At 36.2% G+C, this 72,089-nt stretch overlaps 4 protein-coding genes across 5 annotated transcripts; 2 read left to right on the forward strand and 2 right to left on the reverse strand.

The window, feature by feature from the left end:
• The first annotated feature begins 7,444 nt into the window (after positions 1-7,444).
• On the forward strand, positions 7,445-11,796 carry LOC145634572 (uncharacterized). Of its 2 annotated transcripts, none has more exons than XM_081685990.1 (5): positions 7,445-7,746; positions 8,224-8,352; positions 10,057-10,246; positions 10,578-10,621; positions 11,111-11,796. In XM_081685990.1, the coding sequence occupies exons 1-5, from the start codon at positions 7,728-7,730 to the stop codon at positions 11,596-11,598; spliced, it is 870 nt and encodes a 289-aa protein (XP_081542116.1). In that variant the 5' UTR covers positions 7,445-7,727; the 3' UTR covers positions 11,599-11,796. The 2 variants fall into 2 exon arrangements, with proteins under 2 accessions (XP_081542116.1, XP_081542117.1); XM_081685991.1 differs by having other exon boundaries at positions 11,114-11,796.
• A 20,213-nt stretch (positions 11,797-32,009) lies between these two features.
• LOC145635835 (BTB/POZ domain and ankyrin repeat-containing protein NPR1-like) lies at positions 32,010-40,648 on the forward strand. Its single transcript, XM_081687202.1, has 5 exons — positions 32,010-32,816; positions 36,878-37,625; positions 39,351-39,542; positions 39,889-40,144; positions 40,343-40,648. Exons 1-5 carry the CDS (start codon positions 32,202-32,204, stop codon positions 40,359-40,361), a joined length of 1,830 nt encoding a protein of 609 aa, XP_081543328.1. The 5' UTR covers positions 32,010-32,201; the 3' UTR covers positions 40,362-40,648.
• Positions 40,649-47,600: 6,952 nt separating this feature from the next.
• LOC145634573 (heat stress transcription factor A-7a-like) lies at positions 47,601-50,030 on the reverse strand. The gene is made up of 3 exons (XM_081685992.1): positions 49,499-50,030; positions 47,996-48,773; positions 47,601-47,889 (listed from the first exon to the last, which is right to left on the reverse strand). Exons 1-3 carry the CDS (start codon positions 49,859-49,861, stop codon positions 47,882-47,884), a joined length of 1,149 nt encoding a protein of 382 aa, XP_081542118.1. The 5' UTR covers positions 49,862-50,030; the 3' UTR covers positions 47,601-47,881.
• A 2,513-nt stretch (positions 50,031-52,543) lies between these two features.
• Positions 52,544-57,093, reverse strand: LOC145635836 (uncharacterized). Its single transcript, XM_081687203.1, has 10 exons — positions 56,645-57,093; positions 56,449-56,543; positions 55,947-56,014; positions 55,823-55,866; positions 55,563-55,640; positions 55,330-55,483; positions 53,620-53,772; positions 53,412-53,522; positions 53,216-53,281; positions 52,544-53,132 (listed from the first exon to the last, which is right to left on the reverse strand). The coding sequence occupies exons 1-10, from the start codon at positions 56,986-56,988 to the stop codon at positions 53,031-53,033; spliced, it is 1,215 nt and encodes a 404-aa protein (XP_081543329.1). The 5' UTR covers positions 56,989-57,093; the 3' UTR covers positions 52,544-53,030.
• Between the last annotated feature and the right edge of the window lie 14,996 nt (positions 57,094-72,089).

Below are 72,089 nucleotides of genomic sequence, written 5' to 3' on the forward strand. Positions count from 1 at the left end.
TTAAACGTGGCAAAATAGATAAAACTCTGTTTTTTAAAATCAAATGGAACTGACATATTAGTTGTACAAATTTATGTTGATGATATTCTGTTTGGTGCAACTAATGAATCTTTGTGCAAGTATTTTGCTGACTTGATGAGTGGAGAATTTGAAATGAGCATGATGGGAGAATTAAATTTCTTCCTTGGACTGCAAATAAAGCAATCTGAGAAAGGAATCATGATCCATTAACAAAAGTATATCAAGGAACTGATCAAGAAATACAAACTTGAAAATGCTAAGACTAATGATACTCCAATGGGTATTGCAACCAGATTGGATGATGATCCATCTGGAACTTGTGTTGATCAACCTATGTACAGAGGTATGATAGGATCTTTACTTTACTTAACAGCTAGTAGACCTGACATATCTTTTAGTGTAGGTTTGTGTGCCAGGTTCCAAGCAAACCCAAATGAGTCACACCTAAAAGCAGTAAAGAGAATCCTTAGATACTTGAAAGGAACTGATGACTTGCGTCTCTTCTATCCTAGAAGTGACTCATTTGATTTGCATGGCTTTACTGATGCTGACTATGCAGGTGATTTGGTGAATAGAAAAAGCACTTCAGCTGAAGCTGAATACGTGGCAGCAGCAGCATGTTGCTCATAAGTACTCTGGATAAAACAATAGGTTAGAGATTTTGGTCTTATTTTTGAATGTGTACCTATATACTGTGATAACACAAGTGCTATTTGTATTTCTAAAGATCCAATTCAGCACTCTAAAGTAAAACACATCCACATAAGGCATCACTTTCTAAAAGATAATGTGGAGCAAGGGAACATTAAATTGGAATTTTGTAGTAAGGAATATCAACTTGCAGATATTTTGACCAAACCCTTGAGCATAGAAAGATATGAGAAATTGAGACTGGAACTTGGAATGATCAAGCTGAATTGATTGCTTCTGAAGTTCCTAGATATGGCAAAGTAAAAAATAATGAAAATAGAGCAAAAAGAGCATTTAGCACAATCTTGGTGTGCTAAACATAGCTGAAGTGTCACCGTTGTTGATTACTGGAGGTTAGTTCATTAAACACTCAAATAAATTTGCTAAGTAGTAATGTACATTGCATACATGTAAATAGCGTGTTCCAATTGTGTATTTTATTTTTCAGAAAGTTTTTTTTTAAAATCAATTGAATTTGGAAAGAAAATAATTTTGGTAAATACATCCTATACAATTTTGGAAAAATTAGTTGAACTTGTTTAATTAATGACTGCAAATAAAACCCTTTTAAATTCTTCACACCGTTTCATTTATTATAAAAGGCCTCCCTCAACCACATTACATCATCACTGTCAAACTCGAATTTACTCCACTGTGAAAACCTTCTACACCCTTCTAAAACCCTCTAAAAGATAACAATGGTCATAATTACCTCTCTCAGCTCCTCTGAAAATTCACACAAGAACCCTTCCTCTAAACAAGAAGAAGTTTCATCACTTCCACTTGTCTCTTTCACTGAATCACAATCACTCCCTCATTCCTGTGAAAACATGCAAAATCCAAAACCCGCTGAAACCGAAAACCTATCCTATGAGCAACTTATTGAAAAATTAAAAGAATGGAAAGAAAAGAAAGAACAAAGGAAGACGGTTGAAGAGCACATCAAGGAAGTGGAGGATTTCGTTAAGGAGATAGGAAATTCTGATACGGAAGAATCGGAGAAGGAGGAAGAAGAGGAGATCGTGGATCAAGCTGAACTTGAATCGCAAGCAGGGAGGTATGTAACTGGTCACAGAATTGATTTAAATTGGGTCAAACAAGCTAAGTTCCTGGAATTTCTTGATTTAATTAAGTTCCAAGGGTGGGAATATTTGCTGACTAAAGCATCAAACAATTTCATGTATCCAATTGCAATGACTGAATTTTGTGAAAATTTTGAAGTAAAATTGGGGGTAATTACCAGTGAAGTAGGTGGTGTTAAAATCGAACTTAATGTCGAAACCCTAGGCAAAATCTTGAAAACTCTTACTGAAGGTTATGAAACTAATATTAAAGGGAAGGCAAGTGTAAACGTGGGAAATTACTTGAGTGGAGATATAGTTGAAGCTTTAGGAGGAAAACGGGGAAGGAACATTATGAGTCACAATGATCTGAGCCCTCTGAACAAACTTCTGTTTAATCTTGTTAAGAAAACCATTCTGCCTAGAACTGCTAAGAAAGGGGAAGCATGTTTGATGGATATGGCAGTGATTTTCTATATTTATAAGAAAATCAAGGTTAAATTTCCTTCCTTAATGTATCAACACTTAGCACATTGTATCCCTGGGAAAACCAAAGTAGGATATGGAGCTATTTTGTCTACTGTTTTTGAAAATTTGGGTGTGAAATTACAAGGAAATTATGGAGGCTTAGATGAGAAGCCAGAAAACGTGATTAATGAAGAAACACTGGCTGGGATTAGTCTGGAGGTAGTTCAAGGGAAAATACAGAAGTTGAAGAAAGGGAAGAAAGAAAAAGGAACTGGCAAAAGAAAAGGAAAGGCTGTGGTGAAGCAACCTGTTAGGAAAAGCAGGAGGCTATCAACAAACACTATTCCTCAAACCAGTCTAGATAAACCTTTAGATTTGGATGATGAGGAGAAAGTTCTTGATGGGCAAGTTGCAGAGCTGATGGATAGAATGGAGAGAGTTGAAACTCAAATGAAGGACTCAGTTGGAAAGGTTCAGATTCAAAAGCTGGAAAAACTTGTGCAAGAGCAAGGGAAAGCATTGAAAGATCAAAAGAAGCTTGTGCAAGAACAGGACAAGGCTTTGAAGGAACAAAAGGAGGAGTTTCTTCAGCAGATTCAGAGTCTTGAGCACAAGCTTGAAGCTCTTATTACACAGCAAAAGGAAGACATCAAGCAAATTTTGAGCCTTTTGCAAACTTAGCCATTCCCTTTTCAGCCTATCTTTATTAGCCTATCCTTATTCCTCTTTGCAGTCATGAACATTTTCAACTGTAGTTTTTGAATGCTAAAACATTCTATGTTGTTATTTTGGTCAGTAAGGCTGTAACAAGATGTTTTATTTTCAGTTTTAAATGAATGCCTTTTGGAACTGCTTATACATGTGTGTTTGTGTATGTTATGAATGCTTACACAGGAGAGTGGAACTAACTTAAGGGAAGTTAGCAGCGCTGCCTTGAGTTTCCCACACTCGATGAATTGCTTGTGGGGCTGTGGCTAGATGCTTAATAACTTGAAAACCAGGACTTTTTGATAATGCCAAAAGGGGGAAAAGATGAAGCAAACTTGGAAGCTATAGTTGTTCTGGGTTTTAGTTGATAAAGTATCAGAACTCTCTCTCTGATATGATGCATGAGTAGTTTAGTCAGTTTTGTTAGTTTCTTTCAGTTTATTTCTGTTTTTGCTTATTTTGTTCTATTGTTTTTCGTTTAATTTTTGATCTGTGTATGTTTACTTTCTGTCAATAAATTAAAAAAAATACGACCTTCTATTTTGTTTAACTTATTCTAGATTTTGCTTAAGTTTGTCATCATCAAAAAGGGGGAAATTGTTGAAGCATAAAGGTTTTGATGATGAGGAACTTAAACTAAAAGCAAACTCATCTAATAAAGATTCTCTAGTGTGTGATTAGTCAAGGTGCAGAATAATCTTGGTGATTGAAGAACCATCTGAATCTAAGAAGACATGAAGAAGATCCTTGTTGAAGAAGTTAAACAAATCAGAGGAAGAGTTCTCTAACAAGAACTAAGTTCCCTAACAGGAACGTTCCCTAACAGGAACTTGAAGACTAGCAATTAAGTTCTTTGGTGGAACTTGATATGCTTGGAGCCCAAGTAATTCATCTGATCAGAGTGCGGCGCAGCAATAATGGTTAAAGTTTATTCTTAGAAATTATTGTTAATATGGTAAGTAGGTTAGTGCACGAGATTTATTAGAAACGTGATAAGTTTGTTGGTAAATAAAATAAATATGGAAAATGATAAAAGATAGATTTTAGGAAAAGATTTTCTAACAAAAAGATTATTTTTCTCTAAAGTCGGTTTATTATGAAAAGATAAGCTTTCTTTATAAATATCTTTTATATTTATTTTCGGAAAATATTTTATTCCACTTGATTTACTAAAACCGTGTTTATTAAAGATAAGTCAAGTTAACATATTTATCTTTTTAGAAAACCTACTTTCTATACAAGTGTTACTTGTATAAATAGTAGAGAGCAAAATGATTTAGGTTTTTTGTGAGTTTATGCATGGAGAAATCACAGTGCTTTAAACGAGTAAGTTTACCAAGCTTTTAACTTTTCATATTAGTTTCGGATTTCGTGCATTGCTTACCTATCATAATAGGCGCCTTGTATTTGTATTGGTTGGGTTATTTGGGTGATTTTATAGCTTGAGTATTATACAGTTTTGTGTAAGCTTCTTGGTGAGGCTGAGAGTTTTTGTACTGGGGTGGTACGAGTGTTTTATACTTTGGTAGTACTTTGGTGGTACGAGTGAATCTAAGTGTGGTGCTTAGATTGGGTAGGATAGGGTCCTATCAAGTAACAAGTCCAGTGAGGAACTTGTGAAATAAAGGTCCGTGTCTAATAGGTTGTAACTTGGTGTTTGCCCTATTATAGTGAAGTGGTTTGTGTTTGAAATCCCTAAGGTAGGGTCGAGGTTTTACTTCCAGTTGAGCCCTGAAAGGTTTCCTCGTAAAATCTGTGTGTTTGCTTAAGTTCCTATACGCATTGTTTATTTATCCGCAAAAGTAGTCATTAGGAACTCTATACAATTCACCCCCCCCTCTTGTATTAATCATCTCAACTAACAAAGTGGCCAACGGGGATGGGAAATTATTAAACTAACGGAGTAGGGTGTCATGGGTGGGAGAAAAAGGAGGGGAATGGGGTCACTGGCCGCCAAGGGATGGAGGTGGTCGCCGGTGCCGGCCACTGGCAGGGGTTAGCAGTGGTTGCAGGAAAAGGATGGTTGGTCTTTTTTTTTCATGATTTTTTTTTTTTGAAGGATATGATTTTTTTTAAATGTTTATATTTTTTTTTACTTAATATAATTATAGTTAAACACTTAATTAGATTTAATAAAGTAATTTTATACAAAAAATGACCTGTTTGGTAGGTTGTAGGTCTTTTGGCCTACTAAAAGAAAAGACCCCTTAAAAGTCGACTTATTTTGAGTTAATAGAAAGGTTGACTTATTTTAAGTTAACCACGCAAAGGTTGGCTTATTCTTGACAAATTTTCCAATTAAAAATGAAAAAAGCTGACTCTACATTGGTACGTTATAATGTACCATTATGCATGTATAATCAGCCCCGGCCCATAGCAAGCCCAGGGCAGGTGGGGCAACCGCCCTGGGCCCATCACATTAAAGCTCAATTTAGTTATAATCAAGCCCCCAAATTAAGTAATTAGAAAAAAATAATACTCCCTCCGTCCCAAAAAGAACGACCCATTTGGCTAAAACTTTGTCCCAAAAAGAATGACCCATTTGCATTAAAACACCACCAATTTGCAACAATATTTGTGCAAAATTAGCTTCCCCATATAAAAATTTGATTTTTCATGTTAATTATTACTTTTTCTCTCTATTTTTTTACAAACCCCATGTAAATTTTATCTTTCCAATATACTTTTCTTTCTTTTTACTTAACTTCCTTAATACCCTCGTAATCAACCCAAATGGGTCGTTCTTTTTTGGACGGAGGGAGTAATAAGTACTCCATATTTGAGTAATTCTCAACAATTTTCATAGTAGATTAAAGTCATTAAATACATCATTTAGTTTTCTATAATTAAATTTATTGAATATTTTAAAAATTTAATTTTTGGAGTAATATAGTACTCGTAGTTTCTCTTTAAATTAGTTTTTCCAAAACCTACACAAAGTCAAAGTAGTCCTTAATAAATATGCTAATTAACTATGAGTATCTCTTAAATTTTCAATGCTGGGCAATATCAATTCTGTTTGGCTTCGACTGTCTATCGTCACTCTCTCATCCATTCAAATTATGTTATATTTTCTAATAGTTCAAGTTTCATGTTCAATTTATCAATTAGTTCATTTTAAAACTTTTATCTCTTGTATTTCTTATATAGTTAATATAATTTGTTCAAAAACATAATTAATACTCCGTATAATTTGTGTTTGATGATTTTAATTTAATTTTGTAAGGTTTTTATTCGACAAATTGAATTTAATCAAGAAAAATAAAATAAGCAACAACAATTAGTTTCATTTAGTTTGTTTTTTTTTTTCCTTTGGTGTGGAATAAAATGATGAATAGAAGTATGGAACAATGACTTTTTATTATTTGCTCTTATAAATAAAACAAATGATACTACGGAGTACTTTGTATCTTTTATTTTTCAGATTTGATATTAGAATTTTGGAGTTAAAATTGAAGTGGCTAGTCTTTTTTCTTCAAAAAAAAAAAAAAAATTAAAAAAAAATGAAATTATAAAATACGAGTATTTTTTTTTTTTGGTGCAAATAAAATACGAGTAATTTTCTTTGGGGATTGCCCCTGGTGATCACCAAAAAAAAAAAAAAAAAAAAAAAAAAAAAAAACTTATTAATTAGGGCCTCATATCATATATTCACCCCAGGCCACAAATATCTCAGAAACGGGCCTGTGTATAATGTACTACTATTTAAAGTATAAGTTATCTTAATAGTACTTGTTGTGTATTATTATGCATATAGTGATACTTTTTGCTATCTTATGTTGTTAAATATTTTCTCCCAAAATACCTACCCTATGTCACCTATTAATCTATTATGCATGTAGTGTTACTTTCTGACATCCTATATGTTTGCTAACTAATAGCAATTATGCGTTGATACTTAACCCTTGCTACCCGTACATGACTATTTTTGTTGTCAAAACCGTACATGGGCTTAAAATATAGTCATTTCGAAAACCGTACATGGGCTTTAAATTTAAATTAATCCAAGTTTAATTAAGCTAGTTGTATAATACATTTGAACTACTTAAATTTAAGGCTTTTAAGCCTCATAAATCATGTATTTAATCAATAAGACAGCACAAGTAGTTGACATTAAACAAAGAGATCAAGTTAAAAAAAAAAAAAAAAAAAAAAAAAAAAAAGCTGGTACTTAACAATCATATATGATATCAAAGATCATGCACCCAATTATATACACTAACATTAATCAAACAATCTATTTTACCAAATATAATCAAATTAAAAACCATATATTATAAATTTTTGTCTAACTTGTACAACTTAACATTGGACCGTGCCATCACGCCTTCTGTACGTAACTACAAAATATTGCTTTCACCTCTAAACTCAATTGATAAGCCACCATTTGGCAATTTTTGTGGGACCCTCTCCAATCTGGCAGGAGAAAGATTCATGACATAACCATATAATTATATAAATTAAATCTTAGTGCTTAACAAGTTAACATTATCATATTACACAATATAGTTCAACTTTAGCAAGTAATTAATAAAGTTTGAAGAATTTCTCTAATTAAATTTGTTTATTTCTTCTCTTTAATTAACAAGTTTTTGGTTTTGAGAAGGCCTGTTCTTTTGCTCTTCTGTTTGCTCTCTGCATTTGTGTATTTGCGGAAGTAGCAGAATTGCATAAGCAGGAAAAGGCCTAGCTTAATTACTTCATCACAAGAAGTAATTAATAGAGATTATTCAGAGTAATCACTTGCTTATTAATTAGTCTCCATATCTATTAGTTGTAATGGCGGATTTATCCAAAGGTACGCATATTAAAGTTTTTTAATTCTTCTTATGAGTTTCCGCTAAACTAGCTGATATTTACATATATTAACATGTTAAAGGTAAGATTTAGCTAGAGGGTTTTATGTTAAGCTATAATGTACATGCACCTCACATGTCGTTGCATATATAAAACATAATTAGAAACATAATATTGTTGGAATAGATGATTATTAGATAGTCTATAACATCATAAGTTGTTTTCTCGTGTGCTTTTACTTTTTTCGGAATTTCAATAACTACATCAATGGGTTAATTATTATGAAGTATTAGATGTGATATAGAATGCCCATAAGGCTACAAAAGTCCTCTTCTTGGTGTGTGCATGCCTATAAGAAGCCGCATGTACCACATACGTCTAGCATATATGAAAAACAAGCATCTATTTTTTAAAAAAATTATAGTAATATTTGTATAAGCTATTCATGTACTTGTGTTATGTTTGAAATAATGAATAGGTAATGAGGACAAAAGCGTTACGAAGACGAGTAGCTTCAAGATCTTTGGGAAAAGCCCAGCACGTACCTTGTCTTCCAAGAAAAGTGCAAATCCATTAATGAAGATGTTCTCCCGCAGCAGGAAGTTAGGTATTTTCTTATCTTTTCTTATCTCTTTAATTTTTATTTCTTCAACTTGCAAAGATAATTAAATAATGTGTCTATCAGTCAATTAACTAAAACGTGTATGGGTTAAATTAGTTTGATTTAATCAACCTTTATAATAATAAGTTCCAATTTTATAAGAAAGTTATATTTATCATCACACCACTTTATATAAAATACGTGTATAACCGTATAATATGATAACTAAATTGTTTTTCTTTTTGTGAAAGAACATGGTAACTAATTTTAAACAATTGATTATTTACTTATTCTATTCTTCTAGTATAGTAACATCTAATAAAGACAAAATAAATCTATTTCATAGTAGAAAAATATGATACTCCGTAGTTATAAGTTACGACATATTATGAGGTGTGCAATATTAAAGGTGCCAAGAGAACAGGTAAAACGGGCTAACGACATGGCTAGAAGATGTCGTATTACTTTGTCTACCTTTTCTTAATTTGTTGTTCTTTTGTTATTGTAAAAAAAAATAAAATATGTAAATAGAATTTGTTGAAAATTTGAAATACTCTATGTACGGTACAATGTTCTATGGCAATTATTCTATTCTTCTTACATAAAAAAAAAAAAAAAAAAAAAAAAAAAGCCATAAATTGAAATCTAATCTTTTACGTACCTTTGATTAATTCAACCATAAACCGATTTAGCTATATAATTTGTCATCCATAAACGTATTTTGTACTCAAACATCACCTTCTACATACCTTCATACTTTTCAACAAAAAATGAATATTCTTGGGCTGAAATTTCTTCTTGTTTACGTACTCTAATATGATAATAAGTCAACGAGCTCAATTGTATCATAACATGCATGCATAAGCATTGCGCCCAAAATCCATTATTGCCGACATATATATAATATAAAATTATAATTATTTGATTATTATTATATTGGACTCAAGCTATAGCCTTATTTTCCCTTCAAATCTCTTTGGATCAATTACGGACGAATTGTCGTCATTAAAATGGATTCTTCCTATCTACTCACTCCCTTCCCTACTTTTTCCAAACCTCTTATCCAAACAACGGCAGTAGTTTCGCTTCCTTTCTCTCTATTTCTTCTTATCTAAACTAAGTGTTACTCTAAAACCATCTCTAATGGTGAGACTCTAGTGAGTATTTTTAGGAGAGAGATAGTATTTTTTGCAATGTATACCAATAAATTGATATCTAAACTTAGCAACTCCAAAAGAAAGTTGCTAAGTTTGGATACTTAACTTTGAGTCTCATTTGACAAAAAGTGTGGGCCCTTGTCAATATTCTAATATATTTTGTAATTTATTTAAGTTTTACTTATTTTTTTTTATTATTTTTTAATCTTATAATAATTGATGGGGCATAAATTAAAAGTGACATTTGTATATTTTAGAGAGTCTCACCACTGAGAATTTAGACTTTATGTGAGTTGCTAAATTGAGAAAGTAGGTATAATATCACCATTGGAGGTAAAAAAAAAAAAAAAAAACTCATTTTGTATTTCAATACTCAAACTTGAGTCTCACCACTGGAGATGGTCCAACAATAGATAACATATAGACACTGGTGTTAAAAACCCATTCAACCAAAAGATTATGCTCCATCACACGAGATCCCATTGGGCTTGAAGTGTGGATGAAGCATGGGCTCTCCTTGAATATCTATCTGATCACGGTTGCTTGTGTGTAGATAAGAAAACTGATGGATCGGAGTATGCTGATGAAAGCGACCCAAGTAACACTATTGAAGCAGATACTGAGGTGATCGGAGAGACAGCTCCGGCAACTCTCCTAGAAAAACTCACAGAAGATGCTCCAAAGTTTATTGAAGAAGTGGTTAGTACTTATGCTAATAAGACAGAGAATCTGGCTTCAGAGTTGTAAGTTATATATATTGCCTTTTCTATACTGCCTATCTAATTTGTAAATCATTGGATCATTTTTATAAGGAATTTTTATATACATAAAAGAACATTTTATGTAACAATTTTAAACAAAATTAAATACTAGAACATCTTTATGGATGGAACAAAAAAGAGATCGGATTATGCACATCATACTTTTTAATTTGCATGTAATAAGTGCTTTTGACTAACTTATTAATTACGAGTATGAACTTTATTTTTATGGATCTATAGTTTTTGCTTAACTGTTGTTGAATACATTTATACATGTGTTTTAAAGTGAGGTAAATTGGTGATAATATTGCAGGACAAAGGCTATTCCAGTTGCCGAATCCAAAGAATCTACTCCAGGTAATTTTAATTATAATTAAGCATCCAATAATGTAATTCTTTAGAGTCAAATTTTATCATTCTAATATATACTGTATACTAGTTCATGACCAATGCACGTACTTTCTTATATTTTGTGTAACACATAATTTTGATTTTTGACAATTGATATCCTTATTTTAAAATTAGGTTATGCCATTGAAAAATAACACCATTTTGACAATTAAATTAAGGTCATGACATTGAAAAACATAATATCCCCATGATAATTGGATTATCTCACATTCTTGTATGTGTGCGGCAAGTCATCATAGGATTACTTCATTAGTGTTACAATAGTTACTCGGGCAGTGTTATAGGGTTATTCGGATAGTGTTATAGAGTTGTTACTTTGTCAGTGTTATAAGGGTTACTTGGTTAATTAGTGCTTTAGTGAAAATTCTACAGTGGTCGTTTGAAATATGACTATCATAATATTTTAACAAGCAACATTTATGGACGTGATTGCAGCAGCTGAAGAGAAGAAGAAGCCAGAGTTCTTTAGCAAAATAAAGAATGGAGCTGAAAAGGCCAAGGAAGAGCTACAAAGTAAAGCCAAGGAAGAGCTAAAGAAGGTAGAAGGCGGTCTTACGGAAGCATACAAAGCATTCACATCAACATACAACAAGGCCACAACAATTGAGCAACAACCTATAGATGACAAGAAACTCCAAGATGTTAAAGAGGTCAAAACCGATGAAGCGGCGAACGTGCCTGTGCCATTGTCAAGTCCAACTCCAACAGGGCTAGACCATCAAGATGATAATGTTGTGGCTGCTACCAGAGCGGCTGAGCCAACTAAAACGGAGGCAACGACAACGACGACGACAACGGAGGCAGCTAGTCAGCCAGGAGATAACCCTGAGAATAAGCAAGAGGTAAATTGTTTCACTTATTTGGCAGAAGAGCTACAAAAGGTGTGTGCAACATGGAACAACAACAACAAGAAAGAAGAATAGTGTTTTATATTTTAATTCTTTTTGCATGGATATATGTAAATGTATCCAATGGTGTATAATTGGGTTTTAATTTTAATTTGTAATTTTAAATTTGTATTGAATTGGTTAATTACAAGGTTGCATGTATAACCTTGTTGGGTGTGGAATGATTGCAAGGATACTTTGTGAATATCATAATATTAATTGATCCTTTTGTTATATTTTCGTGCATGTAATTGTACGTAAAGAAGAAATTTCATAGTTATCGATGTATTTATAATTAATTGCTAAGTGAACTTTTTTTCCTTACAGTTTTATTAATGAGAGAAGAAAATTAAGAACTGAATTGTACTTATTGGAGCTGAGCTGAAAATAATCTGAAAAGAACAGGCCCTTAGACTAGTACATTCTATGGAGTAATTTCTTTATTTACTTGTTTTGGGCAAAATTATTGTTGTATTACATATATTTTTTAAGTAATACTTAGTAGTTCGAAAGATAAATAATATATATAATTTTTTTTTTTTTTTTTTATCTATTTTGAATATTGTGTAACTAACATTTGGCAATCATACTATGGAGTATTTGCAATTTTGCATACACTCCATGACTCTTTGTTTATGAATATGATTTCTTATATTATAATAATAAATTGAATATAATAATTACAATTTACAACCAAAATCAACATAGTTGCAAAAGCCAATCCCTTGTACACCTTTTCTTAAAGTGATCAAGTTAAATTATTTTGCATTACTAATATTGTATTGAAGTTAACTTTCATATAAAAATGAAAGTTAGTAATTTTAAAACTTTTTATTAAATATGGACCAACAACTGTTAATATTATTATTAAAATAACATTTTGATTAGATATTTTTGTTGATTTAGCGGTCATTTTATTGAAAATAATGTGTGTAGTTTAAAGATATGACATGTTCATTAATTGTTTAATTACAATACCAAAAATAAAGTGGGAATATAAATTGTTTATGCTAATTTTCGTTAGGTGGGATTGAATATCAAAATCTAGGCTACGGATCAACTAAATAAAACCGTGAATAAAACTAATGCAAATATAAAGAAATAACACAAAGAATTGTTGACGCGGAAAACCCGATGAAGGTAAAATCCGAGGGTATAATGAGGATTTACCAAACTTTCACTATGCAAAATATCAAAGGAATCGATTTACAATGTATGCTTAAAGTATTTTAGTAGCTAGGTTGCAATGTGTCTACCGTTGATAGTGCCCTACCCTTATATAGATGCTAATTAGGGTTCACAATTAGCCGTTGCAAGGAGATAAACTACTTCCTCTATTCTAGAAATTATCTTCTCAGTGAATCCTTATCCCACTCATCCCACTAACGGTTGTATCCAGCTGGTAGGGAGACTCAGTCTTGTGTACATCGCTTCCTAGAAAATAGGAAGGCAGTTCTTATGTTTTTCGTCCGTCAGAGCTACTCTTTCGTCATCGAGGTTTGCAGCTTGGTTTTGCCGTTGACATTTGTTGACTTCTACTTGACTTTGACTCACAGGAATTTACGCATAACATAAACAATATTTTTTTTGTTTGATATCTCTATATTTGAAAAAAAAAATTAAAAGCTCGTTATTTGATTATGAATTGTCAAATATAGGGAGTAAACTATATTTGATATCTCTATTACTGAAAATTTAACGAGCTTTTAATTTTTTTTTTCGAAATTTGATTAAAAACGGCGCCTATGATATTAATGCATTTTACGAAAAAAGGTATTACTAACATATTAAAGCTAGTCTCCTTATATTACAAGACTATTCTTGAGGAAAGACCCGGTCATAATACAAAGTCCAAGGCTTTATCAATAAACCAAATCCGCATAGTGGGATTACTAACATGCTTATAAAAGTATTAATAATAATAATTCAATGGTTCAATAAATCCTTTTAATATCCAATAGTTCCAATATAATTCAAAATCCTTTTTAATTAATTCCACATGCTTTCAAAATCAAACCTTGTAAATAAATACTTGAGAATAAAATCTCATATTAATAACTTTTCAAAATCAACAACTCTTCCTTGAAAAACCTCTATTTAATTCAACAAAACTTTTAAAATCAATTCCTTTATTTAAAAACGACAAGTAATCCAAACCATTCAAAACATGATTTAAAAATCAATCATTCAAAATACTTTTATTAAAATCAATACCTTCAAACATAATTTATTTCAAAATCATAATTCAAATAAATTTAATTCAATCACCAATCAAATCATGTAATACATGTTATTCAAACCAATCACTTTCAAAGGTATCTAGCCACCTAAACGTACCTTGATCCTTGCTAGAAAAACCACACAAAAAGAACCTCAAGAACCTTGCTCGAACATACCCTACAAATAAATATAACCTTAATCAATATAAGGTTAACAAATAATTAAAAACCCCCAACTATATGTACATGAACCTTTTAAATTAATTTCTCATAAACATCATTAAAACCTGATTTTACATAATTAAAACTACTCATAATAATTATTTATAAATCCCCCGTAATAATAATAATAATAATAATAATAATAATAATAATAATAATAATAATAATAATAATAGTAATAATAATAATAATAGTAATAATAATAATAATAATAATAATAATAATAATAATAATAGTAATAATAATAATAATAATACTAATAATAATAATAATAATAATAATAATAATAATAATAATAATAATAATAATAATAATAATTGAATAAGATAAGAGAATAAGAAAAGATAAGAAACCAAGGAAAAGAGAAGAATTGGATTTGCGTTGGAAAGAATAGGCAGAACTTGCAGAGGCTATAACATCTTTGATATAACTTCGAATTGGGTGATTCTTGAGCCTAACCTCAAGGATTTTTTGAGAGGAACAATATTATGTGAAACTTCAATACCCCAAAAACTTACCAGAAGTGCCCTAAAATTGGCTTCAAAGATAAACGGGATGATTTGTGTAAAATTGAGGAGAAGAAAAGAAGATAATTGGTGTGAAAAATGTGAGAGGTATGAAGGGTATTTATAGGCTAGACCATGAAAGAATTATGGAAAGAGAATTTGGGAAGAATTATGGTAAGCAGGGTTTAAGGGATTACTTGGAGAAATGAGTAAAAGAATTAAGGAAAGTTTGGATATTAAGGTAATTGTGTATACTTGAATATGGAAGGTATGTATGTCATAAAAAATAATAAGGAAATTAGAATAACTTGGGGAATAATTAAGAAGAATGAATGGCAAGAAAATATGATGATTAGATGTTAAAAATATGGAGAATTAGAATTAAGGAAAATAAGAGATTTTGGGAGATAATTAAAAATATAATTAGCCCTAAATCCATTTTAATCCTAGTGCTGCAAGTAACTTTCCGACGATATCCATTCCCCATCTCATGAAAGGCCATGGAGATAAGGTTTGGTGCAAAGATTCTGAAGGCGTGTGGACGGTGTTGGCGAATTGTTGACAGCTATCACATTTGGCGACATATTGCATGGCGTCTTCATGGAGCGTCGGTCTATCCTTGTCTCTTTGCGATTTTGGCTAGCCCTCTACCTCCAACATGACTGATGCATATGCCATCGTGTAGATGGATAAGGATAGACTGTTGTTCATGTCTTTGGATGCATCTTTGTGACAATCCCGACGCTGATTTATGTAACAAGACTCCATAGACGATATGGTATTAGGAAGGGTATCGTTGGTAAGGTAATCTATGAGGGATTTGTTCCAGCTGTCGTCGTTGTTAACTTCGATGGGAAGGATTGCTTTTGTGGATATAGACAGCTTTTGTAAGTAGACTAAAGGGATATTTGTGAAGGTGGTCTTTTTTAGAGCGAAGGCTAAGTTGGCAAGTGCATCGGCTTAGGCATTTAGGTCATTGGAATTTGTTGGATTGTGAATGGGTTGAAGTGTTTGGATTTTTGTTTGGATATTTCGAGGTAGGCTGTCATTTTGGAGTCTTTTGCAGCAAAATCTTCTGTTATTTGGCTGACAATGAGGAAGGAGTCACTGTATACGTCTAAAGTTGTTGCTCCCAAGTCTTTCGCGACGATCATCCCTGCAATCAAAGCTTCATATTCTGCTTCATTATTAGTTGCCTTGAAATCACAAGATATGGATTGTACTATTATGTCCCCCTATGGCGACTTTAGTACCATTCCCAGGCCAGCTCCTCGTTGATTGGACGAGCCGTTAACGAACAGGATCCAATTGCTTTCTTTGTCGACGTTGTTGATTTCTTCTACCTCTTTGTCAGCAATGGCCTGTAAATCGGGGCTGAAGTCAGCCATAAATCGACTAGAGCCTGCAATTTGATTGATTTCCTAAGTTGGTATTCGATGTCCATTATGCTTAGGGAGATGCTCCATTTTCCTTATCGTCCTGTTAACTCTGGCTTTCTCAAAATAGACTTAAGTGGATAATTAGTCATCACCACTACGTTCTGGGTTTCAAAATAATGCCTCAATTTCTTAACAACGGTAATCAAAGCAAGAGCTAATTTTTCCAAAGACGAATATCTTACCTCAGCTGGGAGCAAGGTTTTACTCACGTAGTAAACCGGTACCTGCCCAGCGTCGTCATCTTCCGTGGTCAGAATTGCGTTGACGGTGACAGCGCTGAAGACAATATAAAGCTGCAAAGGCTCGTTAGTTTTGGGTTTCGACTGGAGGGGTGGCGTCATTAAGTATTTCTTTAAATCCTGTATGCTTTTTCATGATTGTCGGTCCATTTAAAGCCTATTTTTTCGTAAAACATTTTTAAAAAGATGGCATTTGTCCGACGATTGAGAAATAAAGCGATTTGACGCTGCACTCGTCCTGTCAATTTCAAGATTTCTTTAACGTTTCGGGGGGAGGATTGAATATTTATTAAGGCCCTGACTTGGTCGGGACTGACTTCAATTCCCCTTTGCGTTACTACATAGTCGAAAAATTTACCAGCATATACTCCAAAAGAACATTTAGTAGGGTTAAGTTTCATACCATATTTCCGCAATACCTCAAATGTTTGAGAAGGTGGTTGACGTGATCCTATGATTTCTTGGACTTCACTAGCATGTGGTTGATGTATACTTCCATCGTGTCCCCTAGTTGATCCTTGAACATTCTTTTGACTAGTCTTTGGTACGTCAAACTTGCATTTTTTAGTCCAAAAGGCATAACTTTATAACATTATATACCTTTGTCGGTCATGAACGTTGTCTTCTCTTGATCGTCGGGATGCATGAGGATTTGATTATATTTGGATTAAGCGTCCATGAATGTCAGGAGCTCATGACCTGCTATTGCATCCACCATGGCGTCGATGTGCGGCAACGGGAATAGACCTTTTGGGCACGCTTTGTTGAGATCGGTGAAGTCGATGCAAACTCTCCACTTGCCATTCTTTTTGCTGACGACGACAACATTAGCGAGGCAATCTGGATATTTGTCTTCTCTTATATATTTTCCCTGTATCGATCAGCTGCTAGCTGCACTTCGTCGTTGATGATCTTATTTCGCTCCAGAGCAAACTATCGACGCTTCTACTTTACAGGACTGTGATTTGGTTCGATGTTCAGCTTGTGCGAGATGATGCTTGGATCTATGCCAGTCATGTCTTCATTAGACCAAGCGAAACAGTCTTTATTCTCTCGGAGAAAGGTTAGGATAGTATTTTTGAGTTCAGGTGCTAAGTTGGCTCCGACACGGACGGCTTGATCTGGTTTTTCAGGAGCTAAGGGTATTTCGTCGATTTCGAGGTCGTTGGGATTGTCTGGTGTCAGGCCTTGCTGTAATTGCTATGCGGTTCTCATGGTTGGTTTTAAGGTTGTTTTATAGCAATGTTTGGCTTCACGGGGCTCTCCTTTAATCTCTTGGATTCCCCAAGAGGTTGGAAATTTGATTGAACGGTGGTAGGTGGAAGGAATAACCTTTAGTTTGTGGATCCATGGTCTTCCCATGATGGCGTTGTAAGCTGAAGGGCAGTCGACGACATAGAATTTTGTTTGAGGGTTTAGGCCACCTGCATAGGTTGGTAGGGTTATATCTCCGAGAGTTGACATAGTCTAGCCGCTGAAACCGACCAAGGTCGTCGACCTTCTAATGACGTCACTATCTTTCATCCCCATATCTTCCATAGTCCTCCGGAATAGAACATTTGCGGAGCTTCCTCCATCGACCAACACCCTTCGAAGCAGACAATTCCCAACCATCAGAGAAATCACAAGGGAATCTTCATGCTCTTTGTTTATGTTGTTGATGTCGTCATCGTCGAACGTGATGGCCATAGCTTCCAGCTTCTTTTCCAAAGGATCTCTCAGCTCTTCCGGGACATCTGCATTTTCTGTTGACGACTTTGTAATTCTTTTGGTTGCAGAGTAGGTTAATCCACAAATATCTGAACCACCAGAAATAACACTAACTACTACCTTAGGTACAGGCGGCTTTGAGGGCCTGCTTGTCGTTACTGGTTGCATTTCCTTTCTTCTTTCCTAGCAGATGCTTGAGGTTGCTCTCTCCAGCCGGAAGGCGACTTCTCTTTGCGGAGCATAATAATCCTCTGTCTTGTGACCATCGTCGCTCGCACCATTTGCTCATATCCTTTTCTAAATCTAGCTTATTGCTCTTCATTGGACATCGAACTTTTCTGCCTAGAGGCTCCAACTCTTTCACCACCGCTATAATGTTCACGTCAAACCCATACTCGGATATCTCTGGATATTGCGGTGCATCGATGATATGTTCTACCTGCACACTATTAACAGATCATGATCTACCTGTTGTTTCGTATGGCTGATGTCGCCAAGATCCTCGCGAATTGCCTGTAGCCTTGCGATCAGTTGAGCTCTTAACGTTCTGACTGGAACTTTGATTGGCGATGTCCTCGTCGAAACGCATCTAGGCCACAACTCTTGTTCGGACCTCTTCAAATGTTAAGCAGAGATATTTGACCATATCTTTGTACAGATCTGAATCTAAATGTATTCCTCGGAGGAAAGCTTCGATGGCAATCTTGTTGTCGACATTCTTGATCGAGATCTTTTCCTTGTTGAATCTGAACCAATACGGCCTAATGCTTTCCTTTGGTCCTTGGACGATCCGATATAGGTCTCTTGTTGTAGGGAATATTTCAAGCATTATCCCTAACTTGAACCTCACTGTGATCATACACTAAAGTACGATGGCGTCCAAAGGGAAAGAAGATAGAGCAAAAGAGTCGCTAACAAGTTTTAGGAACTTGTAAACCGTTCACAGGGTGAAGGTTACACCCCTTAACGATCCAGGAGATCGTCAACTCCAATAGGTCTGGAACCATGACTGGTAGTTCGGGGATGAAGGTACCTATCCAACCTAAAAGAGATTGAACCTGCCCTAATAATAGGCCTCTACTTCATTCTGATCGTATTCATGTGCGCTTTCTGACTAACATATAATCAATAGGATTAACCCTAAACCTGTTTATCTATGTTGGTTGAATATAAATGCACAAATAAATCTACTATTGGCGATCACTTGAATTATAATCATATTAACCCTAACAAGATTATTAAATATCTTATTAAGCGTGATTACAAGTACAAATTCCCTTTAAACATGTATAAAAGGTGTGATCAAGCAATAACAATAAATATCAAGCAACATAATAATCATCAAAATAATAATTATAATCATAATAATAATAATTAAAATAATCATGATCATAAATTAAAACAATTATAATCATAATTAAAATAATAAAATTAATCATAATTAACATAATCATGTTAAAGCATAATAATAATAGCAAGATCCTAGGCATGATACTAACAAGATTAATAACAAACCCTAGCATGTCACTAAACATTAAAGATCATATATTTAGCCCTAACATGATACTAACATGAATATTAGGAAGAAAATAGGAAGCACCGCAGGAATCATGATTGATATAAGCAAATCACCCTAAATATCATACTAAAGAAAGCATCCTAACATGATACTAGAAACATCCTAAACATGATACTAGGAATCAATAAAACATCCTAACATGATACTAGGAATCAAAATAACAATCTAAGCATGATTTGTATATCATAAAATCAATAAATCAATTAAAGCACTTGCTTGGATGCCTCGTACCTCTTTCTAATAACAAAATACACACGTTAGTAACTTCAAGGAAAATAATAATTAAAACAATTAAATTAAATAATTGAAATAAAGATCTGGGACCAAACCCTCAGAAATTAAAACCTTTCATGTCTAGGGAGAAGGCAACTTCGAACAATTCTAGGTATGTCTAGTGCTAATGTATAAGGAATTGTGTTTGTAAAAAGGGTTGGTTTAGAAAAAGAGAGAGAATCAAGAAATTCTTGATGAGAGTTGATGAGAATTAGAAAGAATAAGAATTGATGATTGAAAACGGAGTTTTTATAGAGAAAATCAGCCAAAAAATAGAAAATTGAACTGGAGTTTCAACGAGAATAAAACTCAATTAGTGCCAGACACTGGACATTAGCGCCAGGCGCTGAAGGTTAGCGTCAAGCGCTAATGCTTAGCGTCAGGCGCTAATAATTAGTTTCACATGTTTTGTTTTTATCATATCTTTTGATCCGGAAGTCCAAATAAGGCATATAATATGTCATTGGAAGGATCTTGAAGTCTACTTTCAACTCAATTGGAATCAGATTAAAATATTTTTTACATAAAAAGATATGTTGAAATAGTGGAAGGGTGTCAGTTTTGGATAGAGTTTCATGTCACATTCATACCTTTTTCATTATAGCTCGGATTTAATATTATAATATATCATTGGAAAGATAATTTCAAGATCTATCCAACCATATAAAATTTGGATAAATATTATGAGGCACAAAAATAAAATCTGAATATATTCCACTTCGTACAAAACAAGGATTCTTAAAAAGAGTAGTTTTATCAATTTCAAACTCTTTGAAACATAATTATCAATCCTAACTCCATTAGGATTTAAAAGAACCTTCTAGAGTATTCTAGAAGACTATAATCAATCCTAATAGCTTTAGGAATGATAATTAATAATAGGCCCTCCCCTAGATCATTGGGCCGCATATAAAAACCAAACCGGGCCCAGTTTAGTATTTTGGCCATAACTTCCTCATTATTCATCGGAATTGGGCTTATAATATATCGTTGGAAAGGTCTTTTCAAGCCCCATCCGACTACACCATTATTAGACCCTTATCATGGACCAAACTAAACTAAAATGCACGTTTTTCAAAAATAAGGTAAGAAAAGAATTATTTTCAAAAACAGAAAGAAGAGATATTTTAATAAAAAATCCTCATCACTAGACTTTTCACACTTTTGCCTCGTTAGATAATCAAATGACATAAAAGGTATTCATCAGTGGGTTTGGTTTTGTGGAGACACATTTGGGTGTCTACACTTGTTTGCTTGTTGAATCGCCTCCTGCTTTCAAAGTAGGAATAAAACTTGTTAATTAACATAGCAAAGCTAGTGATACTACCTGGTTCGAGGTTGCCAAGCCATTTGAAGGCGGGACCAATCAGCGTCGCGCCAAAGGATTTGCACATGCATGCCTCCCAGCACTTGAACGAAATTGAAGCTTGCCACATTCACTGCTTGTAGTACAAGTGCTCGACATGCTGCTCTGGACAGGTTGTACTATCATAGAACGAGGTAAACGTCAGCAGAGACAGTCTTCTAGGAATGCGGGCCCTGGACAACTTGTCGCTAAGCAGAGTTGCTGCGAATCCATCAGGAGCTTTTCTCTGGCAGGGCTCGGAACACCTGACATCTTCTTCATCGTCGACAGCACTCTGGAATTTTAATTCTCTAAAGCGGCCAACCTATGGAGCAAGATATCAGTCTGGTTCGGCTCACGATCATTGAACTGCTGCTCGCCTCCTAGAGTCTGGAAATTCCCTTGTTGCCCAGCGTTCCGGGTCGGGGGCTTAGTCTCCATATCTCCATCATTGGATTCTGTATCGATATCATGCGGAGATTCTACCACGTCCAATGTTGGCATACGCGGCACAATTTCCAAGTTCCTTGGACGACGACGACGGTTGCTTTGGGGAGATTCTAGCTGCCGGCGAAGGGTAACTGCATCAGATTCCGATGCTTCCTTTTCCTTACTCAAGCGTTTGTTGGATTCTTGGGTTGCCACGAGATCAGCTTGAGCTTTCTCATAAGCCTCTTTCAACTGTTCTGGGGTCATCTCATCGGGACTCATATTGAAAGCTGGATTAGGGAATTTAGGGTTTTACCTAGTTGTAGCCCCACGGTGGGCGCAAAATTATTTATGCTAATTTTTGTTAGGTGGGATTGAATTTCAAAATCTAGGCTACGGATCAACTAAATAAAAGTGTGAATAAAACTAATGCGAAAATAAAGAAATAACACAAAGAGTTGTTGACGCGGAAAACCCAATGAAGGTAAAAACCACGGGTAGAATGAGGATCTACCAAACTTTCACTATGCAAAATATCAAAGGAATCGATTTACAATGTATACTTAAAATTATTTTAGTAGCTAGGATGCAATGTGTCTATCGTAGATAGTGCGCTACCCTTATATAGATGCTAATTAGGGTTCACAATTAGCTGTTGAAAGGAGATAGACTACTTCCTCTATTCTCGGAATCATCTTCTCAGTGAATCTAGCTGGTAGGGAGACTCAGTCTTGTGTATATCGCTTCCTAAAAAATAGGAAGGTAGTTCGTATGCTTTTCGTCCGTCAGAGCTACTCTTTCGTCATCGAGGTTTGCAGCTTGGTTTCGCCATTGACATTTGTTGATTTCTACTTGACTTTGACTCATAGAAATTTACGCATAACATAAACAATATTTTTTTTATCTGATATCTTTATATTTGAAAAAATAATATTAAAAGCTCGTTATTTTATTATGAATTCAATTTGTCAAATATAGGGAGTAAACTATATTTGATATCTCTATTACTGAAAATTTAACGAGCTTTTAATTTTTTTTTTCGAAATTTGATTAAAAACGACGTCTATGATATTAATGCATTTTATGAAAAAAAATAAAATAAATGACATCCATTTTGTTTGTTTCAAGCCTATATAGGGTTTTAATAGCATGCACTTTTGTATGGACTTTGAACGGGTTATAATAGCCCGCGCTACGTAAAATGGTATCAACTTTTGATTATGTCAGAGTAAATTATATATAGGGTAACTATAATTCATAATAGATTATTTACTTCTACATGGACCTATTTCACACTAATTTGTTGTGGACTGATAACATTATATACACTATGGTTAGTTGTTTTATTAATTAAAAAAAAAGGTCACTATATTAAAATAAAGTTATATATTATGTTGATATAAAAGTCATTGGGGTATTATAAAGGCTATAAGAGGTTAGTCTTTTTAATGAAATTTTTTATATACTGGTCATTATGAATAATAAAGGTCACTATGTTAATAGGATCACTATGTTCAACATAAAGTCGTATTTCAAATTCACAATAAAGATTATTATGTTAAAATTAGGGTCACAATATTCAATATAAATAATATCAAGGATTTTTTGTAAATAACCACCCTAAAATTTAACATGTGTTGAAATAACCACCCATTTTTGTTGAAAAATAACCACCCGTATTTTACAAAATTGTAGGTTTTACCACCCCTACCTATACTCCGGCCAGTTTTCCGAGCATGTGTCCCACAATTTCATTATGAAGAACCCTAATTTTAAATTCAAGTTAAATTGAATGAATTAAACAACGATCACATCATTAAATTCCTAATAAAACACTTTCCAAACAAAAAATATCATATAACTTGAATTCTACTTCATTAAAACATTGCAAAATAACTAAAAAAATAAATATTAAGTGTGATCTTCAATTACCTTGATGTACAAATTGGTGTAAAAAAATTTAAGTGCGTTCTTTAAAGGATTAGCTTGTCAATTTGCAAAACTAAGAGTAAAAATTGGTAGGATTTGTGAAAGAAATGAATAATTTTAAGTTTGGGAGTAGTTTGTGAAACAAGGGAGGAAATAAATCGAGAAACAACTTTTATAAAAATAAAAAACAGCCGTTATGTGGGGCCGATGCTCGAAAAACTGGTCGGAGTATAGGTCGGGTGGTAAAACCTACATTTTTGGTAAAATATGGGTGGTTATTTTTAATTTCAAAAAAAAAAAGGGAAATTCCCAACGGTAACCCTCTACTTTTTTAATTTCTCAATGGTAACTTCCAATTTTCAAAATTATCAAATATAACCCCAAATTAATAATTAATCATTAAATGTGACATTAGTAGGTTATATGCATGTTTAATGAACCTTTTTCTGTTAAATAGTCCTAACCTTGGTTAATTATTATAGTTAATCTAATTTCCTCCATGATAATTGACCAACTAACCAGAAACTATCTTACGTTCATGATAATTGATTATGCTTTGCCTCCATGAAATGAAAGAAAAAGTGGCGGCTACTAGCAACTAGCAATAGGCCCCTAAAAGACAAATAAAAATATTGTAGTATATTTAGAATTTCAATCAAGTTCCCGTCAAAAAAATTAAAAAAAAAAAAAACAATCAAGTTGGAGTACTATGTGAGTAAGTGGAAAACCTGCTTCCCCATATTTTTACATACATTTTGTATTAGTATATTAAAAAATAGTACTCCAACTTATAATAGTACAAAGTAGAATATGATGTAAGACATATGATAATAATAAACAGTAAAAAAAAAAAATGTAAATGGTGATATATAACATGTCAGGTCCACTTAAATAAATAATTTAAACTACACTACTTAAATTAAGATTAAAGCTAAATCTAAGCTTAAACACAAAAGTAGTCCAATAATAAACTAGCAAAAACTAACGCAATAGTATAATGAAAACTAATGTTCTTATTAAATGGGACAATCAACAATGCTCTACATTGCATTCTTCTTCTTGCTTTGTGCCTTTTTTTGCTTTTGTGTTGGGGCTCTCTGACAGGTCAAAATATTGTGGCCAAAATCACCACAATTACCACACCGTAAAGTCTTAGATCTTTTCCCTTTTCTCTGCTCTTCCTCACCTCTTTTTCTATTTTTCACTGGTCTTCCAACTCCTCTTTTCATCACGGGAGGTTGAATGACTAGCACATCGGTTTGAGGCCACTGCTCTCTATCCGGCACTGATTTTATACCATTAGCATATGCCATCTTATACCTCTTTACAGAGTACCACTCGTGCACAAATCTTAAGGGGTCCAAACCTGCATGTAATATGGCCCTCATGCCATGCTTGCATGGTATTCCAGTCAATTGCCAAGCATTGCAAAGGCATGTGTGGTTGTTAAGACTCACCGAAAGAGATGACTTCTCATCCACAATTTCATACTCCCCTTGACTTGATAAGTATGCCCTACAAGTTCTTGAATCACTACAAAGTACTTGAACCCTCTTAACAATGTTTGGACATACATCACGCCTATCCCATTTTTCACACATTTCTCTTCTTGTAGCCAGCCTAACCATAGTGACCCTCCTTATACCTATTCAAAATTCAAAAACAAAAGCATACAATTTTAAGTATCAAGTCAATAGTAGTTTATTAAATTTACAATTTTTAATAACATATACATGGTTTTACTATTATTTACCTTCAAGTAAGGTTAAAACAGGTCTACACCTATCAATTCCAAGAGTGGCATTGAAGCTTTCAACAAAATTTGTCTTGTTAACATCACATTTTAGTGTTGGATTGAATTTGTGCTTTGTCCATCTCTCTTGGTCACCTAAATTGGCCAACCAAATTCTTGCAGCAGGTTTAACCTTCTGAATTTGTGTCATTACCTTTTTGAAGGTGAATTCTGAATATGCACCACAAGCTAACCAGAATAGTTGCAACATCTTTGGTCCTGAGAAGGGTTTCTTCCAATTAACACTTAGATGCTTACAACAATACCTTCTTCCAACTTTTGGCCATATTTCTGCACAAGCCTTTTCAATGGCCTTTTTAAAAAAAAAAAATTCAAATAATAAAACAAGTTAGTGTAACAAAAGCAAGTAGTTATAAAAAATTTTCATTAATTTAATTAATATATTAATTAGTATATAATATTACCTTGTGCCTATCAGAAATTATACACCAGTCATCACCTCTATCACCTTGATGTAGAGCGTTTTTCAAGTGCCACACAAAAAATTTCCATGTTTCCTCATCTTCTCCTGACACTATAGCCCAAGCAACTGGAAACATCTCATTATTCCCATCAAGTGCCACAGCTGAGAGCAACACACCTCCATAGTTACCTTTCAAGAATGTTCCATCAACACCAATTAGGCCCCTACATCCAGCAAACAACCCATCCAATGTAGCCTTAAAGCATATGAAGATACTAGTAAATGCAAGAGGCTTTTCAGGGTGATTTGGGGGGTTCCAAGCACAGTTAGCTAACGAATTTGGATTAGTTTCTTTTATAACTTCACAATAATTTGGTAAGTAACTATATGAAACGTCATGCCCCCCATGAATCTCAGTTAATGCCATAGTTCTCATTCTGTAAAGCGAACTTTGTGCCATCTGAACCCTATATCTTGACCATAGAAGCTCATTAAGGGCCTTGGCTGGAATGTCATTGTTGGCCCTAATGTCTTCTAACAACACTTTGCAGGCCCATTTTGTTGTCACCATTGGGTTCCTTGTTTCTAAGCCCATGCAAGTGTGTTCAGATCCTTGAATTGACTTAATAGCCCATGTCACACCATCAACAAGTCTTGATGCATGCAATCTCCAAAGACACCTCTCATCACTACACCTCACATTGTAAGTAAAGTTGCTGGCCTTCTCTACAATCACAGAGAATCCATTTTGAATGCAATAATTCCTTACAACGTCTCTGAGGTGTTGTTTGTCTATGTAAAGTTGCCATGGTTTAACAACAATTTTACCAAAGTTTTCGTCTTTGTAAAACTCACCATTTTTATAAAGCCTTTGGAGATAATTATCCAAGTCATCACAGTCATCTTCCCAAACAGAGCCTTCATATGGGTCAAAGTTATCATGAATCATGGGAATAAGCCAATCATCTTGTCCCTCACCTTCGTCATCATCATCTGATAGAGCACTCTCATTGTCATTGTCATTAAGTCCACTAGGAGAGTATATTTCAATATCATCCAAGTCCAAGTCCATCTCAGCTGCTGTGTCAAGTCAAAAGCAACATGCCTTCTATTGTTACCTTGTTCAACACTCCCTCTCCCCACATTAGTGGTAGTGATTAAGCCCCTCCTCTTTGCTGTAGTTCTAGGAATTCTCTTCTTCAGCAACGGTGAAAATTTAACATATTTTGATGACTCTCCCACCTGAAATGCACTACTTGTTTGGGTCGGGTGGTTTCTAGGACTTCTTCTTATCTGAACTGCTTGAGTAGGGTCGGGTATGGGTTCAACAATTGGTGTGCTAGTCACTCTTCCTCTTCCTTTTCCCCCATACCTGCCCCCACCCCTTACTTTTCCATTTCCTCTCCCTCTCCCTCTATTAGGCTCAACTGTAGTGATCTCAATGTTGTTCCAATATTCCATGTTATCAACAATCAACTCATTTATGTTAATAGGAGAGCGAGGAGGAGCCATGTCAAATGTAACCCCGGCTTGCTTTAAAGTTTCAATTTCTTGTTTTTTGGTGAGGTGAGGTTCATTAGATTGGTCTAGAGTGGGCTGAGGTTGAATATGATCACTACTTTCAGTGGCATTCATTATTCTTGAAGCTTTAAGTGATTGTGCAATTTCAACTATTGGAGTTGATTTTTGAAGCTCCCCCACCCATATGTAAATCAAATCCCTCCCAAATAAGTCAACAAACATCTTCATTAGCGCCATGTCATTTTTGAGCTCAACATGTTTCATTTTGTGAATGTATGTAAACTCAGGATGCTTAGGCATTGTGGTTTGTTCTCGCTCAACTATTTCCCAATACTTGATAATAAGGTCAACTAAATTGACCTTGTCAACATCTTGCACAACGATGTCAGTGTCTTTACCAGAGTATTGAAACCTCAAAACTACATTATCACCCATATTTTAGACTAAATTATCTGTAGAAACGAAGAATAAAACCCAATAAATATTTTAGCAAAGTAGCAATTCATTGTAGTAGAATGAAAACCAATATATATTAAAGTAGCAACATAAAAAGTAGAAATTTTTTGCAATCTACTTGTTAGTTGTTAGCCTAATTAACATCTGTTGCATCATATATATACTTGTATTAGTTAGCTTGCCATTTGTCCATTCAATATATACTTCTACAATTTAGCTTGCCATTTGTCCATTGATTACTCCAAACATATGACTATTTTGTATATAAGACACTACACATATCAATCAGAGAATACATATGCCAACACATTTTTTTCCTTTTCTATTCAATTGTATTTGCCATTCACTACCTTTTGTTTTATGTCAAAGTTTACTAATATTATCTAGCCTCGTCTTCTACTGCAATTAGTCAATGACTCTACACTAGTTGGTTAGGCAGTGTAAATTGATTACCAACATGTCGTTAGTTCTTCAATTGGGTCCAACAAGTTATCAATTTTCAGGTAAGATCACAAATTTGACCAAAAGAGTACTCTGATAAAATTATAAATAAAAACTAATAGCTAATTACAAGAATTTTCTTACAATTCTGTCAATTTCTATTGTCATAATCCACCCACTAATTTCTATATATTTAATCAAATAAATTTTCAGCAAAATTGACACAAATTATACAAACCCAACCTAGAATTCTACCAAAAATTTTGACACTTTAACCTAAAATTGAGATAATACACTTACTTGTAATCTGAAGCCCTAAACAATTTGAAGGTAAAAAGTTGGAATGAAAACACCAAGATCCAAAAAAACCCTTTGAATATGTTGTGTCCCTCGTTTTCAATCGTTTTCCACAAAAGCTTGAATGGAGAATTTGCTAGTTTTTTTTACGGAGAGAAGAATGTCTATAGCAGGAAATTGGTTGGCGGCACTAGCAGTAAGTCAATATAGTAGTAGTAATACATATATGATAATTTAACTTTTAACCATGGTTAGCAAAATAACTCATTCACCCACAACTTAACGGAAAATATTGTAATTTCTCTTTTTTTAACCCACTAATGTCACATTTAATGATTAATTATTAATTTGGGGTTATATTTGATAATTTTGAAAATTGAAAGTTACCATTGAGAAATTAAAAAAATAGAGGGTTACTATTGGGAATTTCCCAAAAAAAAAAAGGGTGGGTATTTCAATACATGGTATATTTTGGGTGGTAGTTTACAAAAAATCCTAATATCAATTGCATGTGTATTAACCTCAATTTCACAATAATATTATTGTGGACTAGGTCCACTCAATAACTTTTTATCATTATATATAACGCAAATGTTTTTAAAATGTTTATTAAGCCCAATAGTATTAAAATGAATTTTTTTTTTTTTTGGTCTGAAATCTCTCATTTCCATAGTATATAAAAATGCTACCATTGCCAAAAACAAATACTCCAAAATAAAAAGCATTTCTACGCAAATGGGTGAGATCATGCTACCTTACGTTCGCAATATGTTTCATATGGTATGACATCATTTGGAAGGGTGGCGGTGGTTAGAAAATCATCCACTATCCATTTATATCTAAAGATTCTTGGAGCACTTAATAATTTTTTATTTCTTTTGCAATTTTTTTTTTTTTTTTTTTTTTTGTTAAGCAATTATTTATGTTAAGGGTCTGTTCTCATTAACTGAACTCAGCTGAACTGAACTGAAGTGAAATGAATATTTTATAAGAGAAGGAAATTAGGAGCTGAACTGAACTGAGCTGAAGTGAAATGAACTGAATTTCAACGTATGAGAACAGACCCTAACTACATAATTTTACTAGATCAACTTGTAAAAATTGTTCAAGTTGTTAAGGTATCGGGGTTCAAAACTTGGGAACGCAACAACACCTTTTCACCTTTTGAGAAAGCTTCCATCCAATTGAAATTTAATCCGACTATTTATTAGTCTCAAGAAATGATAGCAGAATGAAAGAGAAGAGAAAAGAGAAGTTTGTCTCCAAAGTATTAGTGTAGTAATGTTATTTCTCCTTGTCTTGAATATTCTCATTGATGAAAAAGTAAGTGAGTATAAGAATTAGGTGGATAAATAAGAAAAATAAAGTAAGAGGATGAGTCATGAGTGATTGCATGGTAACAATGGATAAGACACGAAAGAGTGAGTTAGAAAGTGTAAATGTTGTGAGGGCATATGGAAATTAAATGTGGTAATATGTGGTTGCTAAAGTTTTAAATGAATTGAAAGTAGTTTTCATTTTTTTTTTTTTTAAATACTCTAAAATGAGTATATTTAAGCATTTACATATAATTCTTTTGAAAATATAAACTTTACTTAATCTCACAATAATTGAAATAGCTGAATATATATATAGAGTGTATTAACTAATAAATTCTAGAATTAATCTTAGAAAAATTTGATAATTACCACCATCTATAGTAGGCAAAATTGCAATTACCACCTCAAATTTTTTTTTTTTTAATTACCACCTAGTTTTTTTCTAAAACTTTTTAAACTCCCACCTGTTTAACAAATGACGTCATCATGAGTTCCAATTTCGCATTTTCCCTCCCTTTCTCTCTCTCCTCCCTCGAATTACTCTGTTTCCCTTGCCCAAGTTGCATGATTTAATTGCGTTTTCGTCCCAACTACTTGTTTAATTGTCCAATTTTCATTTCATAACCCTAATTTTCCAATTTTAGCAAAACTCCCAAATTGATTACCTCAAACCCTAATTACACTATTCAATTCAATTCGAAATAGGTAAGATTGCGGAAATGTAAACCTAATTTGAGTAATTGAAATCGAATTTCAAAGAAGAATTCGAAAAAAGGGAGAAAGAAGGCAAGGAAATAGGGGAATTCGAGAGAGGAGAGAGGGAAAAGGCGAAATTGGGCCCCATGATGACGTCATTCGTCAAACAGGTGAGAGTTTAAAAAGTTTTGGAAAAAATTAGGTGGTAATTTTTTTTTAAAAAAAAAAACCTTGAGGCGGTAATTTCAATTTTGCCTACTATAGATGATGGTAATTATCAAAAAAAAATTTATCTTACAAAAGACTTCATTAGATTGGAATTTCAAACTATAAATTTTTTTATATGTGAAATCCAATTCTTAAGTTAAGAGACTAGTAACATGCTTAGATTCATACTTATAATATAAGAAAAGCGGCAATTTTTTTTTCTTACATCCAAATACCTTGAAAAACAACTGAAGTATGATTCTTTAGCAAAGCTACTCAAATCCACATCGTGAGGGTACTTTGTAATGAATCGAACATGCTAGACTCTTGACCAGAGAAGGGTCAAGCACTGAATCACCATCATTCATATTAAACATATGTTTTGTTAATCTTATTTTTCACTTATAAGTGTAAATAAATTCAAGAAAATAAGTTTTGATAAGATTTACCCAAGTTCAAATTAAAATTGAAATAAGTTTAATAAGATCTAATAAGTTTGCATTAGTTAGGTAAGTTTAGATCATCGGTTAGTTAGACAAGATAAATTCAGATAAGTAAAATTTAGGTGAATAAAACACACTCTAAGTTTTCTGTACATACTGGCGTTGACATATCACATAAAAGTTCTTTTATGATTTCAAAATTAAACAATTTTTAGCCCATTTCATACAAAGCATATATAAAATAAAATAATGATGAGAGAGTACATTCTAATTGGAAAATGGTTTTGACACACCACAAATGATTTTGAAACACGCTATGTGAAGGAGACGTGATGGACCGCTACTAGGTATGGTTCATACTAAGGGACGAAACAATATAAAAATCAATAAGAACATTATACAATCAATAATAAAATTATAATAAAAAAAAATACGCTCGTTCCTCTTTCCCTCTTTATTCATCGAAAATCTCGGCTATCTAGTTGGAATAATTATAGTATAAAATAAAAATAACAGTATAAATCAATAATAAAAGTATATTTATCAATAATAACCATATAAACAAAAATAATAAAAGAATTTGGTATGGATCATACTAGGTATGAGCCTATACTTACTCTTATCTAAAGATCACAATTTCTTATGTTCTTTTTAAATGAAGGTATGCCATTATCAATTATGGACGTGCCAAATTCAATTTTCATTCTAATTTTATACTTTATACTTACTAATTACTTTTTTTTTTTTTTGGATGACGTCCTTGTGTCCACATCATATGGTGATATCCATCAGCATAACGTATCCATTTATGCACAACCTATCTTAAACATGTCACCTCTTTTTTCACACATAAAAAAAAAAAAAAAAAAAAAACATTTTTTTTGGAGATTTAATACAACCACTAGTAGCAATAAATTGCCAAATTGGCAATAACCAGCCAATTTCTAAGTCAAGCCGTCAACCCCTTCCCTCTTTCCTCACTCTCTCCTAAATCTCTCTTTCTCTCTCTAAAAACACACAAAATGGCCCCATAAATTCTCTCTCTTCAACTCCACTTTGACTTCCTCCACTCTCTCTCCTCCACCAATCCAATGCCGGAATCTTCTCTCTGATCCACCATTTTCCGGCGAATCTTCCGCCTGCTCCGGCGCCGATGACGACGACGATGCTCATCGACTCGCGCACCGCCTTCTCCGATTCCAACGACATCAGCAATGGCAGCAGCATCTGCTGCGCCGCCACAACCACCACCACCGCCACCGCAATCGCCGCCGACAACTCTCTCTCCTCCACTCCTTCCTCCGCCGCACTCCTCCGTCTCTCCGAAAACCTCGATTCCTTGTTCCAACCCTCGCTCTCCGACTCCGACTCCTACGCCGACGCTAAAATCGTCGTCGCAGGTGATTCCCGTGAAGTCGCGGTTCATCGCTGTATTCTCTCGTCTCGTAGCGCGTTCTTCAGGTCGGAGTTCGCAGCAAAGAGAGAGAAAGAGAAGGAGAAGGATAAGGAAAAGGAGAAGGAGAGAGATAGAATGGTGAAGCTTGAGCTTAAAGATATGGCGGGTGAATTTGCGGTTGGATTTGAGTCGTTAGTTGCGGTTTTAGGGTATTTGTATAGTGGAAAAAGTAGACAGTTACCTAAAGGTGTTTGTGTTTGTGTTGATGATGATTGTTCTCATGTTGCTTGCCGTCCTGCTGTTGATTTTGCTGTTGAAGTTCTCTATTTATCTCACAAATTTGAGATCGTTGAATTGGTTGCTCTTTATCAGGTAATTTTATCGTTTTGTAGTTTAATTTTGTTTGAATTTAAACATTGAATTGTTTGAGTTGATCAATTGAGTTGAAGTTGAAGGTATGTTGATTCATATAGTGTATGTTAATTCAAAATTCCGGATTTAGTTGTCGCGTTACTGGTTCAAATTACACTATCGATTATTGTTCTGGACTGGATAGCAGATTGGCGGGAGCATAATTTCTTTTTTTACTTAATTTAGTATGATGAAGTTCAAGGTTTAACTTAGGATTTAAGAATAATTGCAACTTTTATTTTTGCAAGATTGATCTTAGCTTAGCTTAAGTGTGTTTGTATTGCAATAATGGTTTCGCCTAATGCAAAGGAATTTTCGTACCTTTCGGTTGCTTGAGACGTAGCTTTTGCTTTATGGTTTCTTATGGAGTAGTAATTTACTTTCCCTTCTTCTCCCAGTGACATGATTCATCCTATTTTTGTGAAAAAATGGTAGACTTTGGAAAAAAAACCTGTAAAGGAGTTAGGCAGGGTTAGGATATTAGGCATAAGATTTAGGTGGTGTTAGGATATGATACCTTATGTCTATTAGATTTTTTTAATTTTTGTTTAGGGTATATACGAGTAAGCAGTCGGTAAACCAATTTTATTAATATGTAAAACAAGGTTATGATCAAGAGTGAGGATTTTCTAGGAATAAATTAGTGAACCTGGTTGTGCTGCAGGTTCAGTTCAAGGACGGCGCATTAATTACTTACCTTGAAAGTTACTGATGAATTTATGTTCTTGGTAATTGGCAATCTTAAAACAAAACATTTCTGTGTTGCACCATTGCTTGTGATCTATTTTGTATCTGATTTGTTGAGATTAGCTTAACTAATTCATCTTAAGAAAGGACCAAGCTATGTTTCATTTCAGGATAAGTAGGCCTAAAGACAATTTGTCTAAAAACTCAGCTTCAACAGGAAAATTATGAATTGACATTAATGAAGAATAATGTACTTTCCTTAATTATAGTGAATATAAGACTCAGTAAAATAGGAGGTGGACTCGGATTTCTGAGCAAGCTAAAGGGAAGCATATTAGCAAACTGGAAATAGCTCATGATGAAGATAGGACAGGGTACAGAGTTTATGATCTGGCTGTTACTGGGGCCATTTTTCATGTTATTACAGCCCTGGAACTTTTAGGCAGCATTTCTTTTAGCAATGAATGGTGGAATGGAGAAAAGGATTTGTTTTTTTTTTTTTTTTTTATTTTTTTTTTTTTTGTCCTTTTATGACTATTCTAGTGACCAACATCATGTATTTGTCAATCAGTTAAGAGTTAAACAGAGTTTGAGCTCTTGAATGGAATACCAAATGGTTTTGGTGTTACAAGCTTTTTTGTAGGCAAGGGTAAAAATATGTAGGGTGTCCTTATTGATTAAGTTATTTAAAACACTCCTGATGACATATCTTTTTAAAGGAAGCGATGTGGAGTACCATGGGAGGTGGATTCATGGTTATGTTCCATTAAGTGTTTTACTTAGATTTAGAAGGCCAGTTTGGGAGGCGGGTTTTGGTAGACAACTAGACTCATTATTACTAAAGATGAAGAAGCCTTTTATGAATGTTGAAGCCTTTATTTCATGATGACTTGATACTGTATATTCTTATTTAGTAGATTAGATGATTTACTGATTTTGGGAAATCCCTAAATTACTTTATACTTCCTCTATTCTTTTTTACTTGACATGTTTCTTTTATCGCGTTTGCCAATGTAAAACTTTAACAATCAATAACTTTAAATCTCCATAAGTAAAAGTTATAAGAAGTTATATATATTATGATATTGAGACGAATTTAAAAAGATCTCACATGAGTATGTTTTTTCTTACATATTATTCACAAAAGATGGCCAAATGAGGGGTGATGAATAGTGTAAAAGTCAAAACAGGTCAAGTAAAAAGAACGGAGGAAGTATTCTTATATAGTCGCTTAAATGATTCATTGAAATGGGTGCATCCACGAAAGATGGGTGGAGACCAATTTGAAACACCCATCATTTATAAGCACAACAGCTGGCTTTCCCTTAAGGATGGTGCTGGGACATTGAAAAGCTGCTGTCTGGTGCTAGGTTCCAAGAGTTGGCCCATAGGCATTAGTCGTCTAAACTATAGTCTGACTGCACTTGCTTTAGGGGTGAGACACGTTTGATCATGGTTAATGTCTTGGTGCTTATTGGATAAAAAATGTTTTAGTTGGTTGACTCCATGAGAATAAAGTAATATGACTTATCTCCTTAGCCAGGAACTCTACTTTGGTGAAAATGATCATGATTTTGAGGACACTAAGTCTGGCACTCTCTTAGGAGGACTCTTGACTAAGGGCCACAGATTCAAGCCTGAGGTTGGGAACCAAGTTGCATGAGATTAACCAGCTGTTTAGGACTAATAGACACATATCCAAAACATAGCTCCGTCATTCTGTATGGTGTTCTCAACTGTTGTCAAAATTATTGATCAGCTTGCTGAAAAAAATGTACTTATGCCCATTGAAAGTAAATGGATGATTGGGTAGTCAAAATTATTGATCAGCTTGCTGAAAAAAAAGGTACTTTCTGCCCATTAAAAGTAAATGGATGATTGGATAGTCAAAGTTATTGATCGGATTGCTGAAAAAAAAATGTACTTTCTGCCCATCGAAAGTAAATGGATGATATCCATAGTCATAACGTCTAATCCTGGAAAAGATTCTTGAACTTGAAAACTTGAAGTTAGACCCCATTAAGAAGTGTCAGCCTGACATGAGCTATTAATAGTTGCTGAGTTGTATTTTTTAAATTTGTATTTCTATATTTACTATTTCTTTTAGCCATAAAACTTATATTTCAATATTTCATCATCTTCTATATCTATGTTGTAATTTGTTATGGCTCTGAGGACTTGCCTGTTCCATGGGTGTGTTGATCACAATCCTAATGGGTCATAGCTTGTTTCCTTTTCATTCCTTACATTGCCTCAAAGGCTGACTATGTTTGGCTTTATGAACTTCTTGATACCAGCAGCCTATTCCTCTCTATAACTGATGGCTATGAATACAAGTAACTAGTACAATTTTGGAAACCCAAAGCCCTATTATTACTAGTAATAAAAGCTCACCTGTAAAACTGAGAGAGTTCCTAACCATAGGTCCAAAGCAATTAAGATATTTATTTAATCTAGTGGATAATATTAAGCTGGATTTTGTCATTGTGTACACTTGAGAACCCCCCCCCCCCCCCCCCAACACACACACACTCTTTGCCTTAGCCTGGTGTGTCTCACTAGATTTTGGATGATGATACATGTAAAATTTAATGAATTTGGTGCTTAACATGTACTAGAGGCTTGTCCCTGTTGTAGATTTGAATTCGTGTGGTTGTGTATAAAAAGCCATGCTTTGAAGTTCATATTGAAGATGTTCAATAGTAGGGGTGACTGGGTGATAGTTGTTTTCCTAGTTGAGTCTAAAGTTTCTTGGACTGGCTACGGGCTTTTCAATAGTAGGGGTGACCGGGTGTCCGGGTGATAGCTGTTGGTGGTAACATCATCTTCTAGATCCCACTAATGCAAAATCTGCACTTGGGGAGGGTGCTGTTTATGCAAAGCCTGTCGGATGCTATCATGCTAACAAATGCATGCATTGATATAAACTCATCCCATCCACTATCATATGCTATAAGAAGGGATTTGAAGGAAAATTTCATTCGCTCTTCCCATTCAGTCATTATCTAACTTTTGGCAGTTTGAGGTGCTCTTCTATACAGCAGACTGATCAGAGGTTTTGTAATTATCTAGGAACAGGCATAGTAGGTATGATATTGTGGACAAAGGGAGAAATTTCAAGGATTAGTTGCTCTTTTATTGCCAAGATTATAACTTACTTTTTATGTTAGCTTTTTTGTTTTTTTGGGCAAATTTTTATGTGGCACTGACAAGCTTGCATTAATATTGGTCTCAAAATATCTTTAGGCCAGAGGTTCCACCATTCTTTATGAACTGTCAATACAGCATTAATTACATTGGCTAGGTGATTTCTTAATTAAATTTTATGCTTGCAGAGGCACCTACTGGAGATTCTTGACAAGGTCGCGCCAGATGATGTTCTAATAGTACTATCTGTTGCAGAATTGTGCGGAAATGCATGTGAAAGATTGCTGGGAAGGTGTATTGACAAAATTGTGAGATCCGATGTTGACGTCACCACTCTTGATAAATCTTTGCCACAGCCTATTGTGAAACAAATAATTGATACACGCAAGGAGCTTGGTTTTACTGAGCCTGGATTTGTTGAGTTTCCTGATAAGCACGTGAAGAGAATACACAGAGCGTTGGAATCTGATGATGTCGAGTTAGTTAGAATGCTTTTAAAAGAGCGGCATACAACTCTAGATGATGCATATGCGCTTCACTATGCTGTTGAACATTGTGATGCCAAGACTACCACGGAACTTCTTGAGCTTGGGACTGCAGATGTTAATCTTAGGAATCCAAGGGGTTATACTGTGCTACACATTGCAGCCATGAGGAAAGAGCCTAAGATAATTGTATCCCTGTTGACCAAGGGAGCCCATCCATCAGATATTACTTCAGATGGAAGAAAGGCACTGCAGATAGCAAAGAGACTTACAAAATCTGTAGATTTCTTTAAACCTACTGAACAAGGAAAGGACGCGCCAAAGGACCGTCTGTGTATTGAAATACTAGAACAAGCTGAAAGAAGAGAACCGTTGCTAGGGGAAGGTTCTGTTTCTCTTGCAAAGGCAGGGGAGGATCTCCGTATGAAGCTTTTATATCTTGAAAATAGAGGTAATGCTATATTTGAATGCAGACTTTACTTATTGCTAATATATGATGGTGTGTGATCCACCTTGTAGTCTGTTTTTTTGGGGCTGAAGTAAGAAGTTCTATTAATATCAAATTCAGGATAATACATGCCTATGAATGTAATATTTGACAACCAAACCTTTCATTGCATCCGGGAATATAAAAAGCACGTCTTTTTTTTATTTTTTTTTATTTTTTAAATTTTTTATCTATATTCAAATATCTACCATGCCAAGATAATTTCAACTGACAAGTCTAATTACTCTGGGAGCACTACCATACAAAATCCCCAAAGGGATAAATGCTGCAATAACCATTGGAGATTACCTTGTATAAATATTCCCAATTTCTAGCAGATAGAGTACAATGGAGTAAGCTAGCAGCAGGTCATAACAAAACCAAATTAGATCTGCATTAACAATTTTTCTTTTAGTAGCATAATAATGCTTTAATGGTGGAAGCAGATTCAAGTTCATTTAGTATCTTAGTTCTTGGTGTGCTGAGGATTCAGTTAATGCATATAATTATTTTGGCACTATTTTTTTTTCGTTGGACTTTGTATTCCATTGCTGGCCCCTAAACATACCCTCCATACACACCCCCTCAGAGAAGAAATTAGGAGTGTTGTGAGTGTGTGAGTCATCGGATAATAACAATGATATGAAGGGGTTCTTCTTCTTTAATTGTTCTTTTTCTGAAATTGGTAAAGTGAAATCAATCACAGACTTGTCTTTGGATGTTGTAGTAGCAAAGTTGGTATCTGCAGCTGAGCATTAACCTCCTGTTAGAAAATTTTCCGTCATGTTTGGGTAGAAAGGTTTCTCTGAACCTTCTGATAGGGTCATGAGGCTAACAAACTGTTATTTGAAAAATGTATGCTTACAGGATATTCAAGTGAAACTAATTGCAAGTCTTCTTGCTTTCCCATTTTCTCTAGAGATTTTGATAACTTTTGGATGTTGGGTTTTTAGTGATTGCTTAGATGATATTTATAATCGGATGATGATTGGTGGTTGTCTATTAAAGCAGCAGGCATCACATATGTGAGCACTGAGCAGACATGTCGGCACACATGTTTGTGAAATGTGACAATGCAACAATACTTGGTTTTAGATGGGTTCCTAATGCTTGATTTGGTTAATTTTATGCAAGGGCATTTATCTTACCCCCAACATAACTGTATTAGAGCTTTGGATATCTTGTTGCCTGCTTCCTGTTGTCATTGCTGAGCACTATTCTTAAAAAACACAAAAATACTGTACAAACCTGTACATATCAAAAGTTTGTATTCTTGTTGCTTCTGAACATCATTTAGGCCTATCTTATTATTACTCCGTAGTTTATATTTCCTATCCATGTGTGGTTTACTGGTGTTTGATATTTATTGACACGCATATTGCTTTAACCTGAAAAAAGTCGTTTACTTTTTGCTGATGATTAAGTTTTAATTTGTTGATGGTATGGAGGAATTTATAAAAAGATTGTTTAAGTATTGATTTAGTTAACTTCCTATTCTTTTCTTTCTCTCCCACTTTTTGGAGACTGAGTATCAATTTTGGTCAATTTGTTATTATAATACGAAGTTTTTTTTTTTCCCCTTTCACATTTTCTTTTTTTCCCTTCCTTGTGGCATATGCCTTTTATTGATTGTGAATTTGTGATGTCAGTAGCTAATGCTCAACCGTTTTTTTTTTTTTTTTTTTTCAGTTGCACTTGCACGGCTACTTTTTCCAATGGAAGCGAAAGTTGCTATGGATATTGCTCAAGTGGATGGTACTTCTGAGTTTACATTGTCAAAAAATATAGCAGATGCACGAAGAAATGCTGTCGACTTGAATGAGGCCCCCTTTATATTGAAAGCGGAGCATCTACAAAGGATGAACGCATTGTCTAAAACTGGTAAATAAATCATTAGATACTCTGCTGTTCCTATAAGATTCTACCTACTCCGTTTTTTAATTCCTCTTGGTTTTTTGAAATGTCTTTCAAATTTGTAAGATTTGAATGTTCTCCTAATATGACACACACTAAGAAGCAAAAATTTCTAGGACACTGTACTATGGGTAAACACACAAGTGCCATACTAAGAGTACTGTCATTTGTGTTTGCTTGAACTGGAAATGATGTTTAAGATTCCTTAGTATTGGTACTACAATTTCATGAGTTTATTTTGTTGAGGGCCGAGGGTTTAGGATATGCACATGCAATAGAGTATTTGTAATTATAATAATTTTTTTACTGGCAGTTGAGCTTGGAAAGCGCTTTTTTCCACGGTGCTCCGAAGTTCTTAATAAGATTATGGACGCCGAGGACCTATCACAGCTTGCATTTTTAGGACAAGATACCCCAGAAGAAAGACAAAGGAAGAGAAAAAGATATCTAGAACTACAAGACGCTTTAACTAAGGCCTTTACAGAGGATAAAGAAGAGTTTGATCGTACCACGTCGTCATCATCATCAACACCATTAGGGAGGCCTTATGGTAAGACCAATTTCAAAAGGTAACCCCTTGGCAGCATAATCACGTAATGCCTTCATTTGTATGATATGTATGTATGATAAATTTTCTATCTTTTTTCTCTTTTTTGTATCTTGACTATTCTTGCTATCTTTTTGGTCTGTAGTATAATTTTTGACCGATTGATTAGCTATTACATGACAGAATTGTATTCTATACATCTTTATAAAATCGTTACCAGATTTAGGTACTACCATTGAAGGCATACTCTTTTGTGAGATAAATTATCAGATTACAAGAATTAATCCTCATCGTACGGCAAAAAATAAATCGAGGTACACATTTTTGTTCTGTTTTAAATTTTTGTAGTCTTTACAATTGGAAATTATGATCTTGACCAATGTTTGAATTGGTATTAGAGACGAGAGGCAAGGTAAGTAAAAGTTACTTGAATTGGAACATCATCGTCTTAGTCACAGTTTGTAAGTAAAAATTAATTGAGACCTTGTCGGCTTTTCGTGATGGAAAAATGAATCTAGATCTTCACTATACCTTATTATGGTTTATTAGTTCTTGAATTAATAGAAGATTAGACAAAATTCGGTGTTGAATTGTCAATTGTTTTATTTGTGCTAGTTAATCAGTGGATTTTTTTACAACTTGAGACATTGGAACCCATCCTTATTATTGTTTGGATAGCAAAGAAGGAACGAAAGGAAGGGGAGGGAAAAGAAAGGAAGGGAGAGATGAGCTCTATTTTCCCTCCAAATCTCTCCAATTTTGGAGGGATTATTATGCTTATTAAGTATAGTGGGGAAATTGATTTCTCTCTCTCCTTCCCCTTATCCTTCATCCAAACAAAAAAATTTCTCCCTTTCTCTTATTTTATTTTTTTTTCCTTTCTTTTATTTCTATCCAAACAAAATATAAATGAGACGAATTAGTTAATCTTTATGATTGCCAAACTAGTGGCAATATTGTAAATATTTGCACTTTTCTTTTGCCCATGAATAGTAAAAAAAAAAGTGCACTTATTTACAATATTGCTCCTAGATTGGCGAAATTTGTCAATCATTCTTAATAAAGTACTAATTTTCTTTTTACTTGCACATCATTTTTGGCTCACGATTAAGAAAGATTTTACACTATAAAATGTGAGACTTGTTACGGCATAAATTTAGAAGAATTCTCAGCCTATAATAATTTGAGTCATGAATGAATCTAATAGCACGTGATGATTTTAAATTACTTCAAATGGTATTATTATAATATCAAAATACTTATTCAGTGGTACCAAGTTTACCAACGAATGCAAAAACGTTATGTTATTATCGATATAATTCTTTATTGGGGTATTTGGATAATAGTATCTAAACACAATGTAATATTAATGTCGTATTATTAGAGTCATTCATGACTTAAATTATTAGAGTTAGACTGTTCTCTAAAATTTATTAGATTGACTTGTAGGGATGGCAGGTGGGTATAAAAATGCGGGTCTCGTATCGCACCCGTCCAAGTTGGGGAGGGTATGGCTACAAGCTTGGCGGGTGGATTTTGAGCTATACTCGCCTACCCGCATGACCTGCCCATTACCCGCCTACTTACCGGATACCCGCCCAATACCCACATATTGCCTACTACATTGTATATTATGTTATTATATTACATATTCACAAGAATATAAAGTGTATAATGACGAGTTATTTAAGAAATTTATTTTTTTTTTAAAAAATGTTGAGTTGGTGGGTAAAAGGTGAGTGGTGGATATCCACTTGGGTGGTGGAGCAGGTGTGGGTTTAAGTTTCTATCCACTTAGGCGGGTGCAGGTGTTAAAATTTTACCCACCGCGGGTGGCAGATAGGTGGTGGGTATAAAATATTTTGGCGGATGCGGGTATGGAGGAGGGGTACCCGCACCGTCCAATTGTCATCCCTTAATGACTTGTTCATGTCTCTTTTCATATTATATCCTCAAACAACATGTCAAATTATCAAGTGTGTTGTAAGCATTAAAAAAGATAAAGTTTGTACATGGAAGATTATCCAAAACAATGGTATGAACAAAACAAAAAAAGGAAAAATTGTCATTAATAATACAACCTTTGCCCCGTTTTTTTTTTTTTTAATAATACAACCTTTGGATTATTCGTGAACTAGGTTAGAGTTTATATAAAGCCTATTTTTAATTTGTACATTTTTAAATAAATCGCTATTATACATTAATATAACAAAGAATTACGTATATTTTGTAATTTTAAAATTTTTTATTTTAATCAAAATTATGATATAGTATCGGTTCAACGTTGTCTAATTCATAGTTTAATGTAGAAGGTCATTTTGCAATATTTATATTTCAAAAATGTTAAATATGATAGCTTTTAAAAAAAAAAAATGACATCATCACTGCATTTAGGCGGAAATTTTTTTATTGAGAAAATGACATGTGGGCAATGGTGATCTCAACAACTTCTGTTTTAGTAATGTTAATAGATATTACAACCTTTGTGGGGTCTCTATTTTAAACAAGACAAAAAACTTGTAACCGGTTAACAAGTTGTCTATGACACATGTTTTCATATAATTGGTCTAATTTAATAATTTTTTATTTTTTAAAAAATAAATATTTTTTATTTAAAAAAAAAAAGAAAAAGAAAACCCCAGGCCCTAACCAGCTGGCGACCCTCCTCCCCGTTGAACACCCAATCCCTTCCCAAAGCGACCACCTCCCCATTAAAAGCCATAAACTTAACCTCGACAAATGTGACGGCGGCACGAATGCAAGGAAAAGGCGGGATTAGCGTTTTTTTGCTGGAGAAAGGAGTCGATTCACATAGGATTCAAGGTGGAGAACGGAGTCTGCGACGATTTTTAGGCTAGAGAAAGGGAGATGGTTGTTTTCGGGGCTGGGGAGGGGGACGATTATCGAGGGCTAGCGAAGCCATGGGTTTTTAGGGGGCTGGGGGAAGGGAGGGTGGTTTTCGCGGTTGCTAGAGAAAGGGGGGCGATTTGCGGGGTTCGCGGCTGCTGGAGAAGGGTGGTATTCGTGGCTGTTTAGGATAGGCGGTTTCCGGTGGTGGGGTTAGGGAAGGGGATAGGTGGTTTTCGGTTGTGGGGCTGAGGTAGGGGATAGGTGGTTTTCGGTGGTAGGGAAGGGGTTAAGGATTGTCTGAGGTGGTGTGAAGGTGGAGCAATGGTGGTGTTGGTGGAAGGAGAGAGAAAAGGGGAAAAAAAAACCCAAAAAAAAAATTAAACCAATTATTGTGCGACACGTGTCATGGATATCTTGTTTAATAAGTTACCAACTGATTATGTCTTGTTTTAAACTAACACCTCCCAAAGGTTGTAATATTCAGGTATAATCCAAAGGTTGTATTATTTATAAAAAACGGGGCAAAAGTTGTATTATTAATGACAAATTTTCCTAAAAAGAATGAAGGTAATAGTTGTATGATCATTGCAAGTAGGAAAAAAATAAAAAAAAAACCTTCACCTCAAAGTGTTCCTAAAAGATTCATTCTCATAACTTTATAGTGGAGGGATACAAAGATTGCAAACCTTTTCATCCGGTCAAACCTTGTTTGATATTGAAACTAAGGAATTGGGAAATCCACAATCTAAGCATTAACCCTACGTAATGCTCCAATAGTTTTACTTCCGGTGTCAAAGGTAGAGTGTCATAACTTGAAGGCAAAGTGTTATGTTTTATTAAGGTATTGGAACTTGAGTCTCACATCGGTCATATGGAGGGTTAATCACTTGATTTTGGGGTTGATATAGGACAATGGACTCTTCTTTAGAACTAGCTTTTGGATGACTCTCCTATTATCTTGTATCACAAAGACGAGAAAAAAGGCAATATTTTGTGTTTTACTTGATCACGAGAGGGACCAAGAATGGAGCTGTCTCGTTAAGACATAGGATAGGCTCAAATTTTCTATGAAAACTTTAAATATGGTCCCTAAATGTCCTAGACGATGGTGCCAAACTTACGACGAGACAGCAACAGAATATGCACGAATAGCTAATGATTTGGCTTACCATTCAAAAAAGTAGTGCCAAATTTTACAGAATGCACGTACTGTTTAAATGGTTGCTTGTCAAAGTCAAAGATCTTGTTTTCGTAGGAGAAATCGATAGACAAGTCCCAAATGTTTCGGTTTTATTTTTTTTATTTTATTTTTTATTATTATTATATATATAGGGGGAGACTCTCGTGAAAATTTTTCTTATGTGAGAATTTTTCTTATGTGAGAACACTCTTTATGTTCTAAATTTTTACTCGTATGTTCTAAATTTTAAATCTGATGTTCTAAACTTTTTCATAGGTGTTCTAAATTAAATCAAATGTTCTAATTTAGTACTCACATGTTCTAAACCATAAATTAGTGAAGTTTGATATTATAAATTTTAAATAACTTGTTCCAAAATTTTAACTTATATGTTCTAAATTTTAAAATGTGTGTTCTAAGATTTTTAATTATATGTTTCAGATTTTAAAGCGTATGTTCTATTTTTTTACTCGTATGTTCTAAATTTTTTACTCACACTTTCTATATTCTATATTTGTTTGTTCTAAATTTTTAATCATATGTTCATAATCTTAAATCAGATGTTCTAAATTTTACTTATATGTTTAAAATTTCATAAAGCAGATTTTATAAATTTTTAATCACTTGTTCTAATTCTTAAATCAAATGTTCTAAACATATTACTCAAATAGATGTTTTAAATTATTACTCAAATGTTCTAAATTTTAATTTCAGACACATGTTCTAAACTTTTACTCGTATGTTCTAAATTTTTACTCACATGTTCTAAATTTAAAATCAGTTCTCATATAAGTATGAATTCTCACATATGAACCTATTCTCACCGGATCCCTCCCCTATATATATATATATATATATATATATATATATATATATATATATATATATATATATATATATATATATATATATATATATATATATATAGTATTTAGTTGAGTTAAATGTAGCTTAATGGGTCTATTTTTTTTCTCCTTAATTATAACTAGCATTGTGGCCTATGCAATGCATGGGTTATTCATATAAAATTGTATTGAGAGATAAGTGAGAAAATATCAGTAAGTCATTATAGGGTATAATATGTAATCGGAAACATGATTAAAGAAATTAAAATTTTAGAACTTTAATCGAAAAAGAGGTTTAAATAGAAGGTGGAAGGACTAAAATTAAAGAGAATAGGAAAAGGTTGAATTAAAGGGGAGAGATGAAGATGAAGATGAAGTGTATATGAAAAATAAAGTTTTATAAGTTTAATGAAAAAATTAAAAAAAAAAATGGTGTAATAAAAAATTAATAGTGTAAGATGACATGTGGCACTATGGTTAGAGAAGTGTAACAAAATGGATGGGACATGTGTCTTTCTTAGTTTCTTGGTTATAGTTTTTAAATACTAAGTATAGATATAGATATAGATATAGATTAGTAATAATTATATGTCAGCACACATTTTTTCTCCTTAATGCTATCATTTTTAATTGGATTGAATACTAATTTATTTGTCAATTATAATTTTAACAATTTGAAGGTGTAGAGAAAGTGATAATAAAGGTCCTCAATCCATTTACTTCACTCATTCGTCGTCCCTTTTGAGGGATACCCAGTCAATACAAAAATTTGTTTTATCTGGGGGTATAATTGTCTTTTCAAGTATCAATGGAGGGTTATATACGTCTTTTCATATACTAGTTGAGGGATATATGTGTATCTGAGAGATTAACTTGTATTTTCCCATCCCTTTTAGAGATTTTCAATACATTATCTTAGAGAATTAAATTCACTAGACATTATTGTTGAAGGTAAATTGAAAAATTATAGAATTTCCCATTATATATATATATATATATATATATATATATATATATATATATATATATATATATATATATATTGGGGGTGGGGGGCGGGGGGTGACATCAACAACATTGAAATTAAATACTTGTATCAATTAAGAAGCACACATGAGGAAGAAATGTAACAATAGATGAGCATTACTATTACATGCCACTCCATATGATATACTCTTTCTGTTAGACAATTTCACAATTTATTGCCATTTTATTCAAGTTACAACGCACAATTTTATTTAAACCTTAAAAGATAAATAAACAAACCACTTTCGTTCTGAATTGAGAGAATAGATCTAAAATCGTACTGTCATTCCTATTAGATGAATAGTTCTTCAAGGATACATCTAGAGATAATCATGCTAATAGTCAAAAACTATCCTACCCATTTGTTTGCTTTACGTTACATAATCTCAACTATTTAAGCACTTTTCTTTTCATTATTTAATTATAAAAGTCCTAATTACTCTTAGACCCACCAGACTAATGTGCATTTTGCGGCTTCATACATTCATACAAGTGTCCATTGTTAACAACCAAAACGAATCCGACAAGTGTCGATTTGTAGATCACTTACTAAATTAGGACCCTATTAACTTTCTGGTGATTTCCTTAATCATATTTTAATACAAGTAATTACTGCCACAAATCATTATTTAAGCTTATGTCAAGTGTAAAGTTGTCCACTTTGTCCTGTATTTGAGAGGCATATTTATGCGGTCTGATTTTTCAACTTTACGATGGATGATGTTTCAATAGTACTAGTACTAATTAAATACAAAAATGTAAAAAGTCCCCAAAATGCATCATTTATGAAGGACATTTTTGTTACATGAAGAGTGAAAGTGTTCCATTGTACTCCGTAGTGGGTTATAAAATTAGAGTAGATCAACCTTGGCCAGGTCTTGCTCGGTTCGAACCAGTTTATGAAGGGGTTAGCTCAAGGATTTTGGCTCAAATCTTGACTTGTTCCTAAGCAAGTAAGCAACCACATGAATGATTAGACCATTTTCAAAAGACGGGTATTTTGAGAATTTTAGGCCATTGGATGGTACATGCTAGGTATCACAACAATTTCCGGGCACGGCGCCATTGGATAGTACATGCTAGGTATCACAACAATTTCCGGCCACGGACCGTGAGACCCAAATGAACTACCGTACAATATATTCACATATTTTCCATATCTTTTAAATTATTATTCTATTATCTTTTATTGTTTTTGGTGTTTTACCTTGTTCACTCTTTGGGCTAATTCATACTCGGAGCTCAATTCTTGGTATAAATTAAGATTCAAACTTTTTTTAATTTCATAAAAAAAAAATATGAGAATTTATTTTGATAGATTTTGAATTAAAATCATAATTCATTGTAATATTTTGTAAAAATCGTGGTGGCACGGGGCTTAATCTAGTGTCGTCTATATGGATATCTACCCGACTTTATAGTAGACTCTCTAACGTCTCTTGCTTAGTAAAAAAGATTGAAAAAAAATGAAGTTAGTGTTGTAATCAAGCTTCTACATACACAAGTGAGGTATAGATGCTTGATTAAACTGATCTACAAAGGTTTACAATCAACACTAGCAAATACAACTTCAAATGTCCAAAAGTATGCTCTTACCTAAAACCAACCGAACAGTCATGCATATACAAAGGGATTATACAACGTTCATCAACAATTTTTTCCTCAAAAATCTATGGCTAATCAACTAGAACAAAGTAATCTCTACGTTGTTAGTATAATCGACATGAAATTAGCTAGATAATATAACTACAGGCACTACACACAGTCCTAAATAATCTATCGAATTTCTAATTTTGTTCAACCATCCAAAAGTGATCTGTTCTTTTCCTTTTCCTGCTGCATCTACCATTGAAGTGTCCTAGTGTCCTGCTCAAGAAAAAAAGATTATGTTAGTATTATACATTTTATGAATATAGGAATAATCTCTTAAACCAATAGCGAAAGTAGTAACAACTAAGCAAGTTTTTATTACCTAATGGACAAGCTATTTCACCAACATTAGTATAGCCAATCAAGCTGCGAGGCTTAATCAAGTCCTCCAATTCATGTACAATCTTACTCTGATCAACACCAAACCCTGCTTCCTCTCTGTTACCTTCACATATCACATCATCTGCCATTAGCTTCTCCCACATTATGTAGCTGCCAGAAGATAAGTCAGGACTGCTAGTCTCGGATGTCAGGTTAGATTTCTGGTCCGGCATTAAGCTAGAGCCTAAATCAATCGCTGAGGAGCCAAGATATGAGTTTAGTTCTGAGTGAGCAGCAGTCATTTCTTCCTTTGGGAATTGATCACCATGCTTTGCTATAAATGACTCCAAAAAATTGTCATTTGAGACCAATCGACGTTTCTTATGTACTTCTCCACCACCCAGAACTTTGTTCTGCCTGTAGTTCTGGAGCAGCCGCTGAAATGAGTTAGTTTTTTTCATTGCCTTGGCAAGGAGCATAATGAACTCCTGTTGCTTCCATTCAACAGTCTTCATACGCTCTCCCATTGCAGCCAAGCACGTGTTCGAGTTCTGCTGCTGTTGCTTCAGATCAGATATCTCAACTTTCAGTGCCTCCTGTTCTTTCTTAAGAATTTCTATTTCAGTCTCCTTTTGATGCAGCAATCTAGCATTGCTGTTGGTACCATTACCCTGGGCTCGCCGCTTTATAGTCTTTAGCAAATCTTTCTTGCCCTTCTGAAACCCTGGATGTGCAAACTCCCATCTAACAGGATGGGCTGTTGACACTTTTCTGAATCCCTATACCAATTACCAAGTATAGATCCATATCAATATCACTACATAAATTTCATACAACCAGCAAAAATTATATGAAATACAAAACTCAAATCCCAATAAATGATGTAGTATTATACTCTAATACCATGTAAATGAACCAGTTCAATCAATTGGATGAAAAATAGAATACTATTAATCAATGTTTTTCTATCCATAACTAATCACTATAGTTTAATTAATTCATCTAATCTAGCAGCAAGTTCATCCAAAAGGGTACTATTAACACAATTAAAGTTGGCATAAAATAAGCATGTATTAAAGTCCTACATCTTAGGGATGATAAAAACTAAAATACCCAATAAACAAAAAAAATCACCCATTTTAAAAACAGTACACAAAGTACTTACATAGCTATATATTTAAATGAGTGTATTAAGCACATGAACAATTAAAAATTGATTTAAAAAATATTAAGTCGTAATTACAAGACCCCAGATCAAATTCCATCTACAACAAAAATGTCTACACCTCTACACTAAACATACTAAAACCGGAGATCAAATTCTGTCAATACCAAACATACTAAAACCCGAGATCAAATTCCGTCTACACAAAATAAAATAAAACCTGTGATCAAATCCGGTCTAAACTAAACAAAGCAATCAACAGCCAATGAACATATCACAACCAGAAAAATTAAACCAAAAACAGTCCAAAAAATTATAAAATGGAGATAAATTACTTACATAGGTGTTAAGCTGACGAACAAAGCTGGAGAAATTGGAGTGTTTAAAATACTTAGAAAGCAAATCAGTGGAAAATTTATGTTCATCCCAAATAATAAAACTATTAAAAGATTCACCCCATGAAATAATCGGATCACTTTCTGGGTTTTCAACCATATCAAAAGTTTTATTCAGAAAAGGTGGTGGTCCAAATTCATGTAAACTCATCAATGGCTTTGGCATCTCCATAGTTTCTTCTTCTTCTTCTTCAACTACTACTACTTCTTCTTTCACTGTTACTCCATCAACATTATTAAGCTTATTTTCAACACCGAATACACCGTTGAGTTGTAATCCGAGTGATAACTCGTTGTTGGGGTCCATAATTTGCAAAAAAAAAGTTCAGAATTTGCAGAGAGAAAAATGGTTTTTGGGGTTTTTTGTTTTTTGGGAATTTGATTGTGAAGAGGTGGAGAGAGAATGAAAGATGGGTGTCTAAAAATGGAAAGGGGGAGGTGGGAAAAAAGTGTAAAAATCCAAAAAAAAATATATAAAGTGTCCACTTAGAAGTGGTGATGACTTGCCATTTGTAGTAAGTATATGGTGTGTGATTTTGACTTGAAGCACTTTTTATAATTATTAATTTATTTATTTTTTTTACCAAATAGTATTCAATTTAATGATAACCATAAGGATTGTATTTTACAACCTTGAAGTAATAGAATCAATTTTCAATTAAGCATTTTGGAGGTGGCAATTCTCGCTTACCCCTCATTCCCAAAGGACCTTAACGTGGTTGCCAGCTTGCCCATTTATTCATATTTGCTTGATTTGTGAATTGAAACTTTAATTCGATAGAATGTCTTCTCTTAACTTACAAAATGAGAAGAAAAAAAAAATGCACCTAATAGAAATGTGTTAACTAATACGAAGTAGAAAATAGAGGAAGTAATTTTTTTTTTAATCAAATTTAAATTTGACTTGATACTAATCATAAGAAGAAAAAAAATTATAGTAGTTTTCAAAAAAAATAAAAGAACAAAATTATTGTAGAGTATAGTTTTGTTTGATTCATCTCTACAAGTACTTAGTGTTTATAAATATCAAGATATTATAATTTTGAGTTTAAATAACCAAAGATATTACTACTTTTGTTTTTTTAATTGACATATTTATTTTTTAATCACATTTATCAACATACAATTTTAACGATTAATCAAAATAAATTATATAAATTTTGTTATATATACATAGTAGAATTTACTAAATGAACAAAAATTAATAAGCAAAAAACATCCAGATGTACAGAACAAACTCTCGTAGAAAGTACTCCGTATAATTTAAGGTAATCCGTATTTTTTTATTTTTGGGCAAAAAATTAGAAGAAAATGGTTGCATATTTGTTTGTTTTTTGTTGTAATTTGATTTGATGTGAACCAATTTGGTAGGTGAAAGGGGTTTCATTAGGATAGAATTGATTTCGTTGGTACGTGGCACTCATTTTATCCGCATAAGGTATGGGGCTCCTCGACATAACATGGATACGATTTTGATTGGACTGCACTTTTACTGTTTTAACCTTGTGTAATGTGTATTAGGGATGACAAATTTGATTAGTATCATAAAATAGATTCAAGCTAAAACTATTGGCCATGATTTAGAATTTTTTATTTTTTTTTTTAATTATTTTTATTTTAAACCTGTACTATAAAAAGTAAGTAAATACAAACTGCCTATACGGCTATACATTGTACAACTTGTGGCAAAGTACAATCAGGTGTAAAATTTAGGGAAAAAATGGAGTATTATTTTACCTACTATTTTGTTTATTCACCTTTTTTTTTCAATCAATCCTCATTATCTTATTTGAAATCCTCATTTTCTAAAAATGTATGGAAAAGGCTTAGATATGAAGAGAGTAACATTTTTAAATTTAAATAAGAGATGATTTAGATGGATGATAAATACTAAAGACAAAGTGAAAATAGTGAGAAAGTGTAAAAAGGCAAATTGATGTCAGAAAAAGTTGGATGAAAATATTAATTATAAAGAGCTGAATACTCTAATTGGTAATGTAGGAGTTATTAGGTACTATAAGCAGAATTTCATAAATCATATTCATAAGCATCTAAATTAGGATTGCATGCCTAACATACAAGAATCACATAATCATACCTTTGAAGCGTTATTTCCACGTAGCTATTCGATCGACAAATCAGGGAGAGAATAGAGCCCGAAGCGTGACTCCTCTTATTAGTCCACACCTCCACTGGATTCGAACGAATCATCCACCAATATTAGATTGGTCGAGTGAAGGGGAAAACCACGATCACCACCTTTAATGGACAACAGACCACCGCATGAACTACCACCACTACAGGGACACCACCGGCGCCGAGGGAGGGGGAGAGCTGTGAGAGATAGAGAGTTTGAGAGGTTTGGTTTCGTGGTTGCTAATTAGGGTTTCAACTTAACAGTAAAATTGTTCTAGTAGTATAAAATAAGCTAGGCACCTAGTATATTTGCATAATCAAGTAGTCCACAATGTTTGCTGTACCCCCAATCAGAGAGTCAAATATCTATTGTAATATTGAATCAATTGGAAGCTAGCCTCCTTTATAAATCGGTATAAAATAAATAAATAAATTAAAAAAAAAAGTAGTTATGTTTTACAGCCTATGGATTTACAAAAGAAGTTCAGTGACGAAGTAACCCTTGTAAACTGAAGTAACCCCTATAACATTGATCGAATAACCCCTATAATATTGACCGAGTAACTCTTAAGTAACCCCTATAACACTGACGAAGTAACCCTTGTAAACTGAACGAGTAACCCCTATGACACTAACGAAGTAATTCTCATGATGGATGGCCACACCGTGTGACCAGCCACATATAAGACTTTGTGAAAGAAGTTATATACAGACAGTAATATTAGTAACATTTTCGTATTTGGTAGTATTGATACTCTGATATGGATCTGTGTCAGGCACTGTCAGCCAAATAAAAACTTCATTCCCTTGCATAAAAGCACATACTGGCAACAACCAAGCCAAAAAAATAAGATAAAATGAAACACAAACTGATAAATTAATGCATGTTAATTTACAAAACATCCCAAAAAATAGCAATGCCTTTCTTTCGTCTTTGCGAATTTACAGGAGGTATCTCTGTTACAAGCTCCACACATAAAAAGAGATCCGGTGCATCATTACAACCAAATAGAGCATAAACATGTTAAGAATTGACATGCATTTATATCTCTTTAACAATATGGAAAAAGGTCCAACGACCTCTGTACAACAAATAATTCGAATGGCTGAGACTAGAACATGACGGATAATCTTTTCTCAAGTAAAGCAGTTGACAAAAAAGTTTGAATTCCAACGGAGATCACTCACACTGAACTACCTAAGTCAGCACATGAACAAATAATATATGTGCTTTCTTCAATCAAAGGAGGTAAAAGAAACCAGCCCAAATGTATGTCGAGTTGTCGACTGTCCGTCTGCAAGTATGAATATTTTTTGCTTGGTACTGAGTAAAGGAGACGCTATTGTTCCCATGCGGCAAGGACTGGTGATAACCAATTTGAGACAGATAATTGAATCTCTGACTGAAGATCTGAAGACAAGGCTAGCGGAGTAATAGCAACCTATCATTCGAAAAACACATAGTTAATCAAAGAGATAATGAAGTGTGGCTGTGAAATCATCGACTAAAAAGCTTAGAACTCACAAATCCATTTTGTACTGCTTTAAAATCTAATTCATCATCTGCGTCTTCCTTCTCCTCATCCAAGAACTGCAAATTAGGCAAAGAACATATTGACTACTCGTTCACAATATGTACGAAGCACACAAAAGATCCAGAAGAACAAAGTGATGGGCCAACTTCTGGCAAAAACAGCAGGACGTAATTGCCAATTACATACCTCAAGACGGTAATGTTTTCTAATTGTTTGTTGGGTCTTTGGTTTACCTGCAACCCCAACAGATTCAACCTCTACTGTCTTTCTACTAGTGTTCAGCCGGCGCGCTGCACCCTGGAAAACATGTAACATATACCATAATTGGATCAACATACAATTATACAAACAGCAGTACAGTATCCCATGAAGCCAAAAAAAAAAAAGTACTCACAGCTGCTGAGGCATCTCGTCCCAGCTGAGCAAGCTGAATACCAAGGCTTTGTTGATTGGCCATAAAATTCATTGCAGACGGATGTTTGTATGAAGAAATGGCTCGCCAAGATAGACTAGACCTCCACAGGCTCTGCCTAGTCAATCTGAAACCCTGCAAGTGCAGCAAACAAACTAATCAGTTAAGTTGTCCAGCATAGGAGGACCGTTTCTAAATTTGAACACACCTTTAATACATTAATGATTAATGATACTATTACTAACAATTGAATCAGTGCTTGAAGGGCCCTGAACTGCAGGTCCACGCAGAAATGATGACCAATAACCATCCCACAAAAAATTACATAGAAGGTATTGCACAAACCAAAATACTAAATTTTTCATGCCAACTCTGTGTCCCCTACCACGTGTTTTACCCTCCTGATTTTCCTGGTACCTCAACAGCCTTAAAACATCAATATAGATGAGCTATTTAACTTGGTGATGTGGTCAGACACAAGACAAAGAGATAAAATGGAAGAAAAGATCTTCATTACTCCAAGATTAATAAAAGTGAAGAGGCTTTAGATTTTCCACCAATAAGATACCCTCTAATGACAATTTAAAAGAGGCTTTAAAACTTCCACCAATAAGATACCCTCTAATGACAATTTAAAAGAGGCTTTAAAACTTCCACCAATAAGATACCCTCTAATGACAATTTGAAGCATACACCTCTCAGCATGGAGAAACTCTAATCCAGTCGATAGACATCAATCCAGAAACTCAAATCTAAGATGTTGTACATTTCCTTAAACAGTTAGACACTGCAGTGGCAAAATTAGTTTGAATGGAAACTAATATTCATGATTATGATGTAATCACACCATGCAAGTGCATTTCAGTGAATTATTTGAACACACAATTTCAACAAGCACAAAAGATTGGATTCTCCAAACCAACATAGTATCCTTCTATCCCAGCGGCATTGCAAAGTTAATTAAATAAGTTTGACTATTATCTAAATCTCTCTACATTGGTAAAAATCCTGAAAACATACTCTTATAAAATGCACTTTTGAACAAACCTAATATCTTCACCTTGTAAGTTAATTAGTTTTTTAACAGCATAATAATCAAATTTTAAGCCAAAAAGGAAAAAAATTGACAATTCCAGTGGGACAGAATACACAAGGTTATTGCGACCAGCTAAAAAGCCGAGAACAAGAAAAATTAAGAGTGACATATGATTTTGCAATCAACTATACTATCCCAATTTGTGAGGTAGGGTGGATACAATTGCCTTGTCCAGCCCTAAATCCCTCATAATTAAGAGTCTTGGATTTATCTTGCAAGTTGTAATTACCATTTCTATTGACATGTCATGCATTTGCAAAAACTAAGCAATTAATTATCCATGTCGTAACATCTTCAATATAGCAAGACGTCATATAACAACAATAAAAAGTGATCAAGTAAAAGTAGTTCAAAAGGAAATTTCCGTAAATTCTTCATGTATTGAAAGAGAAATTAAAGACTAAAGAACTAGTAACACAGTTTTCTAAACGCCTGTCGCCTGATAGTCTACACCTAGCATATGCTGAACAAATTCACAGAGTAATCTTAAATTTTCATTGATACATACAACAAGTTTCATATCAAAATTAGACCGGTGTTATAAGACACTAAAATGGCAAAAGAAGAGTGACATAGAAACACTAGCACCAACAAACCTTGTTTGAGGAAGGAGAATTTGGAATCTCCACGTTAAGAAAGCAGCCTTTCGGGAAACTCCCATTCTCAATATCTTTTATTGTTGCATTTATCAATGGCAGGCAAATTTCAACAGCATCCTTGAAATCATTTTCAGAGCTAACATCTTTTTTCCTGCAGCATAATCGATTTTAAAATAATGAAGAAAGAAGACAACCAGAGAAAAAAAAAAAGCGACAAGAAAGATACTTACCAATCCAATGACATACAAATTGATGGTACGCCATGAATCAATGCCTCTCTTGATCCAGCAATAGCCCCCGAATACAGCCTAGTCACACATATTAAATACCAACAGATAAGAAAATTTGGAACACAAGGCAGAAAAACGGGGAGAGAAAGGTTAAACATAATCTTATTTTATTAACCATTTGTTACATTGCATAATGAAATAGCTTTAGCTTATTATAAATATAAGTTGGATAGGAAACCACCATTCCACCAAATACTCACATGTTTTGACCACAGCTTGATCCTTTATTAATTCCACTTAGTACCTAAAAAATTTCAGTTATAAAATCATTAACATGAGAAAATCGATTACTAACACAAAAGTGATACACCTCAGGAAACATACCAATAAAGGCTTTGACCAAGAAAACAATGCCTGAGATAAAGCTAATGACACACAATCTGCAGGTGTACCTGGTCAAAGTGTAAAACAAAAGGCTCAGGCTCTTGCTGCCGAACCCATCAAATCCGATCCAATCCAAAATATAATAATAACATTTGGAAGGTCTTAGTTCAACAACAACAAGGAATTTAAGCACCTAAAACTATAGAGCATCCACAACAAAATGGCCAAAAGTTCATCACCAAATCGCAATACTCGGTTATTATCACTAGCAAGAAATATCTAAAATCTCATTAACAAACTAACAACAATGTAGCTTAAACCTTTTTGAACAAATCCAGAATTAATCATAATTATTAATTAATCATAATATAATATTAATTAACCTCTAATCAACAAGAAAATTGCTCAAACCAATCACATTTTCCAGAAAATCAATAATTAAATTGAATTTTATCAACAATTCCACAAACAATTAAAGGTTCAATACAAAAAGAAAGATTACCAGAAACTTCGAAAGCGGTAGCGCCACTGATTTCAGCAGAATTCACCTCAACCGTCTCACGAACTGTCAACGAATGTCCAGATGCAGATTTATCACTACAAAACCAATCATTTCATCAACAAAACCAAATAAAATCATTCAAAAAAACACAAAAATTTCAAAAAATTAAAAAAAAAATGATTTCAATAGAACTAACAATTGAGGAGCACAAACGTGAACATCAAAGCGACCATTACGAACAAGCGCATCAACAAGAGCAACAAGACCAGGCGACTCAATTCCATCACCATTAGTAACCAAAATCACCGGTTTCGAGCTCGTTTCTTCAGAATCAACAACATCATCATCATTCGCAGTAGAAGGAGCTTCTTCTTCAACCTCTTTCTCCAATTTCTGGTGCTGTTCTTGAGTAGAAGAAGACTGAGTCAACTCGGAAGATGTTTGTGATTGAATTTGTTCGACATTTTTTCTGGAAGACAAAACTTGCTGAAGATTAGCGACGAGAGAAGGTGGTAAAGCATTTCTTCTACTAGAATTCATGATTGATTGAATTGATTGAAGAAGAAACCCTAGATTGGAAAGAAAGGAATGGAATCAAATCAAATTGGGGGTTTGATTGGAAGGTTTACTTTCTCTTTCTACAGAGGAGAGAGAAAATGAAACAGAGAAAAATTATGGGGGAGAATTATTTAACTATTTTTATAGAGGAAGAATGAAAATGATGATGATGTCAAAATTTAAAATTATAAATTTTAAAAAAAAAAATTTGAGGGGTGGAATATCCGACGTGGAGAGATGGATAAATTGGAGGGAGAGATTTATGAATTTTTTTAGATTTTTTTTTTTTCTGACAGTTTTTATTTTATTTTAGTGACAGTTATTTTTAATGGTTTCCACGTCTTTACGTTGTTTGCTCTTTTGGTTGTTTTTAATTATTGATTGGTGTAAATTTTTACTTTTAATGGGGTTAATTTAAATATAGGTTTGTTTTATGTTTATGGCCTTGACCTATACGTCAAAATTAGTTGTTCATATTTCAATAATGTAAAGATACAATCTACTTTGTACTCGTATTTACCATTCAAGTGCTGATTATCTTATTTCAAATTCTAGATGGGTGAAGTTTAAATTGTGAGGAAATGAACGTATTTTAACGGTAGAGATTCTCATAGTAAATTGCTAAACACCGCCTACAAAAATAATCATTACCGCCAACATTCGGTGTGAATGGACAATCGTACCCTTATTACTTCACCACCCCTTATTCTCCCGGCGAACCACAACTCCTTCTGATCGACGATGACCACCACCACCCTGATCGGCGACCCACCATACCCTCCTCTATGACAACCCACCACCTTCCCTCGCCGGCGGGAAGGTGGTGGTTTAATATATATATTTTTTTATTTCAGGCAACGGCGGTAACCGAAGCCCAAAACCAGTTACCGTGCACGATAATCGGAGCCTAAAACCGTTTATTGTGCACGGTAACCGGTTTTGGGTTCCGGTTATCGCGCACGGTAACCGGTTTTGGACTCCGGTTACCGTGCACCTTAACCGATTCCATGGTAATTGGAGCCCAAAACCGGTTATCGTGCCCGGTAACCGGTTTTGAGCTCCGGTTGGTACGGTTGTCAAAAAAAAAATCACCACCTTTCCGCCAAAGAAGGAAGGTGGTGGGTCATCTTTGAGAGGGATGTGGTAGGTCGCCGGTCAGGGTGGTTGTGGTGGTGGTCGTCGTCGCCGGTCAGTGTGGTGGTGGTGTTAGTCATCAATTGGGGTGGTGGTGTTAGTCATCAATTGGGGTGGTGGTATCAAGGTATTAGTGATTGGTGGCAAGAGGAGAGATAGTGGTGAAGTACTAAGGGTATGGTTGTCAATTCACACTAAATGTTGGCGGTTTTGATCATTTTGGATGGTGGTATATAACACCCCCCTTCCCATATCCTTCCAATTGTTTGGCCCTCAAACAAAGGACATACTCATTAACTAGCTTATGTTATGTTCACCTGAATTCATCTTATCTTAGCTATTCTGAATGAAACGCACTTTTTTTTTTTTTTTTGAATTAAATACAACACACTCTTATTAACCCTTATTTAAACTAAAAAAACATACTTATAAGAATTTTGTACAAAAACAATGTTCAAATCCAAAAGGCATGTTAAACCTTCATTATAAAGAAATATTGGTCCTAATGAAAATAACCTAGCATATAATTAAGCACACAAACACATATTCCAATTCAAAACCAAAGACCTTGTCAAACTCTGTATTTATGTTCTTAAATATTGAGAGGTAAATAGCTTTATGCTTTTTTTTTTTATTATTTTTTTTCCTATTAAGTAATGTTTATACGTTTATACTTATTTAGTAATTAAAGATTGTCATTTTTTATCAGACACATTAAGCACTGTACACACTACTGCACCATTTAAATAACTAAAGTGTATTCATACTAACGCTAACGCACAGTATATACGTAACATGTATATTTAGAAAGTAAAACAATAGGAGAGGTGGAAGTTATGGAAAAAAATGATGAAGTGGAAGTTATGGAAGAAAAAAATAATGAAGTAGAAGTTACTTAATTGGAGGTTATAGCCACAAAAAGAAAGGAAAAAAGAAAAAACTAAAAATTGTTGAGAATTAAGGTTTTGGAGAAACTTCGGGCGTGTTCGGCGTTAGCTTTTGAGTAGCTTTTAGGTAACTTTTACTCAACAAAAAATGTGAGTGTTTGGCAAAGTAGTGGTTAGGGTAGCTTTTAGTGGTGGAGGTAGCTTTTGTGAAAAGTTAGAAACATTAGCTTTTGAAATTAGAGGTAGCCTTTCAAGTAACTATTGAAAATTTAATCTATAGTTTTAAAAATAAAAAATTGATTTTTATATGTAACAGCTAGTCAACCACTACTTTACCGAACACTCATATCTAAATTATTTATCTTCACAGCTAACAGTTACCTACACAGCTAACAGCTACCTCCACAGCTACAACTACCTTCACAGCTATATTTTGTCGAACACGCCCTTCCAAAACCTCATTAACTGACTTGTAATTATATTATATAGATAGATAGATGTTTATCCTATATCAATCTCCTCCCCTCTAGTATATCTTCTTAATTTCTTATGACCCAATCTTACCTTATGTTTAGGGTAATTTCACCCTGCCACGTGGCCCAATCAGAGGGTGACACGTGTCAGCCCCAGATTGGCCCAAAAGGGACCAATCCCTGCTCGACACGTGTCCTCCCAGAAATCAAGGGAAAAGGCGGCCTTCAGGCCCAAATCTCGAGAATACCGCAAAACGGCGTAGCCCACCAATGATTAGGGTTTAATGACCTAATCAGGGGCACAATTCCCAATGTCCCTATAAATAGGGAGATGTCCCTAATTTTGAGGACACGTTTTATCATTTTTATACCTGTACTCTCTTACATCAGAGAAAGACTTGAGCTTGGAATCCAAGCAGATCCCCACCTAAATTTCCGTACTCTTTATTCCGTTTCAAGTTACTAACTTGACCGTCGGAGGCGGAGCTCCAACCACCCGAAGTCTCCGTTATTTTGCAGGTACAGACCGGCCAGACCAGACTTCGTGACGTAACTCTCCCGAGGGACAAAAACACCCAAAACATTTGGCGTCGTCTGTGGGGAGAGTACCTCGAAGATGGTTCAAGAGTCTATACCACCTCCTAACCGTCTGGGTGAAGACCCGGAAGTTTTTACAGACCGCGAGGAGGATGAGGACCCTCAGGTCCAAACCTCCACAGCCGAAGACGGCTCTCTTAGAGTCAAGCACATCCGGTCCAGGGAAACTCTGGAGCGGGGTGCCTCCCAGGCGGGTCCAAGTAGGCCCACTGGGCAGCCGGATGGGGCAACCCAGACGGCAGCAGGATCAGCCCCTGTCACCCGAGACGAACTCATGAGGTTCATGACGAGTTTCAAGGGTGAAATCACAGAGCTGATCACCAAGAGCCGGGTTGGACCAAGTAAAGGCCAGTCGGCAAAGAAGACTCCTCCAGGGAAGGGGAAGTCAGTCAGAAACCGGCAGCCCACTCCCCATCCAAAGGAGAAGGCAGCCGGGACCATCGATTGGTCAAAGATTCTCCTCCCTGGGAAGAACACCAACAACACTCGCCGGCCTCAGCAGCCGGTGAGAGGCAAAAAATCAATTACTGATGCCCGGGAGATCATCAACCGGAAGAGAAATCAGTCGTTGTCTGAGTCAGCTTCAACGTTGAACTTTCCAGACAGCTTCAATAACATTTTTGCAGGGAGTGCATCCTCCTTGCATGAGAGTCAGACAGGCGGTAATACCGTCCACTCTGGCCCCCATATGATTGGAACTGTCCTGTATGTGCCTACTCAGGCTTACGGGCAGTATCCTCCTCACTTCATGCAGCCGACCTTCTTTGGGGGTCAGGTGGCATGTCCAAATGTCCAGCCTTTGGACTAGCAGCTTCGTTTGCTGCGCCTGGGTGAACAACCTTCTGCGTTCACTCGGGAGATAACCGAGGCGGCTCAGCCGACCAAGGTTAAAAATGTGTTGGTTGGTACCTATGGCGGTACCTCCAACCCGGAAGATCACCTCATGGCTTACACCAACCTCATGTATCTGCAGGGGTTGGATGATGCCACTTGGTGTCGATGCTTCCCGGCTACATTGAAGGGCATTGCCCAACAATGGTTTGGTAATCTGCCAGCCGGGTCCATAAACAGCTTCAGGAAGCTTGCCTTCCTGTTTGCCTCTAACTTCTCAAATGAACATCCCTGCTAAGAAAACAAGCCTTGATCTGAGCACTGTTAAGCAGGGAGAGAGAGAAGGGCTGCGTTCATATTTCAAGCGGTTCAACATGATCAGAATTCAGATTTAGGGGCTGTCTGATGAGGTAGCTTTTACAGACTTTTTTAAGGGTCTGAGAGACGGGTCGATTTTTAAGTTTGACCTTGTCAGAAAAGGGGCTTTCACCCTACAGGCGGCCCTGAGGGAGGTGGAGAGCTACATCCAAGCTACCGACCTCTGCTCGCCTGGTAGCCAGTCGGACTCCAAAAAGTCCGACAAGCAGAAAGACAACCGGCCTGCTCAGCCGGCAAAAAAGAAAGAAGAGAGCAAGAAGAGAAAAAAAGTCTAGGCGGTTAGTGACTCTGACCAGCCGTCCCAGAAGAAAAAGAAAGAGTTTAAACCGTACGTCCCCAAGTACGAGTTTAACAAAGACTGCAACTCCATCCTCATGGAGGTAAAGGACCGGCTGTCCATTGAGAAGCCGAATCCTATGAAGAGTTCTGTCCAGTCACGGAACAAAAATAAATTATGTCAGTTCCATAAGGAAGTTGGCCATGACACCAACGACTGCTTTAGTCTTCAACGGGCGTTGGACCGTCTGGCTGACAAAGGGCTGCTGAAGTCCTACATTACTAAGTCCCCAGCCGGGGCAAAAAAGAAAAATAAGGGTCAGTCCTCCAAGACTACCCCCCAGTCTGCTAGTAGTTCGGATACCGACAAGGAGCCGGTCTACACTATAGCAGGCGGGTTCTCATGTGGTGGCCCTACCATCCGGGGCACCAAGAGCCATCTTCGAAAGATGGACAAAGATGATGATGAGCAGGCGGAAGCCAGCTCCTCCTTCCCAGACGTCTTGATCACTGAGAAGGATAGGGGCAGCGTCCGCCGCCCGCATGATGACCCGGTGGTCATTGAATGTAAGGTTGCCAACCAGCTGGTTGGACGGATCCTTATTGACACCGACAGCTCATCAGACATCATCAGCCTCCGGTGCCTGCAAAAGCTGAAATACAATGTCAGCAGCATGCATCCGGTCACCCACCCCTTGGTTGGTTTTGGGGGTGGGATGGTCTACCCAGCCGGGAGAATTGACTTACCCATCCGGCTGGGGGAGAAAGGCCAGGGACGACACATTGTCGTCAGATTCTTAGTCGTTGAGGAGTTGACCGCCTACAACATCATCCTTGGCAGGCCAACCCTTAATGTAGCAAAGGCAGTAATCATCCCGTCTCTCATGCTCGTCAAGTATGAGAGGGATGACGGCTCTGTCGGTTCCTTAAATGGGGATCAGAAGACGGCCCGGGAGTGCTATCTCTCAGCCGTCCGAGATACTGTGGCCCCAGGCGGTCAGGAACCAATAGACCTTGACACTGTCAAGGATGCCGATCCGGCTCCCGTCCCACCAGCAGCCGGGAAGAAAAGAAAGGCACCTCTGCTGGTGGAGGTGAAGAAAGAGAAAAAATAGCAATCATTGACCGGTGAGCGGTCAGATGAGCTCCGTCCTCAACCGGATGGCGAAAGCATTGATCTCGTTCTGGATGACAGTCGTCCAGAACGTACTGTTAAGGTTGGGACGGTTGCTCATGCTACTTTGGGTGCAAGCCTGCACCTCCTGCTGAAGGAATTCAAAGACATCTTTGTCTTTGAAGTGGAAGAGATGCCAGGCGTCAGCCCGGATCTCGCTGTCCACAAACTCGCCGTGGATCCCAAAAAGAAGCCCATCCGGCAAAAGAAAAGAAACCACGGCAAGGAAAGAAGTCAGGCGACAGTTGCCGAAGTCAAAAAGCTGCTAGACGCCAGGTTCATTCGGCCTTGTAATTTTCCCGACTGGGTGGCCAATGTGGTCCTTGTTAAGAAACCGAATGGGACCTAGCGCATGTGTGTTGATTACACAGACCTCAACAAGGCGTGTCCAAAGGACAGTTATCCGCTTCCAAAAATCGACAGTCTAGTCGACTCTACAGCCGGCCACGCCTTGATGAGCTTTATGGATGCCTATTCCGGCTTCCATCAGATACCCCTGTGGAAGAAAGATCAAGAGAAGACGGTCTTAGTCACTGATCAGGGGTTATTCTGTTATACTGTGATGCCGTTTGGCTTGAAAAATGCGTCTGCCACTTTCCAACGGATGATTAATACGGTCTTTGTTAATCAGATTGGGAGGAATGTGGAGGCGTACATTGATGACATGATAGTCAAATCCAAGCAACAGGCGGATCACCTTGCTGATCTCCGAGAAACCTTCACCACACTCAGGCGGCATAAGGTTATGTTAAATCCTAAAAAATGCGTCTTTGGTGTTGAGTCTGGGAAGTTTCTCAGATGCTGAGGTGGCGTTCCAGAGGTTGAAAGAGCATTTACACTCTCTGCCTAGGTTGGTCAGTCCTCTGCCTAGGGAGACGTTGTACATGTACCTAGCCGTCTCAGACCATGCCCTCAGTGCCATTCTCCTTGCTGAGCGAGATGGCGTGCAGCTCCCGGTTTACTTCATTAGCCATGTTCTCAAGAATGCTGAACTCTGGTACCCCATGGTTGAAAAGTTTGGCCTTGCTTTGTATATGACATTTAAAAAATTAAAGCCTTACTTTTTGGCACATCCGGTGGTTGTCTACACGGACCAGCCACTCAAGCGGCCAATGTCTACCTTGGACTCATCCGGGAGAATGTTGAAATGGGCTATTGAAATGCAAAGTCTTGAAATCACTTACGAACCAAGAAAGGCAATGAAGGGTCAGGCGTTTGCCGACTTCATTGTGGAAATGACTCGTCCGGTGGCTCCGGATAATCTTGATCAGGTTTGGAAAGTGTATGTAGACGGGAGCTCTACAAAGAACGGCTGTGGTGCAGGCGTAATTTATGAGTCTCCTGAAGGAGACAGATTTGAGTATGCACTACACTTCAAGTTTCAGGCCTCTAACAATGAGGCGGAATACGAAGCCCTGCTAGCCGGCATGCGCATGTGTAAGGCGGCAGGGGCCATGAAAATTGACGCCTACTCTGATTCTCAATTGGTTGTTAGCCAGTATGAGGGAAGTTATGAGGCTACCCATCCGGCTATGATCAAATATCTTCAGGCGGTCAAAGAGGAGGCCGGGGCACTTGAGGAATTCCGTCTGAGTCAAGTGCCTAGGTCTGAAAATAACCAGGCGGATGCGTTGTCAAAACTAGCGTCTTCCGCCTGTCATGATACGCCTCGGTCCGTTTTTTGGGAAGTTCTGGAAAAGAGAAGCATAAAAGAAGACCCCATTGGAGTTTTGGACCGAAGCTCTACCTGGATGGATGGCATCCGGGCTTACCTCTCAGACGGCACACTTCCTGATTCACCACAGGAAGCAGCCGTCCTGAAGAAGCGAGCTGCAAGCTTTGAGTTGAGAAATGGAGAGCTCTTCAAGGCGGGGTTTCTTAAGCCTCTGTTGAAGTGTGTCACCCCAGAAAAGGGGAAGGAAGTTCTCGAAGACTTGCACTCGGGATTTTGCGTCTCTCATATAGACGGCAGGTCCCTAGCCGTCAGAGCCAGACGACATTATTTTTGGCCCACTCTTGAGGCAGACGCCAAGGAGTTGGTTAAGAAATGTGACAAGTGCCAAAAGTTTGGCAAACTCATTCATCGCCCGGCAACTAATCTGACGGCCATCCACAGCCCAATCCCGTTTGCAAAATGGGGCATGGATATTCTAGGTCCCTACACGCCTGCTCCAGGCGGAAAGCGTTACATCTTAGTGGTTGTGGATTATTTCACTAAATGGGTTGAGGTTGAGGCGGTTAAAAACATCAATACCACAGACGTAATTTCTTTCATCTGGAAGAATGTTATCACCCGGTATGGGGTACCTTTGTCTATGGTGTTTGATAATGGTCCTTAGTTTGAGACGCCTTAGCTAAAAACCTGGTTGGGAGATCAGGGTATCTCAAGCTGTTTTGCGTCTGTTGGCCGGCCCCAAGCAAACGGCCAAGTTGAAGCCTTCAACAAACTCATCTCAGATGGAATTAAGAAGAAAATAGAAAGAGTCGGTGGCTTGTGGGCAGAAGAGTTAATCCATGTCCTATGGGCCATCCGGACAACTGAAAAAGGGGCAACCGGTGAAACCCCATTTCTCATGGTTTACGGTGCTGAAGCCGTCTTGCCCATCGAACGTTACGAACCGACTCTTAGAGTCATGTTATATGATGAAGAGGCAAACTGGGAAGCAATGCACCTGGCATTGGATTCACTCCCAGAGCGCAGTGGCAATGCCGCCTTGCGATATGAGATTTACCGTCTGAGAATGACTAGAGCCTACAACAAAAAAGTACACAAGCGTCCTTTGAAAGTTGACGACTTAGTGTTACGAAAAATGGAGGCAACCGGTAGGGCCAATGAGCTGGGAAAGCTAACACCAAATTGGGAAGGCCCCTACCGGATCTATGAAGAAGTAAGGGAGGGCACCTACCGCCTGGAAACCCTAAACGGCAGGCGCCTGCCTAGAACTTGGAATGTAGATAATCTGAAAAGGTACTACTTCTGAGAATGTAAATTTTTTGTAAACAAATCAATGAAATTAGACGTTTGCAAGATTAAGTTATTTTTGGATTGATTATTCATCCGGGTAATACCCAGGCGGGTCCCTTTCTACTCAACTAAGTTTGATACTTAGTAAAGGTTACATTGGACCGCTTGGGTAATACTCAGATACCTGGTTTATTTAAGTTTGATACTTTGTTTATTAAACCAACTAAAAATCCGCCTGGGTAATATTCAGACGGATCTATTTGTTTAAAAAGCTAAGTTCGATACTTAGTGTAAATTCAATACTAACTAGAAACTAAGCACAAAAACGTTTAGTGGCTACACAACCGGTCTCAAACAAGACCAGAGGCTAAATTGGCCGGATGGTTGCTCATTTTATAATATCGCCTGTCCCAACATGGACAAAGGCGTCCGTCGACACCCCTCCGGGTGCAATCGTCGCAGAGAACGGACTATTGTCGGTTCTACGTATCCATGCAGACGGCAAAAATTGAATGACCTAATTGGTCAACTCATAGCCGCCTGACCAAAATAACCTTCGACGAACGAACAAGTTCCCAGATACCGGATGCCCAAAGGCATCAGTCGGTCAACGGCTAAAGTTCTCACTTAGGTTATTTATCCTAAAATTGCATCTCTCCCCAATTGGGGCAAAGGAGTTGTTCAATGGCTATGTAAACTCTACCAAGACGGACATACACCGTCTGTGTAGTGACCGAAATGCCTGCTGGTGAACGGCTGTGCACTTGGTTTGGGGCAATCACTACTGTGATTGATTGACTTACAAACGTATCATGCTCTTTACAGCATCAGACGTTTTCAAGTCAATCAACCAACTCCACTTTAAACCAATCACACAGCCGTCTAGGGGCAAGGACAGCCAGACTATTGACTAGATAGACAAGAAATTGCCGCATGCTTTTGATAAGTTGGGCAAAAACTAAAATTTGCAAAAATTAAAATTCAGATGCAAAATGATCAAAACCGACTTAGTCGGTGCAATTCATAAAAGTCCACTCAACCAAACGGTTGTAGTGGATTAAATGTTATCCGGACCCCGTCCGGGAGAAAGAGAAATTGTTAATTAACCCGGCTCCTCAGCCGGTAAATACACAGATACTCGGCACGCAGGCCGGAAAAGCAAGTTTTGGCATACAGCCGCTGAATAAAGGGAAAATAAAAGAAAGCAAAGATTGGCATACTGCCGCTGAATGATCACTTCTGGCCTACAGACGGAGCCTCCTGGTCCTCTCCCTTCTCCTCATCGTCTAAGGGAACTTCATGCGCTTCGCCAGGACCAGGAAGCTCAGGCGCGGATGGTTCAGTGGAGTTGACCCAAGCTTCGAAGGAGGCAGGCTCTGGCTCGCCTTGCTCCCGCAAGTACACCACGTACTCGACGTAGCTGTGCGCCAGTGCCCAGACGCGGTAATCTGTGTCTGGGTACAAGGCAGCCCAGGCAATCTTCATACGGGCGTCGTTGTCAGCGTCACTCTCAGCAACCAGGCGGTTTTGCTCCGCCTCCAGGGTTGCTGCAAAGTTCTTCTGAGCCTGCGTAGCATCCTTCTCTAGCCTCTCAACCTTGGACTTAAGTTTGCCAAGGTCCGCCTGGGCCTTCTTGAGTGCCTCATCAGCCTTCTTGGCGCTCTCGTCTGCCTTTTTCTGGGCCTCCTCCGCCCCCTTCTTGGCCGTCTCAGCATCAGCAGCCCGCTGGTCGGCCGCCTTCAGATCTAGCTCCAGCTTTTGGATTTTGGACGCCTGTGTCATAATTATTGCTTTAGTTTCAAGTTCATTTACGATAGTTGAATGCAAAGCAATATTATCAGCGTCTATGGCAGACTTCTTGGCCCTTTTTACCTCTTCCCGTTTGCGGGAATAAGGACGTTTGAGCCCGTCCACCCGCAGCATGGCCTGCAAATAAGTCAGGCGGAATAAGTATTGCATGCGGGATTAAGCACTTGGAAAAAATAAAATTGAATTGACAAGTTTCTTACCTCATCCAGAAGGGATAGAATGCGTTCAAGATTGAACGTCTCTATCCCAGGGATTTCGTCCTTATCCCTCTTCCGGACGGCCTCCAACATGGCCTTGGCATGCTTCTGGACGTCTGGCCAGCGGGGAGATTGAGTTTGATCTACACCACAATCAATAGGTGATGAGTGCGAAACTAAGGCGGCACCTATTTGTATCCGGCTGTCTGAGGATGACGTCTGTTGGGAGTGGGATTTCACCCGCAAAGGCCACCCCAGCTCAAGCGGGGATTCAAAAGGGTTCTTACCTTCAGAGCCGGCCAAGCGAGTGACGTTTGCAGGAGTGGAGAACCCCCCAATTGCTGTAACGGGGTTAACGAGGTCAAGGCACAAGCTGCCGCCTATCTTCTCGTTTCGCCCCGCTATCCGCATCGTCTTAGCCCCGGCTGAGGCGCAAGGAGTTGACGCAGAGGCGGACTTTTTTTATCTTGTTAAGAGTGGCTGGGGCCTCCTCTCTAGCCCGTTTGAGTTGTTTCTCAAACGTCTTTCCACCAACCTCTCCCCCCTGTGAAAAATAATCGAAGTAAAAGTTAGCATCCGGGCAAAATAGTCCTTAAGATCAATTTAAGAAAAGTCAGGCGCTTATTACCTTGGCCTTGAGTGCGGCCGCAGCTTTTTCCGCAAGATCTTTGCGGATGGCTGCAGAAGACCGCCTGGGAATTTTCTCCGATTGCAGCATTCTCAACGCTTCTTCTGCAGAAAGAAAGAAACTGGTTAACATCATAAAACAATACCGATAGGAAAATACTACAGACGGTATGAATTCAGGTGCATACGTTTATTAAACATGTGCCCTAGCCCGTAGGCGGCTAGAAAGCACTCATCCCTGAACCAGGCGCTCTTGGGAATCCAGTTCTTAGGGACTTTTATTGTTTCCCCGGTTGACAGAGTTGCGTCTGAAAGGCCGAAAAAGTCTGCCTCGATTATTTTGTCAAAGTCTTCCTCTAGGACCCGGGGAAAAGCGCACTTCCTGCCCAACAAGTCAGGCTTCTTGTTGTACAGGCGGAATTCATAATTTTCCCGTTTGGTGGGGGCTGACATCAGGTAAAACCTGTGCTTCCAGCCGTCGAACTTTGAGACCTTGTCCAAGGTCATCATGTATTGCGGATGGGTGGTTAGAGTATACCACGCCCTCCAGCCGCCTGGGCTTCTGCTGAGGTAATGCATGCTTGCAAAAGCCTCCCAGCCGGGCTTGAGCCCTTGAAACTTGCAGGCAGCAACATACCCCAGAATATTGGTCCAAGAATTGGGGGTAAGTTGCCAGACTCCAAGGCCGTAGCCTCTCAAAATTGTCTTCACCGCCTAGTGAAGGGGGAAGCGAAGGCCGGCTTTGAATGCCGCCTCATAACAGCCAAAATAGTTGTTGGCGTTCTGTTGATCGTCCCCCAGGCGATGGTGCCAAGCTCAGGCGGCACCCTGATCTTATACCCGTCTCCAAGCGGGTGCATTTGCTTAAATTTCTCTAGGTTCTCCCCCATTTGTATCCGGTCCTTGGAGGAGACGTGGATGCTGAAGGGATCGTCCTTCTCACTCCACTTTTTCCTTTATTCCTCCTCGTTACCCGGAAGAGGGGGCAAGTCGTCGCTGCTGCTCTCAGAGGTAGAGGCAGAGCAGTCACTCTCCGTCTCACCCTCACTTTGGTCCAAGGGGACAGAGGCGGTTTCGTCGCCGCCTTGGTCACATTCCTCTAAGAAAGAGTCAGCGGGGGTTGAAGGGGCGCGCGGAGGGGATCTCTCCAGAGCCGTCTGATCTCCCTGACCAGACGTGTCTCCCTCAGGCGTTTGGCCGCCTGAGCCTTCGCCTCTGTAATTTGGATCATTGGCCGTCTGCATAGTCCGAGCCATGGTGTCCTGCACAGACACATAACTGGTCGGAATCCATGGCAAAGGGTGGTCCCAACACCCCGAGCCGGCACTCCCAGTCTTAGACTCAGCCGTCCCTGGTGACCGGCTGGACTCTAACCTAGGTTGTGCCGTGTGTGTTGGTGATGCATCCATTTATTGCAAGAAATATATACAAGCGGTGAAAAAAAGAAAAGAACTGAGAGAGACAGAGACGGTACCTTTGGGTCTGATATTCGAAGGGAGGCGGGTCCGGCTGGGTTGCGGAAGAACAAAGTTTCTTGCTTGCGCCTGACTCAAACGGATGACTTCTGCTCTCTCAAAGTTTTTCTCTCTAAGAAAATTTTTTGTAAACGTACAAAATTATGAGGGTAAACGGCTATATATAGAGGGTAAATATGTGGGCATTTCCGTATTTTACCCGGAAGGTGAACGGTTACTATGTAACGGTAAAATTACCGCCAACCGAAGAGTGACATGTGTCACAGATGCCACGTGGCGTGCCACGTCACATCTGTGAGGGGCAAATGTTTAGGGTAATTTCACCTTGCCACATGGCCCAATCAGAGGGTGACACGTGTCAGCCCCAGATTGGCCCAAAAGGGACCAATCCCTGCTCGACACGTGTCCTCCCAGAAATCAAGGGAAAAGGCGGCCTTTAGGCCCAAATCTCGAGAATGCCGCAAAACGGCGCAGCCCACCAATGATTAGGGTTTAATGACCTAATTAGGGGCACAATTCCCAATGTCCCTATAAATAGGGAGATGTCCCTCATTTTGAGGGTACGTTTTATCATTTTTATACCTGTACTCTCTTACATCAGAGAAAGACCTGAGCTTGGAATCCAAGCAGATCCCCACCTAAATTTCCGTACTCTTTATTCCGTTTCAAGTTACTAACTTGACCGTCGGAGGCGGAGCTCCAACCACCCGGAGTCTCCGTTATTTTGCAGGTACAGACCGGTTAGACCAGACTTCGTGACGTAACTCTCCCGAGGGACAAAAACACCCAAAACACCTTACATTATTGCAACAATACAAAGTGACTATTGGAGCAATTATAAGCAATTTTTTTTTCTCATGTTATGGTAGTTAAATAAATATCTCATTTGAAATTCATTCCAAAATCTCTAAAATTTAGGAGATAAAGAAGCAACATGATTGAGAAAGTGCAAAATTACTCAGTATTCAAACTCTTTTGACCATATTGATAGATAAAAAAGTAATGCAAATTATCACAAATTTCCTTCTAGTAACAATGTAATGATTAACAATGAAAACTATTAGTACTAATTACGTATTACTTTGCCTTGTTTTTGGCAGTGATGATAATCATTTGTTATAGTTCACGTCACAAACTTACCTTCTTTTAAGGTGTCAATAATCATTCTTTTTAATCCTCACATCGTATAACTCACCCTCTAATTTGTTTATTTTCTCAGTTTCCAAAAGTTTGATTTATTATTTTTTGTAATAACTACATAATCTTACCTTGTTTTCCAGAAATGCATTGAGAAGGTGAGGTGTAAGAAAGAATCCTACATATAAAGTGAAAGGGCCTTTTGGGTGATAAATTTCACTATCCCCAAATTACCCTTCTCAAATTGCAAAATTACCAAATAAAAAAAAAAAAAAAAAAAAAAAACCTATTATAACTAACCAATAATAACCACTCCCTTTCCACATAAATTTACATATTCAACTGTTCTCACTCCCCATAAAATATAAAACCACTTTATTATTTTTTTTTTCATCTAATTTCTTATATTGTACACGCGTAGCGTGTATCTCTTAACTTGTATGAATAAAGAGACATGGGACAAAAAAATGTGTTGATGTAAGAATAAGGATTAAGGATTAAGGATTAAGGATTATAAGATAGATCTAGTAAAGTTTACATTAAAAAAAAATGTAAAGATAGTGAGATAAAAGGGGTATAAAAAGGGCCTTTTGGGTGATAAATTTCATTATCCCCAAATTACCCTTCTCAAGTTGCAAAATTACCAAATAAAAAAAAAAAAAAAAAACCCCTATCATAACTACCCAATAATAACCACTCCCTTTCCACATAAATTTACATATTCAACTGTTCTCACTCCCCATAAAATATAAAACCACTTTATTATTATTTTTTCATCTAATTTCTTATATTGTACACGCGTAGCGTATATCTCTTAACTTGTATGAATAAAGAGACATGGGACAAAAAAATGTGTTGATGTAAGAATAAGGATTATAAGATAGATCTAGTAAAGTTTACATTAAAAAAAATGTAAAGATAGTGAGATAAAAGGGGTATAATGCAAGTTTTTCAAAAAAAAAAAAAATAGAGTTGAGACAAACTATTTAAAAAGACTTATGCTCCGTAATAAAAGGAAATTTCTCTGCCTCAAGTAACTTGAGTCCTTTATGGTAATTGTAATAAGGACATTGAATGGAGTAAATTTTTATATGGTAGAAATCAAGTAAGGACATTGTAGGAC

This window comes from Chenopodium album, chromosome 6, assembly GCF_948465745.1.
Source record: "Chenopodium album chromosome 6, dcCheAlbu1.1, whole genome shotgun sequence".
In the NCBI taxonomy this organism is placed as follows: Eukaryota; Viridiplantae; Streptophyta; class Magnoliopsida; order Caryophyllales; family Amaranthaceae; genus Chenopodium; species Chenopodium album.

What these genes read in the sequence shown, in the direction of transcription:
- LOC145634572 (XM_081685990.1), top strand. An exon ending in GAGAATCTGGCTTCAGAGTT is followed by an intron (nt 10,247 to 10,577) that starts GTAAGTTATATA and finishes ATAATATTGCAG; the next exon opens with GACAAAGGCTATTCCAGTTG. An exon ending in ATCCAAAGAATCTACTCCAG is followed by an intron (nt 10,622 to 11,110) that starts GTAATTTTAATT and finishes ACGTGATTGCAG; the next exon opens with CAGCTGAAGAGAAGAAGAAG.
- LOC145635835 (XM_081687202.1), top strand. Translation starts at nt 32,202, where the DNA reads ATGACGACGACGATGCTCATCGACTCGCGCACCGCCTTCTCCGATTCC. An exon ending in AATTGGTTGCTCTTTATCAG is followed by an intron (nt 32,817 to 36,877) that starts GTAATTTTATCG and finishes TTATGCTTGCAG; the next exon opens with AGGCACCTACTGGAGATTCT. An exon ending in TTTATATCTTGAAAATAGAG is followed by an intron (nt 37,626 to 39,350) that starts GTAATGCTATAT and finishes TTTTTTTTTCAG; the next exon opens with TTGCACTTGCACGGCTACTT.
- LOC145634573 (XM_081685992.1), bottom strand. Translation starts at nt 49,861, where the DNA reads ATGGACCCCAACAACGAGTTATCACTCGGATTACAACTCAACGGTGTA. An exon ending in TTCGTCAGCTTAACACCTAT is followed by an intron (nt 48,774 to 49,498) that starts GTAAGTAATTTA and finishes TAATTGGTATAG; the next exon opens with GGATTCAGAAAAGTGTCAAC.
- LOC145635836 (XM_081687203.1), bottom strand. Translation starts at nt 56,988, where the DNA reads ATGAATTCTAGTAGAAGAAATGCTTTACCACCTTCTCTCGTCGCTAAT. An exon ending in TCAAGCTGTGGTCAAAACAT is followed by an intron (nt 55,641 to 55,822) that starts GTGAGTATTTGG and finishes ATGTGTGACTAG; the next exon opens with GCTGTATTCGGGGGCTATTG. An exon ending in AAGCAGTACAAAATGGATTT is followed by an intron (nt 53,133 to 53,215) that starts GTGAGTTCTAAG and finishes TTCGAATGATAG; the next exon opens with GTTGCTATTACTCCGCTAGC.